General features: G+C 37.8%; 2 protein-coding genes across 3 annotated transcripts; both read left to right on the forward strand.

The window, feature by feature from the left end:
* The first annotated feature begins 21449 nt into the window (after positions 1-21449).
* On the forward strand, positions 21450-25775 carry FABP7 (fatty acid binding protein 7). Its single transcript, XM_059399129.1, has 4 exons — positions 21450-21866; positions 22328-22500; positions 23177-23278; positions 25417-25775. Exons 1-4 carry the CDS (start codon positions 21794-21796, stop codon positions 25465-25467), a joined length of 399 nt encoding a protein of 132 aa, XP_059255112.1. The 5' UTR covers positions 21450-21793; the 3' UTR covers positions 25468-25775.
* A 3527-nt stretch (positions 25776-29302) lies between these two features.
* SMPDL3A (sphingomyelin phosphodiesterase acid like 3A) lies at positions 29303-46388 on the forward strand. Of its 2 annotated transcripts, none has more exons than XM_059400644.1 (8): positions 29303-29579; positions 34772-34985; positions 36135-36279; positions 40830-40926; positions 41673-41842; positions 42294-42474; positions 44022-44146; positions 45759-46388. In XM_059400644.1, exons 1-8 carry the CDS (start codon positions 29468-29470, stop codon positions 46074-46076), a joined length of 1362 nt encoding a protein of 453 aa, XP_059256627.1. In that variant the 5' UTR covers positions 29303-29467; the 3' UTR covers positions 46077-46388. The 2 variants fall into 2 exon arrangements, with proteins under 2 accessions (XP_059256627.1, XP_059256628.1); XM_059400645.1 differs by lacking the exon at positions 29303-29579 and adding an exon at positions 29894-29991.
* Positions 46389-72089: the final 25701 nt, after the last annotated feature.

Consider the following 72089-nt stretch of genomic DNA (forward strand, 5'->3'; position numbering starts at 1 on the left):
ACCTTAACATGCTTGTGACGTCTTGATTTGAGTAAGAATTGGTGATAACAAATTTCACAGCTGCTTTTTTGGGGTCTGGTTATTCTTCGTTGATCACAATGTGACTGCCTAAAAAGACCCCACCTCTGATGCCCAGGGCAGGGTGGTCTGGTTTGTTCCCTTATCTCTGATTTTGTTAGGCTTCAGCATTTCTGGGATTTCTGTGTGCCTGATGATAGCCCCCGACCGATCTTTCCCTACCTAGCCCCGCCTGTCCCTTACTCAATGAGACCCTTCAGATGAACACTGGTGGGTGGTTCTTATGCTTAGAGGATGATTGCCAACTTGTATCTTGGGGGTAGAGATAAAGTTTCTAAAGGTGTATTTATGTTAAAGTAGACTTACAGGATCCTGCAGGTTGGGCTAAGATTGCCTTTTGCCCTTAGCAAAGTGTTGACCCTTGATTCTCTTATCCAAGCAGTTGGGTCCCTAGGGGAAAGTCATTGTAGCTGTTTCAAGGACTCGTGGAAGGGCTGTAAGTAGTAAAGACATTTCATAATTATTTTTCTTCTGCCTTTGCTTCCCACATCAAAGCCAGAAAACAGTTCACAAAGGAGAAAAACAAATGTTTGAGAAAATAAGAGAATGTAAATAAAATACATATTTTATTTTTTCCGACCATTGAATTAGCCAAAATAAAGCAATATGGTGTGGTGATTAAGAGCCTGGGTCTGAGGCTGACAGACCTGAGACAATTGTGGTTATGCCTCTGAGATTTCCAGCCCTGGGCAAGTCTCCATTTTCCCACAGCAAACTGAGAATAACAATAGCACCTACTTCCTACAGTGATTAATGATGATTTAAATGAGCTTAATGTGCTCAGCACAGTTCCTAGTATATGTTAAGAGTTTAATCTTAATAAGTTATTGTGTCTCTCATGCTGGTGGAAATATACACTGGCACAGACATTTTAATAAGCAATTGGATGATGTAGTGATGAAATATTAAGTAGTCCTTAACTTGGTTTAAATAGTTTTATTAACAGCATAAGGTGGATCTAGCAATCTTAGTTTGGGAACCACGAAGAATTAAATGTTCCCTAAATTGTCCTTTTAGCAAAGACTGTTCACTTCCAAGCTGTTTTGGGTCAGCACCTCACTTAGTGCACGTACACATACACACACACACAGAAGTATGTATGTATGTATATATTTATATGGTATATATAAACACTAAAAACAACAAAAACCTATAAAACTCATCAATGTTGCTTAAAGGGTATATTTTATCATCATTGTGTAACAAATTCTGTATCTTATTTTGAAAATTTGAACATAAAATTCTATCGAAGTTAAGAATTTATTTCAGAGGCATTTTCCACAGGCATATTAATTTTTAAAAAAATTTTTGGGAATGGCCACAGGTCTCTAAAATTCTTAGCAGTACAGTTTTAAAAACCTAACCAACTTGCAAGTTTATGTTTAAATTAAATAAACTTTTTTATTTGCAAAGGTACTGACATGTTTCACTACTCAACTGAATTATTTAACCACATTGCATATTTTTCATGAAAGAGTCTTAAGAGAGTCTTCTGTTTTAATATATTACAGTAAATCTGTATATAGTTAAACTACTTAATCTCTAAGAAGTATGGCATTATTAAACATAGAACATGCTTTTTTAGCTAAGAATACCTTTTCTATTTGTTAAATTACACATAATAAAATAAACTACCATTGATAATAAATAAATGCATTTATATTATCTATAATAGCTATACATTTCATACAGTCAGTTTGACTGCAACATTACAGTTTTTGAGAATATATTCAGAATAAAAGGTCTAGTAATGAATATCTCTTATTTGAGGACACTAAACCAATTCATCATTGCTGCACAGATACTCAGGACTACTAAACTAGCTGGCAGAAGGTCTTCAATACACACTTTTTATGACGGGGTGATTTGAATCCCTCGTATCACCATTGAGTACAAAGACACTCTCCCGTCTGCCTTCCTCCAGCCTTGTCATGTCTACATTGGGTCTGTTAATCATCTTAATCAAGTTATTGTAGATTAACTTAAATTACTCACAGTGCTCTTGGACTGCAAGATGCAGACACTCAATCTGAATTTAAACAAAAAGAATCAATCGATTTATGTAACTAGAGTCCAGAGGTATGCCTCCTGAAAAAAAGTCCAGGCCCTTCAATAATGCTGCTGTTCTCTGTCTATATTCCCTACCTACTATGTCTGTGTATTAATCGTTGTGTTCAGGAGCTCGAGCTGTGTCACCAGAGACCTGCCCCTCTCCCTTGCTTTTCTGCTGGTCTCTGTCTGGCTTGATTTTTCTAGGACTAAACATGTGACTGACAAGAAAGCCACCAACAAGCCCAGACTCCTAACTCCCACCCTAAACATCCCATGGAAGAGACAGCTGTTCCCCAATAGTTCTAACAAATAATTCCTGGAATATTTGGGTCAGATTGACTGGAGATATGCTCCTGTACTGAACCTTTTAGCTCTAGAAGAAGGTGCATGGATGGGCAATGACTGATATCGGTTCTCCCACTGTGGCAAGAAACAAAGAGGGTTAGCCCCATATGAACCCAGAGAAATTCCACAGACGGAGAATTTGATACCTATACTTATTAAAGGAGCAAATCAACAAAGAGGCTAACACCTTACTTCCCTGAGTCTTGAAAATATTTTGTGATACTGAATACATTTTTAAAAGAACACGTGCCCATGGTGGTAACAGCGAGCACTAAGCGATTTGTATTCTCTATATATGGGTGTATATGCAAACCTTTCCATATTAGGGGAACGAAATGCATGTCCATTTTTAGGGTTCTGGTGCTCCTAAATGTAGTAGCCTGACTTATAACCCCACATATCCCCTCTCATGACTAATACCATATAGGCCCCAGGGAACCACTTGTTGTGCCTATAGGAAATTAAAGACTTGAAAGGCAACAATGCCTAACTACTGTGCTTGTTTGTGGTCTGTTTCTTTGCCTCTGTCAGAGACAAGGCTTCAAGGGCAGGGAGGACTTGAGAGGGAGAAACATTTAGCGAAGATAAAAGCCAAAATGACTGGTCAAATTATTTCTTACAGGTTATAAGAATGCAGTAGATTCCTGCCTTACAAAATATTATTTCCCATAATCCCAGTCCTACTGCTTCTTGTGTCTTTCCATACTGCAATTTGTGGTTCCAGTTTTAACTAAATTCTAACAGTATTCACAACAGTTGCATGGGGTGGAGGAACACTTGACAGCCTTGTGAAAACAAGGAAAACCTCATTCAAAATAGGGCTGGGAAGCTCTGGCTGGAGAGCCTTCACCCATGTACTATTTGTTGCCATTCATTTTACCCAACAGGAAGACGCTTCCTTTACTACCCCAAGAGGAAGAAGGGAAATTTTGCTCTTTGCCCAGCAACAACCCAGCCAATGAGAAACTACTACATTCTAGCCAATAAGTTGCCACAACCTTGAGCATTGTTTCCTTCCAAACAGCCCCTCCTTGCGTCCTTCTTTTCCTCTGTGAAAGAAACCTCCACTCCCTTGTTCTCTGGACTTGCTTATGGCTCACCATAGTTTCCATTGCTGGAATTCCGATTCCCCTGTTATCCCCAAATAAACTCATTTTGCAGTAAAGTGGCTGGATGTTTTATTTTTAAGGTTGTCAGTAGTATGTAATTTATATTACTTTTAGATATACATTGTGAGGCCAATTAAACTAGATGAAAATTGAATGCTAGGATTCTGAGAGGTTCACACTTTATTGACACACATAACAAGACTTAAACGTGAATTTTTAAAATTAAAATGTTTAATATTAGTTTCTATATATTTAATAGTCATTAGTCTTTTGTATTAGCTTTATAATTTTAGTAGATAATGTTGGAGACACATGAAAAAATGTTCATCATCATTAGCAATCAGGAAGATCCAAATCAAAACCACATTGAGACACCACCTTACAGCAGTTAGGATGGCCAAAATTAACAAGACAGTAAACAACATGTGTTGGAGGGGATGTGGAGAAAGGGCAACCGTCTTACACTGTTGGTGGGAATGCAAGTTGGTACAGCCACTTTGGAAAACAGTGTGGAGATTCCCCAAAAAATTAAAAATAGAGCTACCCTAGGACCCTGCAATTGCACTACTGGGTATTTACCCCAAAGATACAGAAGTAGTGAAAAGACGGGCCATCTGTACCCCAATGTTCATAGCAGCAATGGCCACAGTCATCAAACTGTGGAAAGAACCAAGATGCCCTTCAACAGACGAATGGATAAAGAAGATGTGGTCCATATATACTATGGAGTATTATGCCTCCATCAGAAAGGACGAATACCCAACTTTTGTATCAACATGGACAGGACTGGAAGAGATTATGCTGAGTGGAATAAGTCAAGCAAGAGAATCAATTATATGATTTCACTTACTTGTGGAGCATAAGGAATAACACAGAGGATATTGGGAGATAATCGGAGGGGCAGATAAACAATGAGGGACTGTGGGCTCTGAGAAACAAACTGATGGTTTTGGAAGCCTGGTGGTGGGTATTATGGAGGGCACATATTGCATGGAGCACTGGGCGTGGTGCATAAACAATGAGTTTTGGAACACTGAAAAGAAATAAAATAAAAATGAAAAATGTAGATAATGTTAGACATTTCAGAAGGAAAGTGCTTTGAAAACCAAAATAATTTTCATTTTTACATTTTTATGTTAATTTTAATCTACTTTTTAATGAGACTGTGCAAGCTTTGTACATATTGAATATAGCTACATATTTTCTTTTAATCCTTTAGAGTAATTGCTTTCAATAGAATACAAAATAGGGAGGAAATCTTGATTTTTACCACATATTTTGCTTAAATGAAGGCAAGAAAATATATTTTATGGAATAATTGTATAATAATTCATAAATTATGCTTGCTGTTATTGCCTATTCATATGTTGGTGTTCATTAACAGTGCAATCAGACATGGACAATAATAACTGAATTCTTTTTTTTTTTTTGATATTTTACCAATTGTCACCCCATGAAATTGTAGAACATGTCTTTAGCAGCACATGGGCCTCCACTTTTACTCTTACTCTGGGATCTACTGGTGTTAAAGGCAGAATGAACAGGGACAAGAAACTTGGTCTAAACATGGCTATTGTGAAAGAAACTTAAGCTGTTGATAAAAACAGCATTGAATTACTTTAAAACAAAGTCCGCAAAGAGAGAAAAATGAAGTTACGAGGAAGCTAGTAAATGAGAGAATGAGGAAACACTGAAAGGCTAGGTTTATGTTGAAGAGGAAAGATTGTGGCATTTATCCTGTTCTTTCGGATTGCTTCAGTTATTCTGACTTTTTCTGATTTGGGGTTTTGTTTGTGTGTGTGTGTGTGTGTGTGTGTCTGTTAACTATGTTGTTACTTGGATTTGCCATTATCTGTTATATATAATAACTCATAATTAAGAATTCACACCAAGCCTCTTTTCAGTGGGTTTAAATCTTTGTGGGAGTTCAAGCGTGCCATACATTTATACATATATACATATATAATTTTATGAGCAGTCTAGTTTAGAAGTTATCATTAAAACTGATGTCAGTCAATTTTACTTAATCTAAATTAATCCAGGATTTTTATTCTGTGTGTGCCTGCTTCTTCATCTGCAAAATGGATCTCCTAACAGTACTTATATTTTAGGATTGTTGTGAGAATTAAATGGGTTTATATATATAAACTACATAGAATAGTGGCTGGTCTGCAGGAAGCCCTGTATCTTGGCTACTAGAATTCTCACCCCCACCTTCATCCTTGCTGTTAGGCATACAGTCCAGGTGATGATGGTGGGTCCCCAGGGAGCAAAGTATGGTGGGATACATCTTGTTCTTGATTTTCATCACTATGCATGCCGTGGTACCCTCGCTGAGAAGTCCCATTCATCCAAAGTTTCCCTCAGGTAAATACCACGTCCTGGCTATAGGCCTTTCTGGTTTCATTTCACACTTAGCTATTTTCACACTTCTTTTCAGCACATTTAGCTCAGGGAAGTTCTGTGTCAGACACACCTACTTAGATAAGCAAATAGCCACCCTATTTTAACATTGCCCTGGGTATGAAAGGAATTTAAATAATCTTGCTACCTCCTCTCTCTCCACCTGAGAACGGAGGTACAAAGTCCGTTTCTCAGATTCCTCCAAACATATATAGGATTTCACTCTGTACTACCCCTCAGAACTCAGCCTGGGGAAAGGTAGCCAGTGAAGTACCCTGGGCCCCAAAAGGGACTCACTAGCTCCCAAGCTCTCTGGCTTCTCTTCTCAGCAACCTTTGTTTTCTCTCATAGAATTGCCAGTCATTTTAAAGGGGGTTTTCTTCCTTCTAGCGCTGGCCTAAGCCACTCCTGCCTCTCCCTGCCCTCCTCTGAGAACACTGACCATCTCGCAGGCTGAAGCCATCCTTCATGAATGAGCTCTGATGAAAACTTTTACATGAGGGGTGAAGGGTTGGCTTTGCTTATAGCTAGGGTGCATTGTACACTTTGTCTAAGCTTCGGACACTTTTGAAAGTGAAAGGGGATACGATTTCTCATTTTTCCCCGATAATAGGTACGAACTGGGATAGTCTCTCTCCCTTCCAGCAAACCAAGCCTCACAGCGCTCAGAGTTTACAAACAATGTAGCTAGTCTTCCCACCAAAGTTCTAGCCGCACCCACTCACTCTGCAGGGTGATTGGCTAGTCTTTGCCACAATTGATCAGTATAAGACAATGTTGGTTGAGCTTAGGCTGCCTAGGGTCAGGGGCCTCTCTCTGACCTGTTGAGTCTTCCTAAGCCTGCATGGTCTCTGTTGTTTTTAGGTATGGTTTCTTTTTAAGAGTGTAAGCTAAGAATGAAATACTGTTTTCCTAAAGGCAAAGAAAAAGAAAAAGTGCTTCCTCCAGACTAAATACTTAGCAGTTGTCTGATGGAGTTCTTTCTCTGGGACTAAGTTGTTCTCTCTGGCTTTACTGGGGAGTCTGAACTCCTCTCATACCCCAAGCCACTACCTGATGGAAAATCTGCAGGGTAACCGGAACTCAGTGTCTTTCTGTGCTTTCAGAGACAGTTTTTTAAAGAAATTCAGAACCTAAGGAATGGGCTCTAATATAACTTTCACTCCTTCCTAGGTATTTTCCAGGGATTTAGAAGGCTGAATTTTTGTAGCAATTCATAAAGCTCTGTTGATTGTTTCTTTCCTTACAGAGATTCCCATACACCTACCTAGAAAATTTAAGGATTTAGTAATTTGCTCACACCCAGAGGTTTATCTGAAATTAGTTTGACTTTGGAGTCCGCCTCATTCCCAACCACCAATTCTCCCCCATCTCTCGCTTCAAGATGATTTGGTTCCACAGTGTGTATGTTTGGTAGAGAGAAGCTCCTAGGTTTGGAGGGTATCACTATGCTCCCAGCCCATAAGACTCAGTTGTGTCAGAAATGTAACTTTATTTTCCTACATTCAAACTTAGTTTCAAACAGGAATTCCACAAAGCTGATTCTACCTCATCTCCCCCACACCTAGATAATCTCAGTTCACTTAAGGTTTATTTTTAGTTGATGAATGTATCCTTGTCAGGGCAGAAAATCAGGCAAGTGTTTTCTCATCTTCTCCCCTCCAGTTCGCCAGATTCCCTGCTTCTGCGCCCACATGCTGTGCCATGCCTTCTCTTTCACTGTGAGAAAGGCTGCCACTCCCAAGGCAACTCCTTCACTGCCCTGAACTTCTCAAACTTTCCACCCTCTCAAGAACTTCTCTCCACAGACTATCCCCTTTTTCTTAATTGTCCCAGAGACCTTTAAATCATTCAAAAGTTCAGCCCTTTTCAACTCAAAAGTGTTAGCTTTTACAACTTCTTGTTTTTTGTTTTGTTTTGGCTTTCCCCTTCCCAGTTCATCAGTGGTGACAATAGGTGCCTCGAAGTCTAGCTTTGAGCAGTGGCTCCAGCCAAAAGTCTTGTAATGTTTCTTGACACTGCCCTTTCCTTCATGTGGGTCAGGGACCACCGACATTGAGGCACTGGGAATGAGTGCCAATGTCCAAAGGTGACTGAGAACTAGATACTGAGATACTACCCTAATACAACTCACCTACTGGCCGCTGTTCTCTGACACTTCCATTTCATTCCCTGTCTTCAGATCTTGGATGAAACCTCGTTTAGAAAAGGAAGAAGAGGGACTCTTTGAATTGTCTTAATGTAAACCTAAAATGCCTCAATAATCACAAATTTTACTGAATTTGCAGAAAAGTGACTATATCAAGTCTTCTGCCCCTAGATAAGAATAGGAGTTGAATTAGTAATCAAGTTCAGTTATAGGAAAGGAAAGATGTATATTATAATATGTAGATCTGGACTACAAATTTTTACCCCATGCCATCCTTGAGGGTTCTTTCCTGTGTAGGTGGCTTGTGGACTTTCTTTCCTGACTGAACTCTCAAGGAGGGTACTTGAATCCCAGTGACTCTGCCAGATGATCTATTAAGATTCCAGAAGAAATTATTAGTCCTCCTATTTATATTTAATTTTATATAAAATGAGATTTACATTAATCTTTACTATCTTTATGTGTGGATTGATACTGGCCCTTCACACAGGTATAATGTCAGTCACTTGTCATGACAGGTCCCGACGGAAGAGCGATGCAGTAGTCTCGTTGTTTTCCCATTTTTCATCCCATTTCGTCTTACTGTGAATAAGATTGTATGTAGACCCACTGAAGTGAATTCGCAAATAATGTTTTCTAGTTTTATTTAAGCATTATAAAATGAGATAAAAAGATTAGAGAAATGTCTACAAAATACTGAAGATTTAAGACAATGTTAATAATGTATAACATTATAACAAAAAATGAGTGCTGATAATGTGTTCTATTCCTAGTGTGAGTTTTTCTAAGCCACATTCTCAGATATAAATTGGGAGCATGTAAATCATTTTAGCAAAAAAAATGTTGGCTTGGAGAGTTCACAATTACAAGAAGACCACTTGAAACGTGAATTTATGTGCATTATTACTGAAGATAACCCTTATTCTTAAGTGTATATTTGGCCTCGAAATAGTAGCTAACAATAATAGGAAGCTATTGGAATTAGCAAGACAACAGACAAAAATATTATTTCATCTTCATCTCCTGTTCATATTTTTATGTAATGTTCATCCTATATTAACATAGTAATATATACATTTAAATTATGAATAAATAAATAAATAAATAAAATATGTGAAAGACAAACATTTTTTATTGATGGGGTGCAAAATAAAAAATATTTAGAGACTATTGTTCAATAGGACAGCAAGGAGCGGGGCTGCCTCTAAATCTTATAAAATGGTAGAGCTGCATGGTGCTTTGAGAAGTTTGTGAGACTCCCTTGGGCCAACATCATATTTTGTTTTCTTCTTGGGTTTTTCCTTTATAAAGTTATGAAGTTGGGCCACTAGCATCACATACTCAGAATGAGTCTTACACCCTCTCATTCATTCATTTATTCAAACATATTAATTAAGCACATCTTATCTGTACAGTGTTAACAGGACAGAGTCCAGAAGTTCTTCCTAAAAGTGTCCAAATCAAGTAACAAGAATTCTTGGCAACAATTCTAAATTGTATTCAGCTGCCATCTTTCCCCACAGGGTGTCTGCCAACTATGCAAATAAAATTACAGGAAGAGGTTTGGCATTGCTCAAGCTAAAAATCTAGACAGGGAAATTAGTTCTAATTAATCCCTAGGTTAAAAAATGATTTCCAATAAAGGGTTATTTTTCTTTCTTCTTCTTCTCCCATTCCTCTCCTTTCAATGCATTAAAATAATGTTACAGGTTGTCAGAAGTGTCCACTGTTAATCAGGGCTAGGCAGAAAATACAGGACATGATAATTGCTAACAGCTGAGTGCTTACTAAGTACTTTCTTTGTATTGATTCATTTAATCCTTACAATGACCTCTTAGCTATGACTGTGCTAATTTTAAAGAGGAACTGAAGCACAGAGAAATGAACTGATTTAGCTAATTTTCTATATGGTTAGGAGGAGAGGCAGGACTTCCCCTCTTATAGTTTGGCCAAAAAGCATATAATCTGAATCACTATGCTGTAATGCTACCTTTAACCCACTTATGGTTTACTTCGCAGATGTCAATTTTTCTTCATCTTTTTTTAACTTTATTTTATTTTTTTTTTAAGATTTATTTCTTTATTTTAGAGAGAGAGAGGGAGCTCATGTTGGAGGGCAGGAGGGTCAGAGGGAGAGAATCTCCCTGCTGAGCTTGGAGTCCAACATAGGGTTCAATCTTATGACCCTGAGATTATGAGATTATGACCTGAGGTGAAATCAAAAGCAGGACACTTAACTGACCTAGGGGCCCTTTTTTGTTAACTTTATTAAGATATAATTCATATGCAACAAATGTATCCATTTAAAGTGTGTCTTTTGGTAATTTTATCAAATGTATACCCAAGTATCCAACAGACCAATCAAGACAAAGAATATTTTCATCATTCTACATTTCATTACTTCCTCAGTCCCCTTTACAATCATAAAATTCCCACTTTGTCCCTAGTAAGTTTCCTTGTGCTATTTTATTTTGTTCATAATAGCACAACCACTTCAGCTTCCTTAGATTAAAATTTGCATGGTATTTTTTCTATCATTTTTAACATATGTGACTTTCTATTTAAAGCAAATGTTCTATACTAGGGTATATATGCATATATTCAATTCGGCCATGTTGTTCTTTGTTTGCTATTTGTCCAATCCCATCTGTCTTTTGTTCCTTCTTTTCTTCTACACCTGCATTTTAATGGGTTAATCAAAATAAAAATTTTTTTTGGCATTCAATTTTTATAGCCACTGTTAGCTTTTTTTTTTTTTTTTTAAAGATTTTATTTATTTATTTGACAGACAGAGATCAAGTAGGCAGAGAGGCAGCCAGAGAGACAGAAGAGGAAACAGGCTCCCTGGTGAGCAGAGAGCCCAATGCGGGGCTCGATCCCAGGACCCTGGGATCATGACCTGAGCCGAAGGCAGAGGCTTTAAACCACTGAGCCACCCAGGTGTCCCCACTGTTAGCTTTTTAGGTATAATTATTTTCTTCTTATTTTTGAATGTAAAAATATGACTAAGGAGTAGTTTTACATTAATTTTTTAAATTAATTTATTTTTTTCAGTGTAACAGTATTCATTGTTTTTGCACCACACCCAGTGCTCCATCCAATCCGTGCCCTCTCTAATACCCACCACCTGGTTCCCTGAACCTCCCACCCCTCACCCCTTCAAAACCCTCAGATTGTTTTTCAGAGTCCATAGTCTCTCATGGTTTACCTCCCCTTCCAATTTCCCTCAACTCATTAATTTTTAAATTGGTCATTTGAATAGTTGGTTTTTTTTAAAGTGGGTTTTTTTGAAAACAATAAATATCTTAATTTGTTTTAACATTCTGATTTTATTTAAATAAAGTCACTCTCTTGTTACATTTTTATATTATATATCTTATTGTATATTCTTTTCTGTCACATATAGTGTTATTATATATAATATATACATAGTCATATATATTTGTTGTCATATGTAGTCATATGTTGTTTTGTCCAAGATGGATAAGATGAAAACCACAAAATGTAAGAAATGAGAAAATGGAGGTTTTTGAGGGATGAATCTGTAAATGTGGCTTCTTCAATACACTACTTGTTTCAAAATGGATGTGAACAATAAAATGAGTCTTTGCTGAGCATTTTCTTTGATGTTGACTTGGGCCATTTTGTTAGCCATAAATACTTGAAAGATAACAGCCAGTTGAGCATGGATCACCACAACCACCTGAAATGAGTGTTTTTGCATTTTTGAAGGTGATTAGCATATAGTTCCTCATTAAATGAATAATCACATTTTTAAATAAAACTTATTCTGAAACAAAATTTGTGCAATTTCCAGGTTAAAGGTAGCTTCGTTTACCCAGAGAAACTCGAACATAGCTACATAGTTCTTTCTCTCTTCCCCAATTCCATTTGGGTAAGTGAATAAGGCTCAAACAAGGTAAGTGTTAAAATAAATAGGCCCAAGATCTCTTAACCTGACAGGATTTCCATGAAGTTAAATTTGAAAACAGACCAACATAATGTAGAAGTACCAAGGAAGCCTAGGACATTTAAGAAAGAAGGAAGCTGAGTGATGATCTAGAGTAACATCATTTCTAGACTAGGACTCGGATGGTAATGTGGTTAGGTAATTTATCTAAGGAAAAATGTACAGAGAGCCATGGGAGAAACCCTGTGGTTTAAGTGACTAATGTCAAAACAAGAAAATCTTCTCATAATAGGATTTTAATATAGGGCAGCCAAAGATTATTATATTAATTTATTTAAGTACTGAATTTGAATAGATTTAAGATTAAAAGTGCTAATCCCTGGATTATGGAGTTTTGTTTCATTATGTTTTTATTTTAATTATTTGTTCAGTTGAAAGCTGTCTTGAAGAGAGTAAATGAATTGAGGATACAGACTTAATGTGGAAAGTAAACATTTTCCTGAAAGAAGTATCACACTTTGGATAAGTGGAGATAAAACCTATGGTCTCTAAATAGAAAGACTACAAAATGATTCCATTCTTACTGACGAAATTCACAAATTTTAACTCAGTTCTGATCTGTTAAAATTTTGAAAAGGAATGTTCAAAGAGATGGAAAGATTATACTCTCCCAAAGAATCCCCAAGAAATCTTGAACCGAAGCATTTCTGCAATCTTCTATGACCCATCACCTCTTTGATAAAAACTGCATGCTGACCCTTGACATGATAAGTCAAAACAATGAGTATTTTATATATGCTTTCTTTAACTGAACACATCCTCCCCTCCCACACCCAAGATCCTTTAGAGAAAGGATGAATGTATGTATCTTTCCTGTGAGTTACAAGCCGTTTCCTTAAAGTGTTCGTCATTGTTCTAAATTTGGACTCAATGATTTTGAAACAAATTTTAAAGGCAAATCTTGATCTTGTCCCAGAGACAGACAAAATTAGGCTGTCAGGATTGATGTATAACATCAGAATTTACTAATTTGTAAGAGAAGTAAAGTTATGGAGTAAATTGGGTTCTCAAGTCCATTGCCTAATGTAGTCTCTTCCTGCAGCCAAACAACACAAGAAAATGGTACAAAAAGAATGGCTGATTGATTTTTCAAAGAGAACATGTCTTCTACATTCACATATAATGAAAACAGATTTGAACCACTGCTGTTTTCAAACACTCTGTGACATTACTCTATATTGATTTGGTATGTAAATGCTATAATGGAAAGACATGTCCTGTCTTTCCAATATAACATGTCATGCATCTTTTCAACTCTGAACGACTATTGACTCTTCATCTTATTTGTATATTTACTTATTTGAATTATATTTGATTCAAAAATATTGCTAGAATTAGAGTTTGGGTTCTGTTTTCACTTATTATATCAAATGATGTATTTTGATCTATATACTGATGCCTATATTCTATTCAGCTACAGAAGGTTTTTCTCAATTATGATTTTGGTTATTCCCTTTGTTTTGATGTCTATCTTAATAATATCTTTAATAATTAGGCTACAATTTCATTCTTTTCATATCTAACATTTTCGCTTTCACTATTCACAATGTGTCCCTGCATTCTGGAAAGTCTCTTCAAACAGTATCATTCTATTTATTACTGTCTCCTTCGCTGGTATAATACCTTCTATTTAGTTATTAATTTCCTTGAGCCTTTGATCACATTCAGCTTATTTTTGAATCTCAGTCTTTTTGCTGTTTTCACTGTTATCCTTTTTATTTCAATCTGTTCTCTTCTTATAGGTTCTTGCCCCTGTCTTTTCTTTTTTTTCTTCAGTATCTTATTTATTTATTAGAGAGAGAGAGACAGCGCACTCACTTGTGAGAGAGCCCAAGCAGGGGGAGCAGCAGAAGCAAAGGGAAAAGCAGGCTCCCACTGAGCAGGGAGCCTGATGTGGGACTCCATCCCAGGACCCTGGGATCATGACCCGAGTTGAAGGCGGCTACTTACCTGACTGAGTCACCCAGGCGCCCTGGTTCTTTCTCACGTCTTATAGAAGCTACTCTCACCTGTTGATATGCCAGAGATATTTTTCAGACATTTTCTTCTTCTGTTTGTCTTGATAAATAATTTTTCAAGGGTATACTCTCATTCTCTCTTGTCAGGGCAAAGTGACCTCTGCTTTTTTGTAGATATGCCCACAGATTTCATGTGTCATTTGTTGGTTATTTTCTGGTTTTCCTCTTTAGATCAAAAGAAACAATCAATTATATGTGGCATTTGTTACACACAGTGTGAGTAGCGCTTTTCTTTCTTTTTCTCTTTTTTAAATTTTTTTTTTAAGCTGAACTTGCTACACAGATAGTAACTGATGGATGCTTCCCCTCAGATACAGGAGCTATCTGAACCAGCTCTCTTAGCTAGAGGGTAGGTTTGGTGGGATAAGCTTCCAGGTTTGAAATAAATATGAAATGAATTAGAATATTCTGTCCTCACTGCTTAGTTCTCTAACATTTTGGGGATATTATCTGCAAAAAAAAAACCAAACCACTACCATATCCATCATTTACTGCTTAAGTGGTTTTAAAGTATTTGCTTGAGATAATAGCACCTTGTATATAGAAACCACATTCTAAGGGAGCATTATGCTAGCTACTTCCTGCCCTTCTCTAATTTCAAGAGGAAGAAGGAAAGTGTAGGAAAGAGGGAACAGAATTATAACAATTTAGAATGTAATGTTCCCGTCTGCAATAGCCAAGAAAATATGTCTTGCTAGGTTTCTGGTTGGCAGAGACCTAACATCCCATAGCCAGGAGGCAGATGGTAAAGTAGATCAGGGACTTTCTTGCTTTTTAGGCTTTAAAGGCACACTATATTAGGGCAAAAGGGCATATGACCCACCAGCATACCCATTCATAATAGAAATAATTAAGGAGCCGGAAATTTAAGGGAGCATCTCTACTATAAAAAGAGATGATTTATAAAAATCCTAGAAATGACATAGTAAATAGGTGAATATTAGAAGCATTCTTTTAAAAATCAGGAATGAGACAACAACACTTTTACCTTATATCCCACCTTAAGTTGAAGTTCTTAGTACAATATTATGGGGGAAATTATATCAAAGACAAGTATTTAAATTGCATAATTCACATATGCTATCATTAGTTACCTAGGAAAATAATCTATGGGCTATTAAAAATAATAGGATAGTGTAGTGAACAGGCTACAAATAAGATGTTTCCCAAGGTCAGTTATATTTCTATGAAACAGCAGCAAACAGCCAGAAAATTTAATTAAGGAGAAGATATTATTGTCAGAAGTCTCAGGGAAACCCAGTTGAATAAGGATAAGTCTTTATAATATATGCACAAAAGCCTTAGATGAAAATGATGAAACATTATTATACAGTATTGAAGATTATATCTATAAATAGATACATCATTTTACATAAATAGGAAGACAATATCATAAAGGTGTCGATGCTTCAAAATTGATAGATGCAACTCTAACTTAAAAAAAGCAGATTTTGTATGGATATTAATAGAATTTTAGTATAGTTATCTAAATAGGGCTATGATTAGTTAGGATATTTCCCAAAGAAGACTAACAAGTTGGGGAGACTTGTTCTTCCAGATACTGGATTGTTCCAAAGCTATAAAAATTAAGAGGGCTTAGTAATAGCAGAGAGATTACAAAATTTATTAGTAGCTAAATAGGATGCAGAGATCAACACATGTATGGAACACTGAAAATTATGGAGGTGAAGTATATATATTTTTAAGATTTATTTTAGTTATTTATTTGAAAGACAGAGATCACAAGTTTCGAGAGGCAGGCAGAGAGAGAGGAGAAAGCAGGCTTCCCACAGAGCAGAGAGCCTGATGCGGGGCTTGATCCCAGGATCCTGGGATCATGACCCAAGCTGAAAGCAGTGGCTTAATCCACTGAGCCACCCAGGTGCCCCAGAGGTGAAGTATATTTTGGGTGTTACTTCTCATGACATGTAAAAATATGGTCTAGATGGTTAAGCACCCAAATGTTAAAACTTTAAAACTCTTGGTTAAAAAATGCAGATAATTATCTTTTGGAACTTGAGTAGGCTGTTTCCTTAAGTAAGACAAAACACATTGACCATAAAATAAAATATTAATAAATTCAACAATAATAAAAGTATGAACTTAAAGGGGTGCCTGGGTGGCTCAATTGGTTAAGCCTCTGCCTTTGGTTCAGATCATGATCCCCGGGACCCTGGGATCTAATCTCACATCCTGCAATTTGCTCAGCAGGGAGCCTGCTTCTCCCCCTCCCTCCCCCTCTGTCTGCCACTCCACCTGCTTGTACTCTCTCTGCCAAATAAAATAAAATCCTTAAAAAATAGGAATTTTGGCTATCAAAAGCTACATTAAAGAAAGTGAGTTACAAATTTGCAAGATGATATTCATCACAACCACACTCCAAAACAATTAGGATCAAGAATATGCAATAAGAAAAACACAAACTACCTACATGATATTGGGCAGAAGATGAGCAGATACTTCACAAAGGAACCATAGACCAATGAACACATGAAGAGATGTTCACCTCATTAGAGATTAGGAAAACATGAATGAAGACAAAATTGTCATTTTATATGCCTCTGAAGGGCCAACTTTAAAAAACCTGTCAATACTAAGTGTTGGGGAAGATGTGAATCCACTTGTGGGTGCCTAAACTGGTGAATCCATTTAGGAAAAGTTTGTCATTATCTTCCAAAATTGAAGGTTAATCTGTGGCCCTGCAATTCCAATTCAAGCTATGCATGGTTGGCTTACTTTGCTCAAGAACAGTGTTAAAATGTATTGATACTCTTTGTTTTCTTAAGAAGAAAAAATTGCCATAAAGGAAGTGCCAGGAGATTCAACTCCATTTGGAGATTTTGCCAAGGTCTCCCAAAGCAACTTTTCTTTCTTTGTTCTTTTTATTTCACTATTAAAAAATAATCTTTAATTCATTTATTATCATTAGTTAATACGTAAAGGAAATAGTCATGAAAGAGGGATGGATCTGTCACAGTGTTTCCTTTCTAAAGTTTATGGATGCCTTTGGGTTATAAAAGCCATAGCAAAATCGTAAATTGCTCTAAGGTGTAGGAAAATTGGAAAAAGTATCTATTAGTTGAATCATTCTTAGCACAGCACCATCTCTTCTCTATTCTTTCACTTTCTCTTCTAGTAAAATCCTCAGTAATCAGAGCAAATAACCTATTGTTTAAAAGCAAACATTCTTAGGCATAAACTAATACATCTTAAATAGTTAAAAACAGAAAGGTTAAATGTGTCAATTTAGAGAAGTATAAAATCCTCAAGTGGCTATTCCTTAAATTTCTACTAAAGACGTGTATAACAAAATTTTCTTCTGCTTCCCACTAGATTAATATATAACCAAAAGGTTATCTTTAATTTGCTGGGCTTTATGTTTCATATGAGGTATGAAAGAATCAGAGTTACAAAATACATACTTTAAGTTAAAATCAGTGTATCATCACCTTATATCCTTATGTAGAGAGTGGAAGAAATAAATGAGTATGGGTGAATAATTTCAGCACCATGATCTATAAGGAGCTAAGGTGAATATATACAAATTCAATGATCTTACATTCTTGAACCATGAAAAAGAAATGATTCATTACCTTTTATTTTTTTTTAAAGATTTTATTTATTTATTTGACAGAGAGAGATCACAAGTAGGCAGAGAGAGAGAGAGAGAGGAGGAAACAGGCTCCCTGCTGAGCAGAGAGTCCGATGTGGGACTCGATCCCAGGACCCTGAGATCATGACCTGAGCCGAAGGCAGCGGCTTAACCCACTGAGCCACCCAGGCGCCCAATTCATTACCTTTTAGAATGATACTTAAACATTTCCTCAGTTTTAGCATATTTTATTAAATGGGACACACAAGAATATTCTGGTGTTACAAAATAAAATGGTCTAAGAACTTCCACCATAGAGGACTGTTTGCATAATGGTTTAATTAATCATCTAGATTGAGTAAAAAAGAGAGTTTATGAAAAGGTCATAGATGGGGATGGCTCTAGGGACTTGGTTCAAAGCTCAATTGATGTCAGAAGGGTTTGACTGTATATGCATCACTTTCTATGGGTTGGTTTCATTTCAGGCTTTTCACAGTGGCTTCTGGCATCTTTAGTCATGTCAGCACAACATCAAGTCCAAGTTAGTTCCCACCCCAGGTTTAGGGGATTCCAGACCAACTTCTGCCCGCCACCTCACCAGATCTGTGCTGGTGCTCAGGCCTGCAGAGAACCACAGCCTGACCTGCCTGGAAAGGGGGAGAGGTAAACGTTGAGTAGTAGCTGGGATGCTGGTCAGGCTGGGGGCATTGTTGGATCCATAACTATTATTGTTCAGACACAAAGGCATGCAGCCTCTCTTTGAGTGCTTACTCTGAGTCCTTCAAATGTTAGGAGCAGGCCAGGTATAGACACTGTTAGAAATTTTATTCTTTAATGTGAGGACAGGAGGAAGTCACATGAAGGAGTTTAGGCAGGGAGGAACAAGGTAAGATTTAGATGTTTAAAAAATGGCTTAACTGACCAAAAAGAAAAAAAAAATCTTGCCATTTGCAATGACATGGATGGAACTAGAGGGTATTATGCTGAGAGAGATAAGTCAGTCAGAGAAAGACAATTATCATATGATCTCCCTGATAGGAGGAATTTGAGAAACAAGACAGAGGATCATAGGGGAAGGGAGAAAAAAATGAAACAAGATGAAACAAAAGAAGGAGATAAACCATAAGAGACTCTTAATTTTAGGAAACAAACTGAGGGTTGCTAAGGCATGGGGAGGGGATAGGAAGGTGGGTTATGGGCATTAGGGAGGGTATGTGCTATGGTGAGTGCTGTGGATTGTGTAAGACTGATGACAGACCTGTACCCCTGAAACAAATAATACATTATATGTTAATTAAAAAATAAAAATAAAAATGGCTCAACTGTGCTATAATCAACATGAGATCAACTGCATATGTTTAATGTACATACCTGGTAAATTTTGACACACCAATGAAACCATTAATACAATAAAAAAATGAAAAAAATGAAGAAATAAATGACTTTTATCTAGAATATTTAGAGAATTCTGTAATACACTAGCAGTAAGACAAACAACCCAATTAAAAATGGACAAAAGTTTTGAATAGTCGCGTCACTAGTAAAGATATACAAATAGCAGAGAAGCACAGGAAAAGAGTCTTAACACCATTTGTCACTAGAAAGATGCAGATCTGTATTTTAAAATGTCACACAGGCTCCAGTGTCGGGAAAGAATTGGAGATCAGGCATGGCTGAAGGAAGAACAGTTGAGAGGCTGTTGCCATGGTGACGTAGGAAAGATGCTAGGGTTTGAAGCCAAGAAAGAATTCTTGAGACATCTTTGGTGCAAAAAAGCGGCTTTATTAAAGCACAGGGACAGGACCTGTAGGCAGAAAGAGCTGCACTGGGGCTGTGAGGAGTGGGCCCATTATATACTTTCAAGTTGGGAGAGGGTTAGGGAATTTCAGAGACCTCCGTTAAATACTCTATTTAGAACTCTTGAGGTATTTTGCTCTTTGGGGGGCACCCTGAATCAGACAAGTAAAGCCAAAGCTCCTCTGATTCCCGCCCTTCCTCCAATTCCTGGTATTTAGGAAACAAGGTCTCCAGGATCCTGAGGGGGCTAGCTATTTTTAGGAAAAGGTCATTTATCACTGTTTAGTAAAAACTCAGTCATGAGACTCTTCAGATATATGTCGGTGGGTCATATGCTTAGAGGATGATTGCCAACATGTATCATGGGGGTGTAAAGATAAAGAAAGTTTCCAAAGGAATTTTTATGTTCAAGTAGACTTACAAGATCCTGGGGCTCAGGCTAAGATTGCCTCTTGCCCTAAGTAAGGTATTGACATCGAGACAGCTGAGTTCCTAGAGGAATGTCACTCTGCCTGTTTAAAAGACTTCTCAATGGGCTGTAAGTAATAAGGAGATTTAATAATTTTTCTTCTGCTTTTGTTTCCCACATCAATAAGATTAATAAAAGGCAGTGGCTGCTTGAATTAAGATGGTGATTGTCGCGAGAGGGGGTGGATGACAATCGGACAAATATTCAGGAAGCAAAATAGATAGGCCTTGACACTGATTTTGATTTTAGAGAATAAAATTTTAGAATGATTCCAGGTTTTCTGGCTTGCGGGGTTGGGGGTGGGGACTGATGGTGCCGTTCACAAACATGGTGACAACTGGAGAGAGGCCAGGTGTGGGTAAAGATTAAATTATTGTAAAAGAGCATTTTTGAGACATCAGCGTAGACTCAGAACTGGCAGGTGAACAACACATGTTCTGAGCCTGTGTCTCATAGGTGGTGTGGGCAGAAGCTGAGGGCAGCGGGCTGAGGCTTAAGTGCTAGGAGATAGAGGACAGACAGCAGGAATTGCGAAATCAGGTTCCCCTGTTTGGTCCCCAGGAAAGCCAGGGAACCTATTTTTCATTGGTGGTGTACACTAAGTAAAGCAGGAAGAACCTCTGGGGAAAGGGAGTTTCAGAGACCTCCATTAAATACTCCACTTAGAACTCTTGAGGTATTTTGCTGCTTAGGGCGGGGGAACCCTGAATCAGAACAAGTAAAGCCAAGGGTCCTCTGATTCCGGCCATTCCTCCAGTTCCTGTCCTATCCCCATTGTTAACCCCTAACTTATATACAGATGGTATTTACGTCGATGTGGCCTCAGGAAACCAAAAGGTCCTACACTGCAGGTCATTCAAAATCTTATTAAATGATCTTACGTTCGGTTTTTCCACATAGATTCTATAATCTGTTGAAGGAGACAAAAAAGAACATTCTTTTATTTTGTACCTCATTAGTGAGTCCTAACCATACTCTAACTTAGGTCCCTTTCCATTTCAGTCTGGCTCTCAGATTCTTAGAAAGGACAATGGATCTTTAAATTCACTCAGTTTGTGCTGGGAAGAGGCCAAAATTAGTTAGTGTCCCATTGATACCCAGTCGGAGTTAGCCTTCTAGTTGTACAATCTAGGGAAAGCATTCACACCTCCTCTCCCTCTTCTTGTCCTAGTTTGGCATATTCTAGCTTGTGTTTTGCTCTCCCTGTAAATATGAGAGAAAATAAAAGACACCATTCAGCCTCTTTTGTCTGAAAATTCTGGCATTTCAGTGGTTTTCTTTAAAGGGGGTCCTCATTTGTAACCAGCTTTGCCATTAACGGAAATCAATCTGAATGTCCTATTGTGCATCTTTTTCTTCCCGCACAGTCTGAAATTGCCTTTGCCAAGTTTTCGAGCTGAACCTGAAAGACCCTCTCTCATTTCCCCCATCCCCTGCCTCCAGCCCCCACTGAATCCTTGCAGGGCTTTCTCAGCAGAAGGGCTGCAGGGTGAGGATAGAGAGGCACTCGCCCTACTCCGCTAACCCAGTGGCCTGAGCCAATCACAAAGCGGATTGGAACCTCACTTGAGCCCCCCTTCCCCCCACATCCCCTGCCCAGCAAGAGCCTCCTGGAAAGGGGGACACTGGAAGGGTGTGTTTGCAATTCAAATCCTTGGCTTTCTGCCTGCCTCTTTTCCCCATAAGAAGGCAGGAGCTGCAGTGAGGTGCGAAGGGGTCCTCTGAGCTGCAGTGGCAGTAAGATCCAGAGATCCCTGCTCCTGTCTGCTCCTGTCTCTTACCTGTTTCCAAAGCTAACAGAAAGGGCAAGGATGGTGGAGGCTTTCTGTGCTACCTGGAAGCTGACGGACAGCCAGAACTTTGATGAGTACATGAAGGCTCTAGGTAGGTAAAAATAAGATGTGCTCTTCTTCTCTTAATGTGCGGCTTCAATAGTGCCTGTTTTTTTCCTCACCCATGAGACTGGCGAGGGACAAAGACAGATTGTGTTGTCATAATCCAATGCTAGACTATGCATTTCCCACAGAAGATTTTTTTCCCATTTTTTTTCTGTGGGAAGGGAACATGCTTTCTTGTCTGGGGCTAAAAACACAGTGCATTTGGTAGTCCGTGGAGGATGTGAAGCTTCCGTGCTTTTTTGTTTTCTCTTCAGCATCCACTTATCATTTGTGCATCCAATTAAGCGTCTGCCTATGATGATAGCTCAGTAGCTCAGTAGTTGCATTGGCTGATTAATGGGCTAATGAAACTTACGCTTGAGGGCCTGGATTCCACGATGGGGAAGAGATTCTTGTGATGTGAGTTATCTTGGAAGTTGCAGCTAACTGTATCACTTCTTTCTTTAGGTGTGGGCTTTGCCACTAGGCAGGTGGGAAATGTGACTAAACCAACAGTGATCATCAGTCAGGAGGCAGACAAAGTGGTGATCAGGACTCAAAGCACATTCAAGAACACAGAGATTAGTTTCCATCTGGGAGAAGAGTTTGACGAAACCACTGCAGATGACAGAAACTGTAAGGTAAGGAGCGGCTCCTTCTCTGGAGTGGGGGTGGGGAGCAGGGAGTAAAGGAGAGATTCCTTCCTACTGGTTCTCCTTTTGAGATGTTGGGAAGAAGAGAATGCTCTCGGTATTTCAATTCAGAGAGGACACCAGGGTTAATTTTGCATTCTAGTGCACATATGTTATGTTCTGAACGGTGGGTGCTGGCTATAGCTCAAATCTCAAATCTACATGGGAACCGTGGGTACTGGTGGAAACTCAAATCTCAATCAAGTCCATTTCTCACTACGCATTTTTCTTTTCATCTTTTCATTTTTCAGCAACAGTGTTCATTTAAAACAAAAGTTGCATTTTGCTTAATCTCTCTGATTGCCTCAGTTTGACTAAACAGTTTGCCTCACCTTAGAGCTGTGTTTAAAAGAGTAGAATGACAGGTCTGAGACTACTTGTTCAGGATTTTCATTTCTGATAGTTGAAGGGTTTGCATTTAGAGGTACACATTTCAATCAAAGTATGAGTTATTAGTTTACATAGTGACTCTAGAGGCAACAGAGGATATGATACTAATATGGTAATTAGTTGCTTTTCATTTATTCAACTATTTATCTCCTTCAAAAAACCACTTCATTTGATTCTCCTATCAGAAATCTAATCTGTACCTTTTGCTATGTTCCGCATTTTTTGTCGGTCTCAGTCTGTTGTTAGCCTGGATGGGGACAAACTTGTTCACGTACAGAAATGGGATGGCAAAGAAACAAATTTTGTTAGAGAAATTAAGGACGGCAAAATGGTTATGGTGAGTAATCACGAGTCTCCCTTTGTTCCTTCTAGCTTGGCACTGCCTGCCCCTGCTCCCCATCTCTTTCCCCCTCCTTCCCTTCTTTAATAACATTAAGTCTCCAGCAAGATTCTTTTACCCTGGGTAAAATAGAGGAAATGGAAATGTCCTAGCTAAGCCTATCTTCAGCTCCGCTTCTTTAATTATAGAAAAAAAAAAAAAAGAAAAATTCTATGCGGTATACTTTTAAAAAGTTGCCATTGATTTAGCTAAAACTGTGTCAAAAGAATGCATAGGATTACTGTGAATGTCTAAACCTCAAATGAAATCTAAATATAAAACCATTCTTGGGGACATCTGTGTGGCTCAGTCCGTTAAGCGTCTGACTCTTGGTTACAGTTCAGACCATTATTTCAGGGTTGTGAGATCAAGGCTCATATAGGGCTCTGTGCCCAGCACTGAGTCTGCTAGAGATTCCCTCCCTCTCCCTCTGCTCCTTCCCCTACCTCCCCCACCCTGCTCATGCTCTCTCCCTCTCTCTTTCTCTCTCTCTCTAAAATAAATAGATAAATAAAAGCTTTAAAAAATATTCATGGAAATATATAAAAGGAATGATATTACTATAAGAGTATCAAGTTTGCTGAATATCAGAGAAATTACTTTACAGCTACTGCAATAAATAAGAGGTCTTTAACCATTTTATATTTTATTTATAAAAGTTCCTTATGTTCAGTGCAAATAATTTAGGATAAAACAGAAAAGTGTAGTTTCTCTTTAGAGGGGATCATTTTGATGTTACTTCCTTCCTGTCTTTCTTTCAAGGCATGGGTGCCTTGTAAACGTGCCTGTTCAATATTGGTAGTCATGTAAAAACCTGTAAGATGTAAAATAAAATAAAATAAAATAAAATAAAATAAAATAAAATAAAACTTCTCTAATGGAGTAGCATCATAAACTGGGGAAAATGTTATGCCTTAATCTAACATCCAGGAACTTTGTTGTGAACTGAGTAATGGTATCTTGATAACATTGAAATAATAAATATATAATTTGGGTTTTTTTGGGGGTGGGTGGGTGGGTATTGCTGTATATATTCCTTCTAGGATAGTAGACAAAAGGGTTTTTTGTTTTGTTTTGTTTTTGCGATTTAAGGAAATTAACTGTTGTTTTTTCTTTCTCCTTAACTGCTGCAATCAGGGCTGTTCTAGATTAAGACACAGGGTTACATTATTCCTAACTTCTTTTCATTGGTGGAAGTGAGATGGAGAACAGATTGGTTTTCCTTTTATGTGAATGAATATTTGCCCACTTATTTCTGCACGGATCATCAAAAGGAAGGACTTATTTATAAAAGATCCAATCTGAGATTCTCCTTTATGCTTTTATCTCCATTCCCCCCGAATACAGGACAGTGGCTAGCTCAGATTTGGCATGAATGACTGATCAGGCAAGAGTGATTTAAAAAAAGATGAAAGCAATGGATGACAAGGGCACGCTATATTCTTGAAAGTCATGTCAACACATGAAAATAATGAACCTAAAAAACAAACAAACAAACAAACAAACAAACAAAAAATCCCTAGGTTTTGTAAAGAGGTTTTAGAGCAATTCTTCCAGTTAATTTGATGTAAAAGTCCATGTTCCATATTGTACCCGCTTAGCCATGTAGGTCCACATGGGCTAAAATATGATGACCAAAGCAATGAGAACATTTGTACCTTTACTTTTTCCTGACAACTTTGAAACAAGTCCTTCCAAATACCATTTGCCCAAATGATTTGTATTTTCCAAAAATTCCTCAAAATTTATGTTTTATTAAAACCTACTATAAATTCCATTCACTTTCAAAGCAGATAGCTATTTTGCTTCAAGTACCCTCCTCATTTAAGACAAAAGGAATTCTTTTGACCTAAATCTACATAGTTAATCTCAGTATTTCAGTTCATTTTCCTTTTAGAGACATGAACCATGTATATGTGTTATTCACTCCATAAGTAAATAAGAAATTTATTTAAGAAATAAAAAGCTTATGCAGCACTTAATGTTTGTAAATGACATTCTTTTGCATAACACATAAATTATATATATGATAATTTTCAGGAATTTCAGCTACCGATATCTTGTATAAAGATTTGATTATCTTTTCCATCTTTCAGACTCTGACTTTTGGTGATGTGGTTGCTGTTCGCCACTATGAGAAGGCATAGAACGTTTCCCGATACGAGGTTGGAAAAGCTCTACAATTTTTCTGTTTACTCAAGACTCAGTGTTATCCTGCTATTACTGCATGGGTGATCACTAATTAGAAGGTTATCTTTGATGTGGAGGTAGAAAATGGTGCTTTAAAAACTTGTTTTTAAAACTTTTTACTGCAACTAGCCCAACTTTGATCTGCAAGTTCAAGGTGTTTTATAATTCACATTAAAAATGTTAAGACACATTTTTAAAATAAAGAAGTGAATTTGTTTTACAATTTCTACTGGAGTGCAAATCAAATTGGAATAAAAATCTTCCACCCATGAGAAATTTTGTCGTTGTTTTTAGTATCAGTAATCTGGTGGGGAATTAGACATTAGGAGGTTTTAGACAAAATAGCCTTTCCTACTGTGTAAGGTAAAACTGAAAAAGTTAGCACTTTGTTTAAAATACTAATTAAAAAGAAATAAGCAGAAGCCTGGGGACAAGAGGAAATGCCACAGTTTGGGTTGAGACTGCCATATAGAATTTGTGACAACTAAATTCTTTTGGCCAGAACCCAAGGGAGCCTTGTGATGGTGGGTTGGGCCACTATTAGAAACAGGTTGTCTGATGAAGCAAAATGATATACATGAAAATATCTTAATTAAAGGTAAATATAGTCAAAATATCACATAAATAAAATGTCAGATAACTCATTTTTTTCTTGGAAGGTAAATAGGGAAAGAAAGTGAATTTTATCCTGGATTATAAAGATGTGTCTAAAGAGAAGTACATTGAGCTCAACTAAGTCAGTAAGAGTGCTAAAATAGAGTGTGGGTTAAAGCATTCAAATTCCCTTTCTGGCGGGTGTTTGCGGGAGTTGTCAGAACTGAGTCGAACAAGGGAAAGTAAATATCTATTTGTAACTGTCTAAGGTTTGCCTTTGTAAGTAGAAACAATCAAATTTTATTTTGTATTTCATCATTTATAAAATGCTTTTTAGCCATTTCCCCATACCAACAATGTGAAGCAGGTAAGGCAGATATTATTACTTTTAGTTTACTGAAGAGGAAATTGAAATTTAGGTTTACATGTCCACGTTCTCATGATTAATTATTAATACTGAGAACTATAAACCTTGTGATTTTCCCCCTTCATTTCTTCTCAAAAATTGACATTTCATTATAACATCTCTTCTGGGGTTTAAAAAAAAAAAAAAAAAAGCAGCAAGACTTTAGTTCTCCAATCCTTCAGAAAAGAAATCTTTTCTCTGTTAGTCTCTGGGAGGAAAATAGGGTAAATTTTTTTTTTCATGAAAAAAAATGCAATATTCATTCAACCAGCCAGCTGTTTTCAGTAAATTTCTATAAATTAATTCAGGATCCAATTAATTTACAGATATAAGCATGAGGAAACTTAATTTAACTTACAAAATTCACTATAATAATACTATTATCTAACTATTGGATTACCTTAATTACTATAATGAAGAGTAGAAAAAAACGACATTGCAACTATAGGATTTAACATTTGAATATAATTATTACCAAATGCCAAGATAAGATTGTCTGGCTAAGATGACCATTCCTAAAACTACAGAGTCTACCTACACCCCCTTTTTTTCAGTAGGAGCCGGATCCAGAGTGGAGCCCAATGCAGGGTTTGAACCCACAATCCTGAGATGAAGGGCTAGATGCTAAACCAACTGATCTACCCAGCACCCCATACCTTTGTCTTTAGGAGCATGAAACATAACACTGAGAAAGGGTTTGCTTGGAATTGTTCAGACAACCTTCATGTTTGCTTCTGTTGAAGGACTGATTTCACTTAGTGATTACAGCCTAAGCTCCAATAGAAGCATGGATTCCGGCCTCTCTATCCTTAAAGATACAAGGCCTAGGATGGGGATTTGGCCACTTTGGCTTATTATAATTAGGCCAAATAACATCCTGCTGGCGTTTATTTCCATAACAACAAGTTTCACAGAGTGAAGAATTGGAAGGGTTTTGGGTGGCCTAAATGAGAACAAAATTACAACTACAATGACAAAGAACCAGGGTGACAGTTGTGGACCAAATGTATTTTTCTGGGAAGGTAATTAACAAGTGCTTTTGCATCCCAAATGTTTACAGGGTGGTCGCACATCATATTTCTTCAAGCAGTATTCTAGCTCCTACAGTAATCTGCCAGTGTACTAACTTTTCTGGTTTGTCCTTTTTGTTTTTATTTTTAACATAGTTAATAGAAAAGGGAAAATTACCAAGTCTACAGGCAATTTGACCAACAGGCCCTGGAAAAACATTTGTGAAATCCCAAGGTCTGCAAACTTGAGTAAAGGCTGTCTTGTGAAATCCACACTTGGACCACTGGTGATGAGTAAGCAGCAGCTTCCACTCTGTCATATGTGTTCTCTCTCACCCGAATGTACACCCTCACAACAAACAATTCCTCCATCTGGAACATGAGGACTTGTCAAAACATGTCCAAAGTTAAGGTGAAAACCCAGAGATGTTGAGGCACTGGCGCTTTTCTCTTCTTAGAGAGTAGGAATAAAGGGAAAAAAAGAAAGCAGAGGTAGTAGAAGGAGGAATGATGTTTCTACTCATTGTCTTTTTAGGATTTCAAGCATTTCTGAGGTTTCATAATGTGCAGGTGGTATTTTATGCTTACTTACTGAAGAAGTGTTTCACAATCAATTCACTTCCACTAAAGCTTATTGGAAACTGGGGGGAAGGGGTATGGAGAAGACTGAAAATTGCTACTTTTTCACTTAAAAAAAAATCCTTTTCCTATCTTTGAAAATGTTTTGGCTAGAAACGCACAAGTTATTTTACTGTCCTTAAAGATATTCTCTCTCATCTGTTCACCATTTTTTCCCGGGCCCATCTTCCTCCATACTTTTGAGGTTGTGGACTGAGAAATTCCAAAGACCATTCTGTCCACCACTGGAAAGCATTTTGGTTCTAGAAAGGCTTTTGAATTATCCTAAAACTGAGGCAGGACTTAAGCACTCTGGCAATACATGAAACAAAATGGAGGCACCTTGATTCGCATTTCAAAACCCTTTTGATGTGACACTTTTCCAGTAAATTACACAGGACACCATATAAGATTTCCTCTAATGAGAAACAAACACATGTAACAACTTTTTTTATGAGGTTAGTCATTCTGCAGGATATATTCTCCCCCAAGGAATTCCGTGCCCTACAAATTTAAGCTATATGCTTTTTATCTTAAAGAGGCCAGCATCCTCATATCATAACTGGTAAAAAAAAGGAACACAGAACCCAAAGTAGTTTGGGGATCTTGGCTCCATTGTCAGACTAAGTATTTTTAAAAACTTCTTGGAAGAGTAAAATCAGCTGGCTCTACCTATGCTTTTCTGCATCTCTGGACTGCATAAAGCACAGTTCTGAGATATTGTTCTAACTCAGTTGTAAATGAGCAAACAAAACCCCCCAAACAACCAAAAACCTAAAACCTAGTGTCTTTGGGCAGTGTTCTCAAACATCACCATCACTTTAACATCACCTGGAGGGCTATTAAAAACACAAATTACTGGACAGCTCGTACCCTCCCTCCTGAGTTTCCGATGTCATTGATCTGGTATGGGACCTGGGAATTTTCATTTCCCACGAAAATTCCCAGCTAGTGCTGATGCTGTTGGTGTAGGGACCGCCCTTCGAAGTCCACTGTGCTATCCAAAATTTCTGACGACCTACTCCAAATTATAGTACTTCAAGTTTCTCTGCATGTGTTCCGGAAAGGAGCCCCATCCGTTTGGTGCCAGTGCCATTTAGGAAAGATGATTTGTTTGGGGTTTACCCAAGCACATTCCTTCCTACGCCAGTCACTGACGCGAAGACATAAGAGGGCAGATAATCGCCGGACAGTTGCAGAAGGTCAAACGAACCCACTCGTTGCGGAATCTACCCTCGCACGTGACCGCTGGACGTCTACACCCTCATCCTCCTGCCTCCTCTCCACCCCCGGGCCAGACAGCCCCAGGATCCCTGGCCTTGACCCGCGATGGCGCTGCTGGGCGCGCTTGTCTGCTGCCTGTTGGTCGTCTCGCATTGCCTTCCCGGGCTCGGACTGCCCCTGGCGCCCGGTGGCAGCCCGAGTCCCGCTCCGGCGGTGGGTGAGTCCGCGACCCTTGCCCCGCCGGGAGTTGCGGGAGAGCGCAGAGTTCAAGCTCCCGCGCAATTCGTGAAAAGTGCATGGGGGCAGCAGTGCGCCCCGGCCGGGGCCGGTGGGGAGTGGAGCCCCTGACGCGCGGGGCGCTGGGAGGAGACGGTGACTGCGGGACGAGACCGCGGAAGGTCGGGCTGGGTCAGCACCCAGCCAGTGGGGGCGCTGCAGGGGGCGAGGGGTTGCGGAGGCCAGACTCCTCCCGGCGTCCTCGGAGAAAGGAGATCTCCGCGTGTCTCAAGGAAAACCGAAGCTAGAAGCTGCGAGTCCCGCGTTCCCAGAGGGCCCGAATCTGCCCAGAACACGGGGGAGCTGCGGAGTTTGCTCTTCCCCACGGGGATGCACATTTCAGTGGGACTCAGGTAGTCTTCTGTCCTGCTCGCCGGGTTTGGTGGCCTTTTCTTCCCACTCCAACAGCGGAGGACCATCACGGTCCCCACGCTACCCACCTCTCAGTCTATGTTAGAACTCGGGGAACCTTCATATCACTTTACCTGAATGCCCCTGGGTTCTCTGTGGGTGGGACCAATTGTACTCATTCTTAACACTTTAAGGTAGTAGCTTTTGCCTTGGTGGTTCTCAAAGTGTGGTGTGGGACCAGCAGCATCAGCGTTACTTAAATTTGCCGGAAAGGCAGGTTTCTAGCCCACCCCAGACCTTTGGAATACGAAACTCTGAGAATTGGGGCTCAACAAACTGTTTAACGAATTTTAGGTTTTAGGATGCCTTTTGAGCTTTCAGTTTCAAAGATCAAGGAACCCCCTGCCTCCCTCCCTCCTCTCTTGGAAAAGAATGGCTTTGTTAGAGGGAGGAAATTTTGATAGGTGGAGTTCTGTTCTGTATTTTGGGCATAGCTGTCTCTGAAACTCTGCAGTGTTTGGTGCTGAAACCTCGCTTCTCTGAGGCTCTCGCTGTCTCACACGGCTTTGAAAATGCTCTGAAAACACACCTCCTCTTTGTCCAAGAGCCAAGTTCTCATGATTCAGCTGTCAGGCAGTTGAGAGCAGGAACTGTGAATCTGGTTTCCCAGTTGTCAGTCATAACAAGAAATTGTCCCAAAATACTTACGCACACTGGTTGCTGCTTTTTATTAAGGCTAGTTGTTTTTCTTTAATTATGGAACTGTTTAGGATTTTGAGATAAAATGTCCCAGGTTGCGTGGGACATTTACTGTTGTAATGTAAATGGCAAATTTACTGTTTAGCTTTAGCAATCTGATAGCAGAGGGTCTCAGTGACAGCTTTCTGATGTGTCGGGAATCTTCACTTACACTTCTCTGTTTTGATAGGGAAGCTAAGGGGCTGAGTCACTTAGGGTGTGGGTAGAGATGGAGTAAGTGGGTTTAAAGACCTGCAGATGTGTTGACTCAGCAGTTTCACGGGTTATATTATTTTACTTGTTTTCTATTTGATGTGACTCTCTCCTCCTGACCACATCCCAAATTGCTTCCTTTGCAACACACACCATGACAGGCCTCTGCTTGTTTGATGTGTGTTGTGTGTAAATTCCCAGTCATGTCAGGCCCTAGGGGTCAGAGGACAACATCCAGGGAGACCTTACCTGAGTGTGTTTGTCTACAGCTCTTTAGAATTAGGGGCACCAGGGTGGCTCAGTAGATTAAATGTCTGTCTTTGGTTCAGGTAATGATCCTAGGGTCCTGGGATCAGGTCCTGCACCAGGCTTCCTGCTCTGTGGCAAGCTTGTTTCTCCCTCTCCCTCTGCCTGCTGCTCCCCCTGCTCATGTTCTCTGTCTCTCATTCTCTCTCTCGGTGTCAAATAAGTACATAAAATCTTAAAAAAAAAAAAAAAAGAATTAGTAGGTCAGAGCCTGCAGAAATAATTTGGTAGGAACTGACATTATAAGCAAGCAAACAAAAATACCTATTTGAAACAATAACCATATGTCCAAATATCTGAATTATGGTTTACTAGGTTCTTTAGGATAAATTAGAATGTTTTTAGATAAATTATAAGGGTTTTTTTTTTTGGTATCGTTTTGAGCATTTATCTATATATATATTGAGAACACACACAAGCATATACACATACATTTATGGAAATCTTGTTAAATATTATAAGAGAAAAATCATTGTGGAGTGAAAAGAACTTGGGACTGCCAACCAGAGAATCTGTAGCAGAGTGTGGGCTCTGCCACAGGCCAGGTTTGTGGCCTTAGACACACACACACACACACACACACACACACAGAGTACTTTATCTCTAATTTCACTAGAGGTGGGAGGTGAGGACTCCAGAGGTTCATTATTCATAAATCCCAGGTTAAGAAGCTGGCAGAGTTCTCTTGGCTTCTATTTAAAGACTTTCTTTAGTGCATCTAAATAATTACCCCCTCACTTATCTGGATCTGGCAATGCAATGTAGTGGAAAGAGCACTCGACTGGAAGTCTGGAGAGACTTGTTCTGGCTCAGCTTTCATTACTGAGTCACCGAGTGATCTTGAGGAAATCCTGAAACCTGCCTGTGCCTAATTAAAGAATGTTTACTGAGGGCCCACTATAGGTCAGACATCTTCTAGTTGCAAAGGATCCATGAATCTAGGTACTAGAGATGTGTTCTTAACATGTTTCCAGTTTGGGTTTATAAAATCTTAATATATTATCTCGTGTATCTTCATCATCACATTATCTCATGTAGGTGTTGTCATCTACTTTACATGAGGCAAGTGGGACAGAAGGACATTTGAAGGTGAGTGCACACAAGAGACAAAAGTAGTGCAGTGGTTAAGAGCAGCACGGAAACTGGAGTTAGATTTCCTGAATCTCTGTCTCAACTCTGTTGTGTCTGACACACGTGACTTGAATTAATCTTTGTGTGCTGCAATTCCTTACCTGTAAATTGGAAATAATGATAAGTTAATTCATGTAAAGCATTAAAAAAAAAAAAAACAGTATGACACTTACAGTAAGTACTTGATAAATTCTAACTCTTACTTGGAAATGAGGAGGTTCAATCTCAAGTTCAAGCTTGGGGTCAACTAATAACAGTATAACTAACATCAAGTTTAGTTACCTAGATGCCAGGTATCTTCTAAGAACTTTACTTCTACTAAATCACTTAACTCTCATACAGGAGGCAGTGATATTCTTCCCATTTTGCAGAGAAAACAAGTCAAGATCACACTGTTAGATTAGTAAGTGGAGCTTGGATTGACTGATTGGTTTTTAAAATCTATTTGAGAGAAAGACAAAGAGCAGGGTGAGGAGGGGCAGAGGAAGAGGGAAAGAGAGACTTTAGTAGACTTTGTGCTGAGCATGGAGCTCCACGTGGGGCTCGATCTCATGACTCTGCGATCAGAACCTTAGCCAAAACCAAGAGGTGGGAGCTCACCCAACTGTGCTGCTCAGGCGCCCCTGGAGCATGGATTGAAAGTCATGGTAGTCTCACTTTGGAGTCCCCACTCTTAACCGCAACACTATACTGTTCTGTGTGCAGTTTATTGTACCTTAACATTCTGCAAGCAATTAAAAAAATGTTTGCATAAAAATAAGATGTACTGTATATTTAAGCGCCAAGAAGGACAGACTCCAGGATGATTCTGAGCTGCTTGCCAACGCTGCTTTGTGTGCTGGCTAAAGTATGTCTAAGCTAAAAATGAAAGTTGGAGTATTTTTCTGCACTAAAGAATAAAATAAATCACTCTTGGCAAAGGTTTTCAAACGGGAACAGAATACCAAGTAACTGATCATAAAGACTGCTTTATGTCTACTTTCTTCTGGCTCTTTTGTCTACCACTTCTTAGCTGTCAACTTAAATATATCACAAAATTGTAACAATGTTGTGGAGAAAAAAACAACCCAAATATAACTTACCTTTTCCACCTTAACAAGTTAACTGTTTGCAGTTTTTTGCTCTATTATTCCAGCTTTGGGTTCTTTTCAGGTGTTTGCTCACATCCATACTCAGTCTTGGTCATCTTCGTCCAGACAGATGAAAGTTCACCTTCTACTTGTTTGCTCCACTTTTCTGCTGTAGGATCTGCTGCTATGTCACATCCGATATCTCTCTGAGACAACTTAGTCATCATCAGAGTGAACTCAAAATTGAAAGTGTGAAAAAGCCTCAATATTAAAATAATTTATTGACTACAAATGAGAAGGCAGCAAAATCATAGACTATATAGGTAAATGAGGTATAAGCAAACTGGAGAACCTTTCAAAATGGGGTTCAGATTTTGACTCTGCCTTTTATTAGCTGTGTATACCTGAACAAATTTCCTAATTAACCCAGCATTCATTTCTCAACTCTAAAACGAGAATAGTGATTCCCACTTCAAATTTTGAGAACAAAATGACATAGTGTATTTAGTTTCCTTATTATAAGACCCGGCACAAATGCTTAATAAAGAGTGGTACTTCTGTGATTATTTGTACTACTGTTTCCTTTAATGGAAATTAAAGAATCTTTCCCCTGCTCTCAGGTGGGTTCTCGGTTTCTCCCTGAGGTCTCATCCTCTTTAACAAATGCTTTCCTTAATATCACTAACATTTGGTACAAGCGTACATTAGGAGATGTTCCTGTATTTAGTACCCTTTTAGGGCTTCTGGCAATCCCTACTTTTGGCTTAAAGCTAGTATTAAAATGTCATATTCTTTTTCCACTAATGTTGAGAGGCAAGGGTTTTCAAGAAAGTAGGAGTGAGATTTAGTTCCTCATTCTGCAATCTCTTCACTGTGGAACCCTAACAGACCACATCATGGTTCTATGTCAGTTTTTCCACAAGAAGAACATAAATAATTTCTAAAACCTTAAATTCTGCAAGGAAGGAAACATACTATTAAGACAGGATATATATTATTAGTGACCTCCTAGAAGGATCTCTCCCTATATTTCATTATGCAACTTATGTTTGTTATGTAGTCTTTGTTTGGTAGTCATGCTGTCCCTGAGCTCTTGAGTGCTGACACGTGTAAGTAGTAAATTTTGGTAAATTCTTCCTACTGTCTTTGGAATCCTTATCTTCTGACGGGGAAGTGTTGTTTTTACCTTCAGGGCAAATGAATATTTCAATCGTTAAGGCCTTCCTCCATCCCAGGGAGGACTGTCTCTAGTTTTTCTGTAAATATTTTGACGGGAATTCCTAAACACAAGTAGATTTAACACCATTTATTTTCTAATCAACAGGACAGTTTTGGCATGTGACTGACTTGCACTTAGACCCTACTTACCACATCACAGATGACCACACAAAAGTGTGTGCTTCATCTAAAGGCGCCAATGCCTCCAATCCTGGCCCTTTTGGAGATGTTCTGTGTGATTCTCCGTATCACCTTATTTTGTCGGCATTTGATTTTATTAAAAATTCAGGACAAGAAGCATCTTTCATGATATGGACAGGGTAAGTGATTATATATATACCGTTAGTTATTCAATATTTACCTACAGTTTCCTAAGCTTCATTAGAATGCTAAATTCCTATAAAGATTAACTGGGCTTTAAGTTAAGAATTATTTGGGTTTTAAAAATACTATGTCCAATTAATCATTAGATTATTAGAGATAGGAAGATTTTAGAAGTCTCAGAACTTTAATTTTTTTTAGAATACAGGCTCTAGAAAAATGTTGGTGTTAGCTAAGAGATGACTTCACAGACAGAACACTTATATCAGTGTTTTGAGGTGTTTTTAATGTGATAATAGGTCTTGATTAAATAATCAAAAACAAAAGACTACAATGGGAGTTAACCTGTTCTAGCAATTTTGTAAATATCATCTTCTGGTAGTATAATTAATTCTATCTGTCATGACAGAGTGATGAGATCTATATTTCCTGTGCCAGCAATAATAACCATGGTGTTATTTAACTAATTTATACATTATAATTCACTTAATCTTTACAATTTATATTATTGTTATTCTGATTTTATAGATGAAGAAATGTAGGCTGAGCTTCTAAGTAACTTGTTCAAGTGCACATAGCTAGTAAGTGGCAAACCCAGGCATTTTAGCTCTGGAATCTGTGCTTTTAGTTGCTAAAATACTTGCCTCTCATAAATCTTCAGTCAGGCAGAATAATAGGCTTTGTATTTGTATTACATAGATTTTTAAAAATAGAACTCCCTGTGGGAGAAAGGTAAATGAATAGCTGATCAACTCTTCAACAGTCATCTGTTGTTTTGTTGTGGAAGGTGTGCGATTCACCTTCAGGGTAACAAGGCATCATGCATAAATCTAGTGACTTTTTATAGAAATTGATTTTGTTCTTGGGGTGCCTGGGTGGTCAGTTGGTTAAGCAGCAGACTCTGGATTTCAGCTCAGGTCATGATCTAAAGGTCCTGGAATAGAGCCCCACACCAGACTCCACACTGGGCAGGGGGTGTGCTCGAGGGTTCTTTCTCCCCCTCCCCCTCTGCCCCTCTCCCTGCTTGGACCCTCACCTTCTACTCCTCCCCCTCCCCATACTCCTTCTCTAAAATAAACAAATAAATCTAAAAAAAAAAAAAAGTTTAGAAATTGATTTTGTTCTCTACGATTCTGTCTCCTTTTCAGGGATAGCCCACCTCACGTTCCAGTGTATGAACTCTCAACAGATAAAGTCATAGATGTGATTGCTAATATGACAAACACCATCCGGACTGTCTTTCCAAATCTCCAGGTGTTCCCTGCACTGGGTAATCATGACTATTGGCCGCAGGTAAATTTGATTTCAACTTTCAAAAGTGTGTGTTTTTTTTTTTTTTTTTTTTTTTTTATTGATTTATTTGAGAGAGAGAGAGAGACAGAGTCAGAGATAGTGACAGAGATCGCAAGAGCAAGCACAAGCAGGGAGAAGTGGGAGAAGCAGGCTCCCAGCTGAGCAGAGATCCTGATGTGGGGCTCCATCCCAGGAGCCTGGCTACATAGCCTGAGCTGAAAGCAGACGCCCAACCCACTGAGCCACCAAGGTGCCCCCAACTTCCAAAAGTATTTAAAGGGTTTTTCCCATCGGGAGTGTCAAAGCTATAACAATAACTAGCTGGTGGTAAGCCATGGGATTGGGGCTCATGGTGGTGGAGTGTGCTTTTAATGACTATTGAAGAAGGTAAGACAAGTGCTTTAGAGACTTCAAAGTGATTCTTAATAATCCATAAAAAGAGTTACATCCATAGTGAGTTTTGGAAGCAAATTGCCTTAGTTTGATTTTTGTTTTCCTTCATATTCTTCTTTAATTTCTACTTTCCTTTGAATAATTTTGTTGTTCATTCACATTTCCATGATAAGGTTAGCAAGGAAGTTTAATATTGACAAATGTTTACATCTTGCAGAATTTTTATCACGCATACAAAGTTCTCCACACTCTGATCTATGTTAGATTCTGATTAAAAACAAAAGCATAGGGGTGGTTGGGTGTCATTTGGTTAAGCGTCTGCATTAGGCTCAGGTCATGATCCCAGAGTCCTGGGATTAAGCCTCTTGTCATGAACCTTGGTCAGCGGGAGTCTGCTTCTCCCTCTCCTCCCTGCTCAGGCTCTCTCTCCGAATCTCTGTTTTTCTCAAATAGATAAATAAAAAATCTTAAAAAAACAAACAGATAAATATAGCAAACTATCGTAAGTAACAAAGAGGAGGTTCCTGTTCAAGTCCAGTTTATCTAATTAAGATGTGATTCAAGATAGAGATTATGTTCAGAATATTTGCCTCCTGATAAGCCCAGGTCTCAATCTATTAGAGTGGCTGTTTGCTAAGCAGCCTGTAGATAACTGTGGGATGTTGGGCCTTGCCTACAGGGTCCTGTTAGAACAGAGCAGTGTAGAATCTTAGACTTACACAGATTCAAGAGATCTCAGAGATTGTTTTTTAGCTGAGGGCTTGGCAAACTGTGACCTATGGTCCAATCTGGGCCTGCACCTTGTTTTTGTTAATGAAATTTTATCATAACACAGCCATGGCTCTTCTTTCTGTATTGCTTGTGGCTGATTTTTTTATTTTGCACTAGAACAGCAGAGTAAAATTGTGGCTGCAAAGAATGTATGGCCCATAAGCTTAAAATATTTATTATTTGGCCCTTTGTAGGAAACGTTTGCTGGCCCTTGGTCTAGATCAACTCTTCATTTTATAGATGAGAAAGACAGAGGCCCAGAAATGTTGTATTGCTTGTTCACATGCTCAGAGTCCCTTGGTGGTAGAGCCACATCCTGGATCTTTGGTGTTCAATTAGACTAACATCCTTTCATATATCCCTTGTTCTTGCTGGATTCACAGGCTCAGTATTCCTGAATGTGGTGTTTTTTTTTTTTTCCCTACTCCCTTTGTCTAGATGTATCTCCTTGCTTAGAATATCTTTTCCATCTCATTTTAAAAGAATGCTTCATGAGGGGTTTGATCACCTAAGTGCCGTGATTTTGAAAAGCTGTACTCTAGGATGAGCTTAAGTTTCGAGAAATGTCTTGACACTGGCCTCCAGGCTTGAGACGAACAATAAATACATTAGTCTTTGTGAGTCATCCATGTAAGCCAGCGGTCAACTTTGTTACTGCTGAGATGTTAGACCACACAGGGCAGAGGCTTGGGAATGTCCTAAAAGATAGATCTATTTATTTATTTATTTATGTATTTGAGAGAGAGAAAGAGTGAGTGAGTGAGAGGGGGAGGGACAGGGGGAGAGAGAGAATCTTGAAGCACACTCCCCGCTGAGCTCAGAGCCCGATGTGGGGCTCAGTCACAGGACTCCAAGATCATGACCTGAGCTGAAAACAAGAGTTAGCTGCCTAACTGACTGAGCCACCAGCTGCCCCAAGCACCTTGTTTTTATATGCTTTAGGTGACAGGCAGATTGGTGTAGTGGAGAACATGTGGGATTTAGAGTTATAGTCAATGGAATATAAAACCCTATGGTGCTCTGCTCCTAATAGCTTGACCAACTTGGATAATTCACTTAATGTCCTTGACCTATAAGTCACTAATTTGTAAATAGGAGCAAGAATACCTGCCCTGGAGAGTTTTTGTGAGATTTAGTGATAATACATGAAAAGTCCATAGCTTCCTACCTGGCACATACTAAGCCCTCAGTAAGTGGAGTGGTAGTTATTACAACAGTAAGCAGTGACATGGGATCCATCTTTCCTAACTCCTTTGGGGATTTGTTTCATCTTCTTTTTGTGAAGTCAAATCCTGTAATAATTCAACGGTATAGATGATATCCAAATTCTAAAATAGATCCTACTACATGTATAGCTAGGGTGTATTGGGCAGCCTGTATACCTTAAAGAGTTAGTTTTTTTCCCATTCTAGCTTATAACTTTATATCTGAAAATCTCCTTTCTATTATTCTACTTCCACCCTTCCTCCCCAATTTCCGAAATGTCAAATGTAATATGCAAAAATAACAAATTCTCAACAAATTCCCACAACAAATTCTTCTACAGATGGAGAGCTGAGGTTGAATTCTGGCGAATTATGTTAGTAACAAATCAAGCAAATAATTTGTTAAGTATTATTTCTCTATTATAATCTCATAAACATGCACACAAACATAGTTACATAAACATACACATACAGGTGCACCTCCCCACCCATTACATCAGCAGTAGATATTAGCGTGGGCAGCCTGGGGATTCCTTCCAGTCACCACCCAAGGAGGCAGTCTGGGCCAGGGTCCTCATTTACTCCTACACTGGCAAGGCTGGTGCCAACAAACTTACGGGTGAGTCACTTCTCATTATACCTCGTTTCTCGGTAGTGCTCATGTCACAGCCAAAGAGGATTGAGATGATGGCATAGTACAACAGATAATTGGACATAGGAGTGATGGTGGAAAGACCTGGGATTTAGACCGAACTCTGGAACTGACCAGCTGTCCCTGGATGAATCATCTAACGTCTCTGGTGCTCATATTTCTCACATCTAAAGTTGAGAGGAGAGTCTAGTGTGATTTTACATAATTTTAAGATTATACATGACCATACTGGTATGTTGGCATGGCTAACATCAATGGCTAACCCTTTTAGGCTTTTGATGTTGATAATGATAACCAATTTTTAATCAAAATCCAGATTGACCTGTAAGTCTTCGTGTGATTTTTCAGACAGATAATTCTGGTATCTGACATGAGTTGAAAATATACTTAGGATAGTTAGTTCTAGTTAGAACAAGTCATTTGGATATTACATTTCCTCAATGTAGTTATATTTTCATCATGTATGAGGGATATGTATTAGGAATTAATGTGCCTTGGATGTCACCTGAAGAATAACTAAGCATTTTAACTAATGCTGACAGGAAACTCCTTTAAGAAATAAACCCATATCACCAATATGCAGAAGAATATGAGGAGAGTAGAAAAATGGCTTCAGTTTATTAATGCAATTTTTTAAAACAAAAAATAGGAATACTTACGAAATTTCACACATGATTTGTGTATTTTTATTCAGTATGTACTTTCTTAAAGTTTAGGGTTTTTTCCCCCTTCCTTAAAGCTTATGTCACCATAAAGATTCTTACTATAATATGATAAATTGGGATGATAAAAATACTTTGATAATAAAAAATGTTTTATATACATGTTGTTTAAAAAATCAAAACCTGTTGCTATAAAGAGACTTCTTCAAATCAAAAGCATGTGTTTATAAATTTTCATTTAAGAAGTTCAGAAGTTTTATACTGGGGTGAGCATTTCAGAGGACTTGGTTTAGTTCTAAAATCATGACATTTCCTCCATTCTATTAGCGTATTATATCAGGCCCTGCGTGTTCGGGCTCAAACCCGCCTCTGTGACTCTTTGATGAGCTCATTCCCACATCCATCCTATATACTGGCCAACCAGCACAAGTGCTTTTCTCTGTATATACACTGTGTGTGCTGGCATCTGGGTCATTGTCTTTGCTTTGATGCCCTTTCTTTTCAACTCAGCCTGGTTTGTATGCTCTCTTCACTTTCTGCCCTGACGCTATGGGCCAGACTCAATTATTCATGTCTCTACCCTCCTAGAACCTTTGTGGTATCACCTGCACATTGTCACATTGTCTTATAGGTGATTGTTTATATATCTATATCTATATCTATATCTATATCTATATATATCTATATGTATATATATATATATCTCCTTATGTTATAAATTCAAATTCCTGAAAGAGCAAACCTATCTCATATTCATCCTTGTGTCTCCTGAAGTCTAACATAGTAGTATGTGCTCAAGTAATGCTAAAATTAGTTAACCCATGTCTCTTTAAAGTTTCAATGGTGGGTTATATTGTTTGTGGGCAGGATCAACTACCTGTAGTCACCAGCAAGGTGTACAATGCAGTAGCAGACCTCTGGAAACCCTGGTTAGATGAAGAAGCTCTTCATACTTTAAGGAAAGGTAAGTGAAAGATGTATTCATCCCTGTTTCATCTCTATTTTTTATTCGTGTTGTTTAGGCTAAGATCTTTAATGTTCACACGGGTGTAGTCGTTCTGGATATGCCCAGATTTCTGGAGGCCGTAAGTCATCTTTGAAAGCTGGGGAGAGGCAGGGATGGTGAGTGGATCTGGGGCAAAGAGAGCAGGTCCAGGGTCAGGGGCTAGGTTTGAAAGTACCATTGCAGCAGCCCCTTGGGTGTTGTCACCACCAGATCGTGGGTATGAGTCTCCCCCCACCCCGGAGACTGTAGCAGCTTTGGTTTCTCTGACATCTCTTCCATAGCAGTCTCTGGCAAGGTCAAAATGGGTTCCCATTTTTGCATTTTGTATTTCACGCTCTCATCTTAACTCCCCAAACATGCAGAAGTAGAAGTTCACGCACTAAGATTTCTTTTCAAAAATTCGGAACCTGGTTGCCTAGTGCACAAACACTTTATTAGCATTTCATCTGACTATTGGATACACCTGTTGTGATTAGCTCAGTATGTGGAAGGGCTGCCGCTGGACCTGGCACACAGTAGGTTCTCAGTAAGTGTTAGACCTGATTCTTATTTAATGACAGCCTGTGTACATACAAACTAAATGATTACAAATAAGTATAACCTTTCCAACTGGCTTGTAAACCATAATTAAGAATTTGCCTTCATAGTCACTGTGAATCTCTGTGTGTGTTTTTCTAGAGTGTGTCTTAAATTTCTTTTTATAGGTGGTTTTTATACACAGAAAGTATCACCTAACCTGAACCTTAGGATCATCAGTCTAAACACAAACTTGTACTACGGCCCAAATATCATGACTCTGAATGAAACGGACCCAGCAAATCAGTTTGAATGGCTAGAGAGTATACTGAGCACTTCTCAGCAAAATAAAGAGAAGGTAGATCCCAGACACAAAATTTATCAGGGGATAAAAGGGGCTAAATGTGTGTATTTATTAACTTGAGTGGGGTCAGGTATTAGTAAAAGTATTAAAATTTGAAGATGTTTTCATATGAAATACCTTATGGTTTAATTCACTCTGTTGTATTTTTGTTTTGTTTTGCTTTGCTTTTAATGCTTTGAGGATTGATACCTGTTTTTTTATTTAAAAAAATTGTGACCAAGGTCACAGTTACCAAATATCATCAACAGTGTAGTTTAAATGATATTAATATGATATTGATAGTTTTATAATTTCATCTTTTTTGGTGATAGGAAAGGTAGAGATGGGATATTAGCTTTTTAATTTTTAATTAATATAATTTCAGTCTTGGGTATCCAAATGTTAGTTGGTTGTGGTAAGTGTGCAAAAAGATTCTCATTGGTCATCCTTGTGTTTCTATTTCCAGGTGTACATCATAGCACATATTCCGGTGGGTTATCTGCCCTATTCAAGCAGCACCACAGCAATGAGAGAATTCCATAATGAGAAATTGATAAATATTTTTAGAAAATACAGCAGTGTCATTGTAGGACAATTTTATGGACACACTCACAGAGATAGCATGATGGTTCTCTCTGATGAAAAAGGTAATATGATATTCTGTTTGCATCTCCCCAGTCCAAGATGCTAGAGCAGAGCAGGGGCTAGCTGGTAATCTTGAACTGATCCAGCAAATTAAAAGTTTCACTAAGTCAACCTGCCAGCGATAGATTTTTCTGAATTATCTTCTATGCTTATAAGTCAAGTGTCTAATTTATATTTAGACCTGCAATTGTGTTTCTCCCTATTTGTCCCATGGGGCCATCATCATTTGATAGCTGTCAACAAAAAAGTCTCTGAAACCCTCAGCTTACTCCACTTTTCTTTTAGATCCTCAAGTTTGGAGAAATACTGCTGTTCATTATTTACCTCCTAGACCCAAGTCTCTTTTGACATGACTTGTTTTATTTCTCAGAATTTAATTAACAAAATACAATCTACCATTGTTTTAAAATATATCAAATACTTAATTTTTTTTTAAGATTTTATTTATTTATTTGACAGACAGAGATCACAAGTAGGCAGAGAGGCAGGCAGAGAGAGAGAGGAGGAAGCAGGCTCCTTGCTGAGCAGAGAGCCCGATGCTGGACTCAATCCCAGGACCCTGAGATCATGACCTGAGCCGAAGGCAGTGGCTTTACCCACTGAGCCACCCAGGCGCCCCTCAAATACTTAATTTTAAGTGTAAATCAACATTGTTGTCTACTCAGGATTAAAAGAAAAAGAAACAAAAATAGAAGATTGAGCGTTAAACAAACAATGATGACCTATTTTTAAAGATGATTTCCTCATAAGAAGAGGAAATTGGGCGTTAACAAAATAAGAGTTCTGATTTTAGAGTAGTGAGCCAGGAAAAAATATATATGCATATATTTTTTCAGTAATTGGGGAATGTTTTTGAAATACATTACCTCTTTTGTCTACAATGAATAAACTTGGTTTAAAAAAATGACCAGTTTTCAGCATTTGATAGCTTTTTTACTCAGAAATTTAGTCCTATAATAACTATGTATTAGAAACATGGTGACACTAATCAGATTCTTATGTGTCATTATTGGTTGTTGTTCTAGATAGATGTATAGAACAAACTAGTGTGTGTGTATTTGTAATACTTGGGTTTTGTTATTATGAAAAATTTCAAATATACCCAAAAGCAGAAAATAATAAAACAACCCCCATGTACCATCACTTATATTTAACACTATCAAGATTTTGCCACATTTGCTTTACCTATTCATTTTTTAATTCTTTTGTCTTTTCCTCAAGTATTTGAAAGTGAATCTCAAACACAAGATCTATTTTAGCCCTACATTCTTCTATCTGCATTGCTAAAATATGTGACTAGCTTATATAATCATAATATGACTGACTTACCTAACAAGATCAACAATAATCATCTAATACCATATCAGAATAAAGATTCCTCTATTTTCTCAAGTGTCTTTTTATAATTGTTTCAAGTCCGGATTCATCAAGGATCATATGTCATTTGACTGTTTCATCTGTTAATGTCTTAATCTTGAATTTGTTCATATTTTTAATAAAGTTAAAATCAATTTTAAAAAAAACGTTAATGTAAATATGTCTTATCCAGGAAGTCCAATAAATTCCTTGTTTGTGGCTCCTGCTGTTACCCCAGTCAAGAGTGTTTTGCAAAAACAGACCAATAATCCCGGCGTCAGACTATTTCAGTATGATCCTCATGATTATAAATTATTGGTGAGTTGGCACAATTTTAGAACTATGCTTGTCTTTGTACAGTTTTCATTAGTTTAGCTGAATGTTTTCAGTTTAACTATGTAGTTTCTATCTTGAAATCTTGTGATGTCTTCTTTTTTGTATTTGGCTTATCAGCACTTGCTAAGTATGGGTATAGGATGTCACCTTTTGGGAGGTGGTTTCTGTCCTCCTGAAGACTTCACATTCCTTTAGCACACTGGGTAGGGTCTGAGTTGTGGACTTGGATACATATTGAAGCTTTGCACTAAGCCCCATTTGTTACTAATTACTCTTCTCTAAAGCACAGCTGTGCAGGTAACTGTAGATTCTGAAACCGTAATCTCAAGAGTTGTTCTACCTAACTTCCTTGTCCCCAGTCCATTCCTCTGTAAAACGAGGCTTAAACTAAGTCTGACTGACCTCACAGAGTCGCTGCGAGGGTTACGTGAATGAATACATGTAAAGCACTTAGAAAAATGCTTGGTTTATAGTAAGCACTCGATACCTGTGGGCAAATTTTTTTTTGTAGAGAAAATAAATTGAGCTGGACACTTATTTTCGAGACAAAAGTTCTCTGGAGCTTGTACATGATAATGTTTTAGATCAATTTAGCCTCAAAAGTCTGGGTATTTTGCTTATGAGTACGGTCCCTTTTAATTAATTTAATTTGAAAAGAAATTTTCAATTAAAGTCTCTGTTGATGTAAATGCATTTTTTTCTAGGTAAGTTTAATGGGAGGTAGCTCTTTTATTCTGTAGAATGTGTTTTTATGAAGGAAGAAGGGCAAAGGAAGCGTGATTTAATTCATAAACACTAGATTAAATGAGGAAATAAAACAGTTGACTGAATTATTTTTACAACTATTAGTTTCCTTTTTATGGATCTGAGCATCAGACACACACATGTATACACACATATATATATACTGACATGAAAAGTTGCCATGATACAGCACTGAATTATTTTTAAAAGTGCAAAACAGTGCATTGTATAACTTCATTTTTTGAGAAAGCCAAAAAGATAGTAAATGGGTATATATATTCTAAATATTTATATTTGTTTTGCACATAATATCTAGAACAACACACATACACTGGTGCTGATAAATGTTTAACACTTGTCCATTGGGGGAAAAAGATACTTTAGTTTATAGTGCCAATTTCCAGAAACCACCTCCCATGAACCACCTCCATCATGGCCAATTTAAAGCTGCCAAAGTGATGTCAGTTAACTTGCAAGATTGTTGAAAATTTGATCACTGGCTCTGTGAGCTGATACAAGCTGTCTCAGAACATCACTGATTTACGTACAGTGATTTTTATTAGCAGTGGTTACTTCTGAGGTGTGTGAATCAAAGCTTTTTATTTTGTACATCTTTCTGTATAGTTTAGACTATTTTCTATTATGTTCCTTCATTATTTTCGACTAAAAAAATGTAATACAGATTTTTCTATTGAGTTTTTCTTTTTTAACAAAACCAATTCTCACTATTTTTAACTGGCTGCAACTTTAAATTAAGAATGTCATATAAATCCAAATAAGGACTCTTCTTGCTGTGCAGTACTTTATATGCCAAAGAATGAACCAAGCTTTGTGACTGTTTTTGATATAGGATATGTTGCAGTATTATTTGAACCTGACAGAGGCAAATCTAAAGGGAGAATCCGATTGGAAGCTGGAATATGTGCTGACTCAGACCTACAGCATTGAAGATTTGCAGCCAAAAAGTTTGTATGGATTAGCTAAACAATTTGCAGTCCCGGGCAATGAGCAGTTTCTAAAATACTACAATTACTTCTTTGTGAGTTATGACAGCAGTGTCATTTGTGATGGGAAATGTAAGGCCTATCAAATTTGTGCAATTTTGAGTCTTGATCATAGTTCCTATATAGATTGCCTCAAACAACTTTATATTAAGTACCATTCCTAATATTTCATTGTTTGTGTTCATAGAAAATGTAACGTTCTGTTTCTGAGATCAGTGTGTGGAAATTGTTACATAATTCTTTGTGTGTTACTGAGTGGGTGAGCAGAATTCCTACCTTTGCTTTCTTTTTTATAATCCTCAAATGTTGATATTTGTAACATTCTAAATCTTTATTATATCTAATGTAATTGAACTGCTCATTTCTAGAATGCTGTCTGGACCTGAATACCTTATCTTCCAGTTTATATATCTAATTTAAACTCTTGTACACTTTTGAAATGGTCATTTATACAATAAAACAAATGATTTCAAGTATGATGAATTGTTTTTATTTTTTATATATTTATTTTTATTTAAATGTAGTTAACGTATAATGTATTATTGGTTTCAGAGGTAGAGGTCACTGATTCATCAGTCTTAGGTAATACCCAGGGCTCATTACATCATGTGTCCTGCTTAATGCCCATCACCCAGTTACCCCATCTCCCATCTCCCTCCCCTCCAGCAACCCCAGTTTGTTTCCTATAATTAAAAGTCTCCTACAGTTTGTCTCCTTCTCTGATTTCATCTTGTTTTATTTTTTTTCCGTGGTGAATTATTTTTAATAGGAAAAATTTCTTACTTTTTAAAAAAGATTTTATTTATTTATTTATTTGACAGAAAGAGAGAGAGATCACCAGTAGGCAGAGAGGCAGGCAGAGAGAAGGGGTGAAGCAGGCTCCCTGCCAAGCAGAGAGCCCAATGCGGGGCTCGATCCCTGGACCCTGAGATCATGCCCTCCGCCAAAGGCAGAGGCTTAACCCACTGAGCCACCCAGGTACCCCAGAAAATTTTCTTTAATTCACTCTTAAAAACTCCTGTGTAAACTGGGGTTTAAGCTGTTTAAATCTCATGTGTAAACTGAGGCTAACATTGTTTCCATACACGGTCTACGGTTGAGAAAACCCCAAGGTCTCATTTGAGCCATCATGGGACCTGTGAACCACCACAGGACAGGAGATGCTTAGCAGTGTTTACTCAGTGAAGGAAGGGGAGTCCTTTTTAGTAATGCTAACTTTTAAGGAAGAGAATGCCACAAGCTGTGCTTCTTGTAACTGCAGTACTAGCATAAGCCCGAGATCCTCGTCCAGGGTCTCACAGCAAATTATGGTCGAAAGGCATTGAAAGGTATTAATATTTCTCAGAGAAATATGTGAGGATGCAGCATGATACTCCAAGAGAGGGAAAAAATGAGCCTTTGTTTTGTGGGATTGTTTTTGGCTTCTTCCATGGTTGCTTGCCTCTCACCAGCTTCTCTCAAGCTGTGTAGGTTGTGAGGTGAAGTGGGAGAATTTGAGTAGAAGAGCAGGTGAGGAGGCCCAGGGATTTAGGAAACCTCAGTACTTTGGTCAAGCAACAAGAAGAGTGAAGCTCATTATCCTGTGACTGGTTTGACTTTGTGTTTAAAAAAAAAAAAAAAAGACGTGTAAGATTTCAACATAATGACACTAAATTATTCTGATTGCCAAAGGCCTGAGCATATAAATATTGCAAAATAAAAAATATAACATCTAAGAGACTAATGATATTCATTAGGGAACATTTTCTTAATTTTCAGGTCTAAAAATATATTAATATGGTTTATAGAAGTGATGATCTGGAAACAAAACAAATTCATTGTTATAAAATTAATCTCATTATTTAGAAATCATCCTGCCTTCAGTTATATTCAAAGGTGTTATTGTCAAATGCCTACATTATATATTGATATATTTTTGTACTCACAGACAGAAGTTTTAAGAAAACAGGTTTGTACCATATGAGAAAAAGAATTTTAAATGGCAAAAACCAAAGATGGCATTCACTGACTCTAAATGAGTCCTCATGGTGGGAGAGAACAAGTTAGGGCTTGCAGGATTATGGTAGACGAAATTCCTGCATCTGCTAGGATTTGGGGCAGTGAAACACAGGGTCCTTTCTATGTTATTCTACGGCTTAAAATTTTTATATATCTTTTTGTGTTCAGGTTATTTTTACCTTAAAATAAAAATAAATGGTCTCACATTTTAAGTATTATTTAGGGATTTTATCAGTAATTAAGTGAATGTTACCATTCTAAAATCAGAGCATATTATCATTTTTTTTCAGATTTTTAATACCAAATATCAAATCAGCTGCCCAATGCTTGAAATGTCAATACTCAAGAGACAAGTGTTGATTGGGAAGGGATATGAGCTTTATTCAGAGGGCCAGTCACCTGAAGAGGAGGCAGACACTTGCCCAAAAGCCAGCTCTGAGGTTTCTGCCTCACAGAGAGGGTTTCAGAGGAAAGGAAGTCTCCTTTATCAGTGAATGAGTGCAGTAGCCTGTTATAATTTCCTGATTCTCTGTAGATTTTGTGGTTCCTATTTACAACTTTCAGTGCTGGAGGGTTGTGCAAGAGGCCTAATTCTTGTTCTGTGATGTGCAAGGGCTTTCTTTTCTCCTTCTAAAAAAGAAAATAAGATATATCGATTCACAAGGAGTGTTAGTAAATCAATCATATGAACCTAAGATCACTTATTAAAGATCATCTTGCTAGTTATGAAGATCAAGGTGGCCTCAATTCCCCACTGTCAATTTATCATTCCATATCTATGGGATTAAGGACCAAGGTCCATCTTCAGTAGCTGCTTCATGCTGATCTAGGGCATAGTCAGGATCTTGGAATGGAATATGTTAATGTGGGTTTGAAGCATTCCTTAACGCACAACTGATGTGACTTGCTTGCACAGTTTTGGCACACATATTTGTAATGAGCTTAATTCCTATGTATACACATAATATTACTAGCACGAGGGTGAGTCCTAATTTTAGAATGTCTTAGAATACTGCCTAATATGAACCTAAGTCCCGATGGTATCCAGGGGAAGGTATATGTGAACCAGTTCCATCCTCTCTGGAACAGGGGTGTATGACAATCTAGAGTTTGCTGCAACCAAGTGGCTTGCTGTCTGATGTTATCAATACTGGTTTCCACTTCCAAGGAGGTATTGATATAATCACAGAAAGATGAATTTGCAGATGAATTTATGAATAAGATAAATTCCCCCTTGATAAGCTCGTGTATAGTCTAGGGCCATATGGTTATCCAGGACTTTAGGGAATCTAATGATATTTGTAAGTTAGCTGAAATTTTGGTGGTTTCGTGATGGTTAGAGTTTGGGACAGGTTGCAAAACACACATTGATGAGAAGCAGCCTCCCATTATGGCAACAATGTATAACCAAAGAAACATTCATTTCTATCAGGGATATTGCCTGAATGGTCACCATCAGTCTAGTAAATCATTTCAAGGATCTAGCTCAATGTTTAGTCTCATCAGCCAAGTGGAGGGAGAAGGGGATTACTGGAGTGTCCAGAAAGGGTAGAAGAATTTGCAATGCAGTCGGTGGTCCAGGGTACTCCACCTGATTTGCAACTAAAGACAAACCCAGCCAGAGCACAAAGACAAATGGTGGGGTCCTTCTCAAGTCTTAGAATCAGCTGACCAACAGGGCAGCTCAGTCCATCTAATCTCTGCTTGCCTGAACGTTGCTATGGATATCATCTGTAGCCAGAAAGGAAACAAGACTTTTGTTTACACACATAGGGAGCTGGTACCTTTTGGGTGATGGTTTCAAGTGGTATCTAACTGAGGAATACAAGCCTATTTTCTATCCCTTGAAAATAACCTCTTTTAATACAGTACTTTGAGAAACCGTGAGACATCAGGGTGACTCATGATCATTTTGAAAGAATCTAGCTATTCTAACACTATGGATTTTTAAATAGTCTTTTTTTTTTTTAATTAAGTAAGTTTAATGCCCAACATAGGATTTGAACTCTTGACCCCAAGACCAAGAGTCACATGCTCTACTCACTGAGCCCACCAGGTGCCCTCTAACACTATATATTTTTATTTTGGCCTTAACAATTGGAAACCAATCGCCTTTGGGGATTTCTGAGGTGTTCTAAATGGAATGGACCAAGGGGGTCTCCATGATCCCGCACCGACTGGGCTTTCAGATGACATATCCAACAATTGATAGCACATGTGGCTGTAGCTGAAGTCTGAATTACCCATACTATTGTCCTGTCTTTCCAGTGTAGGGTGAGAGAAGACATGGTTAATATGGATTACAGGGTGAACACAGTTGTTATGGATTTCCTTTCCTAAAGGGGTATTTTAAATCCTGAATAGGATGGCTTTCCCAGCATGGGGGTCTATTTATTTTTTTATTTTTTGTATTTTATTTTATTTTATTAACATATAATATAATATTTGTTTCAGGGGTGCAGGTCTGTGATTCATCAGTCTTACACAATTCACAGCACTCACCGTAGCACATGCTCTCTAATGTTCATCACCCAGCCACCCTATCCCTCCCTACTCTACTCCAACAAGCCTCAGTTTGTTTCCTGAGATTAAGAGTCTCTTATGGTTTTTCTTCCTCTCTGGTTTCATCTTACTTCATTTTTCTCTTCCCCTATGATCCTCTGTTTTGTTTCTCAAATTCCTTATATCAGTGAGATCATATGATAACTGTCTTTCCCTGATTGACTTATTTCACTTAGCATTATACTCTCTAGTTCCATCCATGTTGTTGCAAATGTCAAGATTTCACTTTTGATGGCTGCATAATATTCCATTGCAGATCTATACCACATCTTCTTTATCTATTCACCTGTTGATGGGCATCTCTTTCCATAGTTTGGCTATTGTGGACATTGCTGCTATAAACATTTGGGTGTACGTGCTTCTTTGGATCACTACATTTGTATCTTTAGAGTAAATACCCAGCAGTGCGATTACTTGGTCATAGGGTAGCTTTATTTTCAACTTTTTGAGGAACTTCCATACTGTTTCCAGAGTGGCTACACCAGCTTGCATTCCCACCAACAGTGAAGGAAGATTCTCCTTTCTCTGCATCCTTGCCGATATGGATCCTGACTAGTTAATTTTAGCCATTCTGACTGGTGTGAGGTGGTATCTCATTGTGGTTTTGATTTGTATTTCCCTGATAATGAGTGATGTTGAGCCCTTTTTCATGTGTCTGTTGGCCATTTGGTTTTCTTCTTTGCGGAAATGTCTGTTCATGTCTTCTGCCCATTTCTTGATTGGATTATTTGTTCTTTGGGTTTTGAATTTGATGAATTCTTTATAGATTCTGGATAGTATCCCAAATCTTTTGATCTTTCTCTTAGTTTCTGCGCCATTAAGTTACTGTTTTCCTGGGCAGCATCTTTATGATGTAAAGACATAAGGGTCAGAACGTAGGGTATCTCATCATCCTTTCCTGCCCTTTGACAAAAAAACTCTAATTGTAAATAGTGTAATACTTTAAAGATCTGTTTAAGGACCATCTCTTATCTGATTCTAGATGGCACATTAGCCAGGCAGTATTAACATAGAAAATCAGGGCACCTGGATGGCTCAGTTGGTTAAGAGTCTGCCTTTGGCTCAGGTCATGATCCCTGAGTACTGTAATCCAACCCCACATTGGGAGCCCGCTTCTCCCTCTCTCTCTCTGCGCCCGACTTGTGCTTGCCTTCTCTAGTGCTCTCTGTCAAATAAATAAATTAAGTTAAATTAAAAAAAAAGAGAAAATTATCTTTTCCGAGTCATAGATTCTTGGCTGTATTCTTTCCATTTATTCAAAATCCAACCCAACAGGGATAATTGGCAGGATAGAGATGGAACTTCCCATTACACAAGAGATGATAAACACACACATGCACCCACACACACTAAAGACAGATCTGCCCTGAGTCTTGGGGAAATTGACTGTTAAAGTTCTTAGTTTCTCTCAAATGTTTTCCTTCTCCCAAAACAGAGGAGCACAGACAACAACAAAATCACCAGGCACTTCACAAAAAATTACGTCACTTTACACTTCTGACAAACTCACCTGGTCCACTCACCTTCTGACACACTCACCTGCTTGTCACCTTGCTCCAAATCTTCTTTTCCTTCCCATGTAAGTCAAAAGCAAAACTGGCAGTTAGTGTTGGTTGGGAATCAACAGGCAGTTTCCAGGAGACAGAAGAAGCCTTCTGCATCTGCAGAGACAGATCTTTCAGATTTCCTCCTGGAGATCATCCAGCCCTGAGCTGGTCACCGCCTACAGTCTTCCACATAGCCAGCCTCCTGAATAAAGCTCCTCCTCCTTCCCAATCAACACTTGTCTCCTATTATGTTCAAATAGATAATAAACATTATTAGGCCCACACTAATACTTGTCTCGATTTATCTCTGCTCATGAAGAGTGCTTGACAAATTCATAAACCACATCCTGTGAAGATTTTTTAAATTGCTATTTCAAAACAGACTGGGGGGCACAAACATGAGTAAAATGGCTAATAGTTCTAATAAGAGCCACTGATTTTGGTAGGTAGAGAGACTTAAGGGCAAAATGCACCTGCTTATGTATGCAGTACTAGAAATATCTATTGAGTGAATTCTTGCCAATTATAACAGTCCTATCTTTGCATATTGTGAGTGGGTTGGCTAAATTGAACAGACATCTCCCATCTTGTATGAATACAGTAGAAGAATCTGCTTAGTGGATTCAGCAGCCCTCTGAGTGTTGCCTTGTCCTAAGACATTATCTGATCTTACACTCAGACTCCTGAGAGAATTCTATTACTCTAGACTCTTGGTAAATCAGCACAGTATTCACCTTCCTCTAACTACTGGAGCTATCTTATCTTCCAAAAGAACTGACTCACTGAAAATAACTACAGTGGGTCAGTTCTATAATGTAAATTTGAAGATGAAATTCTCTGTTGCTTAGCAATTTAGTCTGAGGAACATACCTAAGAATAAACTCTCGAAAATATACAGTAGAGTATAAAAATATCTATGGAAGCATTGTTTGTAGTAACAATAAAAAACCCTAAAAACCACTTAAATATACATCAACAGGAGAGTGGATGAATGAAATATTATTTATTCAGCATGTGGAATATTAGGCAGAACTGAAAATTGACATTCATAAATGTCACAGGCATAACAATGAGTGAAACAACAAGTTGCCAAGGGATAAATACAATATAATACCATTTATATCAGACTTTTAAAATGAAGAAGTAGCATTTCTTAGAGATATATATGTAGCACACCAAAAAGTGGTATGCTGGTAAAATAAACATCAAATATAGGAGCGTTGGAGGTTAGTGAATGAGAAAATTGATTGAGGAGAGACAGGTAAGGGAACCGAAATGTGTTGGTAAAGTTTTATTCCCTAATGCAGTCTGTCAAATACTGAGGTTTGCCCTATTTTCTCTATACATTTTTTATATGTTAAGTACTATATACTCACTTTTTTGTAAGTGGAATTAGAAATCCAGCTTTTTTTTTTTTTATAAAGATTTTATTTATTTATTTGACAGAGAGAGATCACAGTAGGAGAGAGGAAGGGAAGAGATCACAGAGAGAGAGGAAGGGAAGCAGGCCCCTGCTGAGCAGAGAGCCCGATGTGGGACTCGATCCCAGGACCCTGAGATCGTGACCTGAGCTGAAGGCAGTGGCTTAACCCACTGAGCCACCCAGGTGCCCAGAAATCCAGCTTTTAAAATTGATTTATTTTAGCTCTTCTTGGAGAATGATTCATAATGAAAGCATGGAGACATTCGGATGGGTTGAACTAGTCTTGTTGAGAGGGGATTGTAGGTGGGCAGAGGCAGAGATAATGTAGAAGAATAGCCCATTTTGTGATATATTTTGGATGTAGAAGCGACAGGATTTGTTGATGACATGGATGTAAGAGATGAAGTAGAAATAAGGGATGATTCCTAGATTTGTGGCTGGAAAACTGGTAGACGGTGATGTCATGAAAGAGCGGGGATTACTGGGAGAGGAGAGGGCTGGAAGGGAGTGGGTGGGGGATCCAGGAACAGATGGAGGGGATCATTGTGAGTTACGCTACTGTAGACTGCTGAAGACATCATTTAGTTCCTTAAACATTTTACTATTCTAATCATCTCATTAGGATTTTCGGGTTTCTTTTAAAAAAATAAATGAGTATCCTAAGAAAGAACCCAAACCAACTTAGACACTACTAGTATGAATGTTTCTACATTATTTAAAATTTGTGGGGAATAAATATGACTGACTTATGAAAGAGGATCACCTGCCTGCCTCCCTACTGGTATTGCCCAAAAAGACAAATGTTGAGGACAGTTATGAATGGAAAAATAGTATTAATTCAGTTATTGATGAGCTGTCTATTCTTTGGGTGGAAGATGATTTCCTCATGCTACAAAATTCCTTACTTGGATTGCTTTTTCTTAGAGTAACTATATGCATATGCATAATATAGTAACCACCCCATGAAACATTGAAAGAAATAATGAAAAGATAAGGATCATACCTATTTTATAACTTTAGTTCTTCAAGACATAACTAAGTTCCTGTTTTGTAAAATTGTCCTCATTAAATTTTAGCAGCACTCAGCATCCTTACTTTTTAATAAAAGAAATTCCTTTCTACAATATGTATCTGTACTTTAATTTTAAAAATTAAATCAGTATAAAACTTCTTTCTCTTCCAGCTCTTTTGCATTCTTTTCATATATAATACATTCCCTTTTGAAAATTCTGTGTCCTCAAACTAGTAATTTGGAAAGATGGCTATGGCTGTACTCTAATTAAAATAGATGATCAGTTTCTAAACACAAATGCAATGACCCATTTTCTTCATATTTGCTCACAGTGTTCCTCTTCTTAGTCTACTCCCTTCCCCCATTTATTTCTCTCTCCAATACTATTTTTTTTTCTAAAAGACCCAACATTAAAATTGCCTTTGTTGTTAAAACTTGCCTAACCTCTTCCTGTAGAATTTTTTCTCTTTAAGGACCACCGTGGCACCTTATTTAAAAACATTAATGGTACCATCATGCCTTCTTTTCCTCTCATTTCCTCTCTTCCATTAGTTCTGAGAGGATGAGGGCTTTGCTTTACTCAACTTCATATCCCCATTACCTAACTCAGTGCTTGACAAATAGGCAAATAAGCTTTATAATGAAGGGTATGGAATGAATGAAATTTTATCTGCCTTTGGAGATGTTTTTATCAATTTTTTGCTGTTGCCTGAATTCTCTATGGACAGATGAAACTTACCACTGAGCAGAGATGAAAGGTTTGGCTTAGGCAGTACATGGACTGAAACTTATTTACCCCAAAGGGTAATGAATTGATTAGTCAGCCATTCTACATAATTGAAGCGTCCCCATTCTAGTTGAGGCAGAAAGGATGGATTCTGGCATTGGCAGGTTAAGGAAAGGGAACTGAGAAAAGAAGGGTAGCATGTCCTCTTACCATTGTGGTACTGAGGAGGAGTAGTGGGTAAGGGGTCATGGGGAAGTGATATGATAAGGTGATGACGTAAGGCTTCTAGGTAAAGGTATTCCAGATCTCATCCCAGCTCCTCCATTGGCTTCAAAAGTGGTCAAAGTATTTACCTTTCTGTAATTCAGTTTAACTCATCTATCAAAGGAGAGTTACAACATAAGTTGTTTTGTAATATTGTTGTAGGAATGAAATGAAAATATAAAGCACACAGTTCAGTTTCTGGACTTGGTAAGCACTATATTATGTAAAAATTATATAAATATTAGTATTATTTTTAACATTATTAGATGCTCAAAGGAAACAGAGTAGATTTGACAGGGACTCTGAAGGCTACAGAGAATAGAAGATGAAGTTAAGGGAAAATAGAACCTCACACTTTTCAGAGTTGCTCTAGGGGGCATTCAGTTTATATACAAATAAAACCATGGCCATTGTGTTTCACATGGCACAATTCTCTCCACAATTGTGTATGGGGTTCCTTCAATGTTCAGGAACTGTTGTAGGTTCTAGGGGTACAGCAGTGAATAAATCAGACAAATATTCCTGCCTTGGTGGAGCTTATGCTAGCATGCACCTTGGTGTGACGTATGTGTCTGTGCAACTAAGTAAGAACATTGGTTGACTTTGAACCACGTCATGTGTAATTAAAACTGATTTAACAATTAAAATATTTTTAACAGGATCACCATCATTACAATGGACTTCATTACCAGAGAACTAATTAGTGGAGGCTGTGACTGCCATGTCTCAAACAAAAATGTCAAATACTGACAATCACATTATGAAGATGGCCACGTAAGTCTTCAGTATTTGAGAAGAATAATGAATGATGAATAATGAAAAATGAAAATTTACTCAAACAATTCCTTTGCCTAAAATAATGTAATTACCTAAACATAGAAATGGTTACCATGGTATAGAACATAGAAATGGTTACCATGGTGTAGAAGAAAAAGCTGTTTTCTGATTAGTCTATCAGGCAAATTTTGCTATTTTGATGATCGATATTGAGGTGTCTGTCAGATACTTACAGTCTCTTTTTACATATGTGTCTTAAAAGCATTTATTCTCACATCACTCTGACAACAATGGAATCATGCTTGGGACAAAGGAAAGAGGTACACAGAGCATTTTGTTCCAGTGTTTATTTGTCTTCTGCAAATTGCTGCCAAGTGATATCAAAACACCATGGCAGCAGCCCAAAGTAGTTTCCACTCACCTGAACACTCATTAATCATCTTTCACCTTAAAATCTAGTTGGAATCTTTAGCTGAAATATTGTTCATTTCTTATGACCCTGTATTTGTTTGGGAAAGGTTGGTTGTACTGAGTTTAGAATTTACAGATCTTAAATTCCTTTGAAAATAAAAAATGTCACTTAAAAATTTTAAATACCATCTACTCATTGCCTTGTGTGTGTGTGTGTGTATCTCCTTTTTTTAGAAAGAGAGAGAATTTGTGCACGTATGCTCTAGTGGGGCGATGGAAGGCAGTGCAGAGGGAAAGAAAACATCTTTTTTTTTTAGGGGAAAGCATGAACACAGTTCACCACTACCAGAATGATGCAGTCGAGTCCCCCACATGTGGAGAAATTGCAGGGGTCTGCACATCTGGAGTGCAATGGGTAAACCTCACCCTGGGAAAACCACCTTTGTGATCATGGTGAGGGAGAGCATCTTAAGCAGGCTCCGTGCTCAGCGCAGAGTTGGATGCAGGACTCTATCTCATGACCATGCGATCATGACCTGAACCAGAATCAAGACTTGGACACTTAACCAACTGAGCCACCCAGCACCCCTACTTACTGTTATATTTTAATGGATATGTTTGCTACACCAGACAGAACCAAAATCTTTTGTATGGAATCTTCATACTTTAGAAGCAAAAGAAGATCTTTTCAGTAAGAGTACTTTTAAGGCACTATCTATCTTTTTCAGTTGGGAATGATAGGCCACAGAATATTAAATGCAGGCTCACTTGTAGTGTCTTTATTTAAGTTACTCCTATGTCCAACACTTATGTTATAGGAAAAGGGAGGAGCGGATTCTTACATTTATTCATCAAACATCTTTTAATGCCTCTTGTGTGTTGGGCCTATGTTAGGTATGAGTGTACAAAGGTAATCAAATCACAAAACAAAAGGAAGACACACATGTAAGTGAATAATTACAAATTATTATACTTCTCACAAGAAGGAAGTGCTAATTGTGTGCTGTGATGGAGGTGTTAGTTAATGCTAAGGTGATAGTGCTATTGGGAAATATAAATGTATCAACTCAACGTGTACCCTTTAAACTTTCACTCTGCTGTATATCAATTATATCTCAATAAAGCTGGAGGGAAAAAAGGGCTATTTGGCTGAGAAGTTCTAAATTCAGAAATTATATCCACCCTTAGAATTCTACATGACACACTCTCGGAATGGATAGCATTAAATGCCAGTCTTTGAGACATTTTTCTGAACCTGGATATTTTTATGCTCATCAGTGCTGCAATTGAGTTTTAAAGTATATTTAAACCAAGAGTAGAGCAGAAACATTTTTAATGAAAGCTGTATGAGGATTTACTTTTAACTTAACAATAAAAGTTACTCTGGCCTCCTAAAAATTGTTATAGTAGATAACTCCAATTGATTTGCTGTCTCATTTTCCCTGATTTATCCTAATTCTGAATTGTTTTTCCATTCCATGGAGGATTTTAATAAGGTTTCTATCCTTTTCTGTTCTTTTGATGAATTATTTTAGAAACATAGTCTCTCTCTAAGTTCTAAGTTTCAGTGTTTTTGCTTTTTGTTTTTGTTTTTGTTTTTGCTGTGTTAGTTTTTTTTTTTTTTAAAGATTTTATTTATTTATTTCAGAGAAAGAGTGAGGCAGGGAGCATGAGAGGGGAGAGTGTCAGATGGAGAAATAGACTCCCCACTGAGCAGGGAGGCCAATGTGGGACTCGATCCTGGGACTCTGGGATCATGACCTGAGCCAAAGGCAGTTGCCCAATCAACTGAGCCACCCAGGTGCCTAGTTTTATATAATATCCATGTGGACTTCTTCAGTCATGCAGTTTCAGTTGAGGTGAACCTCTCATTCTGCATTTTTACCAAGAGAAGAAAGATTTCTCATTTATAAACAGAGACGCTAATAGTATTTCACATGGAAGGTTGTTGTGAGTCAATTTTTGTAGAGCATGTGAAATAATATCTGGCATGTAGCAACTGCTACAAAAATGTAATTAAGTAAAACTGAATATGCATTATCCTTGATTTCATTCATTGTGTCCTTGAGTGCTATGAACTAACCTGAGTCAGCTTTCTGTTGGCTTCTTTTTGGCAGATAATGGTAGCCATCTTGAAATTATTGGGTGGCAGGTTAAAATGAAAGCATGTTTGAGCTAGGTTATACCAGACATAAAGACATTTATAAACTAAATATTTATTAGTAAGATAACATAAAACAATAGAAAATAAAAACAAAAAAATTTTACAGTACTCATTTTATAGTCTCTAGAAGATACAATTAGTTCATCATCCACTGAGGTGCTTTGAGTACTACCTGGAATGAAAGTTTTGCTGGAGCCAAGTGCCAAAATTCTAGAAAAAAGGATGCCTGGGTGATGCCCGAGTCAGTTAAGCATCTGCCTTCAGATCAGGTCATAATCCCAGGGTCCTTGGATTGAGTCCCACATGGACCTCCTTTCTCAGTGGGGAGTCTACTTCTCTCTCTGCCTGCCCTCCCCCTGCCTTGCTCTCTTCCTCTCTCTCTCTCTCTCTGGTAAATAAATAAAGATAATCTTTTTAAAAAATTCTACAAACAAGATATTTCAGTCTTATAACATTCTCTGATACTCAAAATCAGGGCTGTGAGTCACTAGCATCTGGTGCAAAATTTGAAGACGTGCCAAAAAACTTAGTAATCAAGAGAAATAATATTTTAAGTCAATATTTTAAAGGGTCAAGATGAATGCAAAGTAATTTATTATGAGCAAAACATCAAAATTTTAAATAGACACTGTTGTTTAAATTTCTGCATTATTGTTCAACAAAAAAATCATTTCTGAGTTGCCAGTGGTTACTGGTCTTCCATAACAGTTATGAAGTTTAACAACGGCATCTGATCCCATTAGGCCAATGCAGGATTTTATATATGGTCATATTTTTGATTATAGAGGAGATTCCATTAACTTTCTTCATTTGGTTCAAAATATGGCAGAACATTTTGGTAAATGCATAAAAGGGCACACACTTATTTTGTTGCTGAGCTAAGACTCTAATATGGCTGGACAGGGCATCACTCAAAGCCCTCAAGAGTTCATTTTTGAAGGCAGAGAGGGTAGAGTTTTATCCTAAGGCATCATCCCTAAAGGCTGTTGACCTTTCTGGGCTTTTCTACCTTGTTTATGTGGTAGGAGGGACTGTCTCTTAAAAAATAAAAATATATCTATGTCTATGTCTGTCTGTCTATAGATCCATCTGTCTTTCTAGCCATGTTATTTTAGCTAATTGAAATAATTTGAATGTCATTAATTTAACCTTTGAGCGTTCATTTCCAACATTCATCATGCCAGTACACAAGCCATTGTTTCGACCAATAAAAACCTATTTTTGCAATTGTGTGAAAATTAGCAGAGCAACAGCTTCCTGATTAGGACTCATACTGACCACTTCTGGGCCTGTATTCTTGATGGAAAGTTAATTGATCCTTTAAGCATGTGAACTTTTCGATTGCAAATGGACAGTCCCTGGAGCTGAAGCTTTAACTAAGTGACACATATAGAACACAATGTCTTTGATAGGGTATTTTAAAGTAAGTCACAGTGCAATACTGAATTTTAGTCAGTATATTATTTGATCTAAAGTTGGATGGCATATTGTTGCTTACCTCCTAGGCTAATTTAAATATATGCCAAACATATAGAGAACAGGGTTCTGTTTGATTTAAGCTGATATCTTAGTTTATCTCTACTATTTGGTTGTCTGAGACACTAAAACACCATTATCATGGGACAATGTGTAATTTTTCTGTAGTATTACCAAGTATCTTGGTAAATACCAGTGGCAGACAGTGGGGTAGGGACAACAGTTTCATTTCTTCTTTCAAGCCAGCAGTTTGCATTCCTTGACTGTGTATTTTACAGAGATGGGTAATTTTTCTTCCCAACTAGTTATCAGTTCAAATACTTTCCAGATTCTCACAAAAGGATGATGCCTAGTCCTAGTTAATTTAGCTTTTCACCAAGTATTTATGGAATTCCTCCTTCATGTTAGGTGCTGTTTTAAGCACTAGGGATACAGGAAAAAAAATCCCCATCTTAAATTATTGTTATGCCTTTTGATTTTATTCTGAATAAGAATTCGTAAGATAGCAGTATGATGAACTGCTAGACAGAGGTCATTTGAAGTCCAGCCCAAAAGACTTTAGGTATATCTAATGAGCTTCAATTATTAGGGTCATTATCAGTTTAATTTAGTCTAATATCCATAAGCTACCTCCTAATGAGATTAAACATTTTAAATAAAACTGTATAGATTTCACTTATTTCCTCTTTCAAAATGATGTACTTTTTTAGCATGTTACTATTTCAAAAAAATCTTTTAACCTAACTGCCACATTATTTATGGGCAGAGTTGACTCAGAAGGATTGAATAACCCCCTCAGGGGATATACCCAATTAAGTAAAGAAGTTGAAACTCAAGCCCAAGCCTTCTGACTTCCAAGTTCAGTACTATTTCCATTATACCAGGCAAGCCTGTAGCTTCCAGGACTTTCCACAGCGATGCATGATTCATCAGGCTCACAGGACAACCAGTAATAAACTCTTCCTCCAAAACAATTTTAGTTATATATTTCACAACTGAGTCAGACAATGGATTTTTTCCAGAATTGCCTGTCAGTATTTCAAAATGTTGTGTTTATTCAGGAAGCCTCTTGTGTCTGTCATGTTAGATTCTGCCTGTTCTGAGAACTCAGAATCAGCACTCCTTAGATGCTACGTGCCTCCTTATAAAGAAACACCACATGGTTTTTGAGGAGCTGAAAACACAAGGAATGGTAATGTTGTGGGGTGTTGTCTTGACCTGCTTCTGTTAAATTAACTCTTCTATTATATATCTTGGTTTACTTTTTCTCCTGACCAAGACATGAATTTAGAAATCATGCTGGAAAGGGTTTATCCTTTTTTCTACTGTTGCAGATAGGTAAAATGTAACCTTTCAAGTATAATAGAGTTTTTTTTTTCAATCTTGACTTTCACATATTAAATGCATCGTTACTTTTAATATGTTGCTAGAAAACTTTCTTTTATCTTTTTTTAACAGCTCATTTTATATTTAATGGGGCCCAATTATCCACTTAACATAGTTGATTGAGCATCCATTTTATGCAAGCTACAAAATTAGTTCCTATATACGTGATTATTCCAGTTTATGGAATGATTTTCAAGTTTCTGCACTGTTTCTGGAGCCCCCAGACCATCTGACCTGCTTTAAAAAGGATTCATCATGTGGACATCCATCTACCAATCCTGTTCACAGGGGGCGAGTCCTATAATTGCGTGAAAAAAAAAAAAAAGGATTGTACTAGAAAACACACACACATACACACTATATGTGTTCTGTGGCATAATATATTTATTATATATATATATACATATATATAATAAATATATAATAAATATATTATGCCACAGAACTTTCTTAGGAAGCAATTGATAATATAACTACTGTACACACATGCACTTACACCTAATGTGAGTGGGAAAGAAATATTTCTGTATTGTTTTAGGAAGTCGGTTAAATTGCATGTTCATTCAAATTGAGCAGACATCTCTCTATAAGTCCAAAGGCATAAAAATGAGAAATGACAAAAAATCCAAATCTCTTTCCTTAGTTTCTACCAATATAGGTTTTTCTTAAAGCTACTGAAATTATTTTTCAACCATCATGTAAGAACTATTTCCTTCAAGCCTCACTGATGGATGCTAAAATGCTAAACATGTGATCTCTAGGTATCTCCCAACAGATTACAAGTTAATTATCAAAATTAAAAAAGTAAATTTTTCATAGAGAAATGCAGCAGGTGCCATCTTAAACAAATCTTAATCTTTAAAGTCACTAACAAACAGCTGAGCATCTTGTTGCGATTCACTAATGACACACTACCCCTGCCTAAGATGTGTAGTGTAAATGATGTACACTTACGGAAACGTCAGACAAATCCACATTGAGAGACATTTTGTGACCCAGCTAGCTCATGATCTTCAAAAAGGTTACTGTCATGAAAACAAGCAAAAGACTAAGGAATTATTTTAGTTGAAAGGAGACCAAGGAGACCTGACAGGTAAATGCAGTGCAAAGTCCTGGACTGGGACAGAAATATCCAAAAAGAACATGATTGAGATAATTAGTGAAGATCGAAAGTAAGATGTATATTGTATAATAGTGCTTTCATATAATGCCTCTGAATTTGATAATTATCTATAGTTAATTAGGTAAGAAAATGTCCTTGTTCTTGGAATATGCACTGAAGTATTGAAGAGTAAAAAGCATGGTGTTTGCAACTGTCAGGTCAGGAGAAAAAAAAGCCTGGCATACACAGGTTTTTGTATGAATGTATGTATGTATACACTCCATACATATTATGTATACATACATACAGTAGTATGTATACAGACATAATACGATACATAGTATGTATACACTCAAATACATAGGCATATAATAAAATGTTAATAAATAAAGTAAAATATGAAAAAGTTAATTCAAGAAAAACTGCCAAGCTAAAAACCGGAAGAAAAGTGAGACTTACTGCAACAATGGTTGTTATTTCCTGCAGTCTGTAGCCTGAGAAATAACAGAGTACTTCAAATTAAGTGACCAAGATTAGGGACAAAACTGTGAGGTTTATTTTATTTATAAATCTAACAGGTCCATTTTTTTTTTCTTTTTGCTTCAGTGTCATAAACTATTTCTTAATTGCTTTAGGTGGCTTATGAAATTTTGCACAGAAGGCAACTTAATTATGCTTTCTTGAACTTCTTTCTCTCTTGCTCTACTCACCATTCAGGCAGATGGTTTTGTTGCTCTCCAACAAGGGACGCTTGGATTTCATACAGCACCCTCCCGGGTACCCTGACGTCATCTCCATTCACACAGTGCGTCTTGAGCATAGCTCGTCATTAGGCTGCCCGAACCATGGTAACCCTGTAACAGTAAGCAGTGGAGAGAACATGGATCATTCTTTCTAGGGGCATGTCATGAGGAAATCGGCTTTCATTACAGGCTTTCTTCTCCTGGAGGTGGTATGGATTAGATGCTGTAAGCACTGGGTAGAATCTCTCTGTTCTCTCAAAAGGCCAAGTTCAAGATCTATAGGAGCCATGCTTCTTACTTTCCCACAGCCATTTTCAGTTTCTTTCTGAGCCTTTAAAATGGAAACCCTTTCCAGTGTGGCTTCTTTCCATTTTCAACATCCCTTTAAGGCATTTTCATCCCTCTATTGATTGATTGATTGATTGACTTTTTTTTCATCCTGCTATTTAAACGATCCTGAGAACTGCTCTATTTCTTTCCTATATTAATGCAGGAATGAGTAGCCCAAATTCATGTGACTGGGAGATGCATTTTCCTGGGGGAAAGGAACTGCTTCTCTGAAGCTTCCCTTTGAAGCTTAGAGGAAAAGGAGAATGTAAAGCTTTCTTTTGTGTTTGTGGTTGTGATGACCTAATGTCTTAGGCAAAATCAATCAAATATGCTAATTTATATTTTCAAAATTTTAAGTTTTTAGTGATAAAAAACTGGCAGATTATAATGAAAAGAACTTACCCAGTACTACTTTAAAGTGTATTCTCATATCATCAGTGACCTGGGATCGTCCTCATTTCCTGGTGCCTCCTGCTGCTATTAAGTTATCACTGAAAGAACAACACAGATTTAGCAGCAGGGGATTTTTGTTGTACCTGCTTTCCCCTGCGGAGTTTTAGGGCAGACTTAATCAGCCCTACCACATCTCTCTTACTATCAAAGTCACTGCAGACATGTTTCCCTTAGATTATATTTCTCTTTGAAGAATCTCAAATCTATAATTAAATAGTAGTTTGCACTAATATTTGCAGGAGGAAAGATTTGAAAATCTGGCTTTTGTTGTAAATGAAGAAGCTCTTTGACATGGAGGTAATTATGAAAAAACTTCTCTGGGATTTGTCATAACAAGTTGGGGCCTTGCCCAAAAGTTCAAGAAATGGTTCTGTTCTGTTTTTTGTTTGTTTGTTTTTTGTGAGGTTTTTGGGTTTTTTGTGTTTTTTTTTTTGCATGTTTTTAAAAATTTTTTTAAATTTATTTTCAGCATAACAGTATTCATTGTTTTTGTACCACCCCCAGTGCTCCATGCAATCCGTGCCCTCTATAATACCCACCACCTGGTACCCTGACCTCCCACCCCCCGCCCCTTCAAAACCCTCAGATTGTTTTTCAGAGTCCATAGTCTCTCATGTTTAACATTAGTTTTTGTTTCTCTGAATAGAGATAGAAGGAATTGAAATTCCCAGTACCTCTTCTGTCTCTAGAGTTATGTAATCTTAGCAACATTAAAACTTGAAGAAAGCAGTTAGTACCAGATAATGCGGACAAGGATTTTCCAATGTCACTCTTTCTAAAATTTATCTACCTAAGGAAGCACCTATGATATAATCTCAAGATAGTCCTTTTCCATTGTCTCATTCATAACCACCTTCCTCCCATTTCTTTTCTTTCCTTTTTAAGGATTTTACTTATTAATTTATTTGTGTCTGTGTGTGAGAGGGAGAGAGCGAGCACAAGCTGGGGAGGGGCAGGCCGAGAGAAGCAGGCTCCCTACTGAGCAGGGAGCCTGACAGGGGGCTCGATCCTAGAACCCGGGATCATGACCTGAGCCTATGGTAGCCGCTTAACTGACTGAGCCACCCAGGCATTCCCTATCCAGGATCTTTCTATGGCTCATGACCTCTACCATGTCAAAATTTCTCAGATCCAAAATAAAAGGTCACTGAGAAATACTGCAATGTTAAAAAAGTGAATACCTTTAGTAACTGGATAACAAATCTTGTTGTAAAGATGTGCTGTCAATATATGGATAGATTTTTTTAAAATAACAGAGATAGATTATTGAAATAAATAGAGCTTTAAGCAGCTGCTTTGAATTCCTTTGGGCCAGCCTTGTTCCTTAACTCCTTAGTGTGGGTTCAACCCACTAGCAAACAGATTTTCCAGAAAGTGAGTCCCTGCTGTATGTCTAGCTCTGGAATAGCCCAGATACTGCATGGATTTCTAATGGTGTGACCCTCATCCTTAATAGAGTTCCTAGGTACCAATAACCTTCCAATTCAGGCCTAAGAAATGTACTACCTTCCTCCCTCCTGAGTTATGTGGAGGAAGGGAAGACAGCTGAGAGATTAGGGATTGGAACCAGTTTTATAGCATGACATTTTAGGAGAGAGATGCAAAGCCAAGTCACTGTGGAAAACTGGAAAGGAAGGTGATGGGCAGCAGGCTGAGACAAGGAACAGGGAATGAAGTCAAATCAGAAAGCTGAGCTTAGCCCACTTAGCTCGGAGCTTGGGGCCACCATCTTGCGCCACAATCTCTTGAGAGAGTTTGGTAGTTAATGTTCTTTAAAACATGTAATCATTGACATAGCCATTAAAATAAATAATATAACCAATAATATAACCATTTACTTAGCATTAGAAATCTGGGTTGTTTCCAGTGCTTTGCCATAAGAAATAACGCTATAAAGGATATTCTTATACGTCAGTCTTTGAGTAGATTTTTTATTATTTTCCTAGCATCAGTTTCTAGAAATGGAATTACTGGATCAACTGATGAAAAATTCTGTTGATACCACTGTCTTTCCATGTAAGATTTTACATTCCAGTTTATACCTTCACTAGGAAAGCAGAGCACACACTTGACCAAGCACTGATTATTATCATTTCAAAGGCCGTTCAGCCATGTGATCGATGACAGTGTGCTTTCATTATGGATGTCTTTGAGCAAATAACTTTTGATATTGAGTAGTAACTTCTGAAAAAAAGTAAGAAGCAGGATACTCTGGATTGAACAAGAGTATGTTTTCTGAAATGTCTCTCCATTTCAATTTCATAAACAAACTAAAAAAAAAAAAAACTGGCTGCACTCAATGATTAGATTTTGTGACAGAAGGACTGTGGGTTCTAAATCCTGAGCCACCTTCTCCCCCCAGCACCACTCCTCACAGGCATTCCTCATTACTATACATTCAGTCCAACTACAGTCCTGTTGGCACAACTCTCTGGAACAGAGTTGATCTCCATGTAAAATCCGCTTCCACTTCTCAGTAATAATGGCATTGTTATGATCGCTGTTAATTTTCTTGGTGTTCCAACAATAACCATAGGCTTTAAAATAACCTAATCTTGATTAATATGTAATCAATTTGGAAATTGCTCTTATACTTCGACAATATTTAAAAGTCAGGCCCATATTATTTGAAACTGAAGTGTTCTTCCTTTGTTTCTTCCTCAAAATCCTCTTTTTGAAACTTGAGACCTAAATATGGATCCTTCCTTCTTTGATTATATGATGGCCTTCAGATGAAAATGGGGTGTATGTGAAGACATGTGCATATCTTCCAAAAGAGAAGTATATGAAATATCCTGATGCAAATCAGAGGGTAATTTTGATGCTTCAAGGCCAACTTTTAGCAGGGCTCTGGAATCAGTTCAGCACAAGGCTTGGTAGCACCTTGGATGGAGACGCAGGCATCAGGATGGTAGGAATTGATACTCTACTATGTTTAAATCACTAGCATTATGGACTGAATGTTGGTGTCCTCTCAAAATTCCTCTGTTGGAATTCCAACCCCCAGTGTGATGGTATTAGGAAGTGGGAACTGTGGGAAATAATTGGGTCAGGAGGTTTAGTGTCTTTATAAGAAGAGACAGGACAGCTTGCCCTCTTATTCTCCAACTATGTGAGGATACAAGGAGGAGATGACCATCTGCAAACCAAGAAGAGTGCTTTCACCAGACACTGGATCTGCCGGCACCTTGATCTTGGAGTTCTCAGCTTCCAGAGAAATGAACTGTTGCTTAAGCCACACAACACAGTCTATGTTTTCTCTGTTGTTATAGTTGTTGTTTGTTTGGTTGTTTGGTTTGGTTTGGTTTTTGTCATGGCAGCCCAAATTAAGACACATGGCAAATTCTTCTTGTTCTAATCCCTTTTTTACTGAGCATCTTTCTTCTGGTTTGACTTCCTAGGTAGCTGGTATTTTGCTGGTGCTTAATAATATGAGCACTGCTTGGTGCTCATATTATTTATTTTTGCAAGTTAATCAAGTGACATTTATTTTTTATTTAAAAAATAGGTGTCAAAATTCCTTGAAAGGGCTGATTAAAAAAAAAAATCTTAAGCATGCTTTAACACAAAGGATGTGTATCAGAGATTTTAAGAGCTCAGCTTTTGGATCTAGACAACTGGGGTTCAAATCTCATTTCTGCTACCTATTAGCTGTATTACCTTCTTAAGTTTGTGAGCTTTGGTTTTCCTAATCAATAAAATATGATTAGCAATATAATTTATAATCACACAATTATTATATGTATTAAAGGAAAGAATATTTCTTGAGTGCTTTGAAAAGTGCGGGACAAAAGGTAAGCACTACATAACTCTATGTTAGTGTAATTAAATAAATGCAGTAAACAGTGTACACATTCAAACTAATCTCTTAGTTTCCTCTTTCACTCCATCGCATTCTTTTTTTTTTTTTTTAAAGATTTTATTTATTTATTTGACAGAGATAGAGAGAACACAAGTAGGCAGAGCAACAGGCAGAGGGAGAGGGAGAAGTAGCCTCTCCACTGAGCAGGGAGCCAGAAGCGGGACTCGATTCCAGGACCTTGGGATCATGATCTGAGCTACCCAGGCACCCCTCTGTGTCTCATTCTTAAACCTTATATCTCCCACATCCAATTTTTTCACAAAAAATTACTAAATTACTAAAAAAGTCTTTTAGTAGACTCAATGTTTTGCTTTGATTATTCTGTTTCACTCAATTGGAAGGAAATTGACAAATTTTATGTTTCAACCTGGAATGAAGCAAGTTTCTGTATATGGATCTTACCAAATATCTCTTTAAGAGTCTATGATAAAAGCCTGTAATTTTGTATTGCCGTAGGCTTTCGGAAGAGGAAGGTGATGACAACGAGGTAAATACAAATAAGCAATATGCGAGCTACTTGGGGAGTACTGGATGCGTGGAAGGATGCATTGGTAGGAATAGGCAGACAAGTGTGTGGATAACAAAGGCTGATATCCTATAAAATGTCTTGCCCTACCCTGTGAGGAGAACTGGTTCAGATCTCAGGGCCAGATTCAGTCAGAGCTGGCACATTTCTTCTGATACAACCCGTTTCTAAGATGATCAATGACGTGACTGTAAATAATTTATAGTGTATTAACTAACAGTCTCTGCCCTGGAAGAACAGACTTACTAAATGCTATTTTAGATATCATTTAATGATCTTTGGTCAGTGTTAAATTTTTTTTTAAGCGCTTCCAACAAAAGGCATTTGAACTTTCAAGAAATGACTCTTCCTAATGCTTACATTAGAAAATAAATGACATGCAAAGTATATGCAATTCACAAAATTCCTGCTTGTGAATAATTAGCTGAGTTCACCAGAAGCCTGAGATCTAGCAAACACCATCAGTTCTGCTGTTACCACACGACATCTTCCTTTTCCTCTTCTCCTTATTTATTTGTTTGTTCTATATCTTGGCACTTTCCTCCAAGTCCTGGTGTTAAACATGCAGCATTTTCCAAGCGTGAACTTCAGATGGTGTGCCATCCGTCATTCTCCCTCTGTAGGCTGCACAATGCCCAGAGTGGGTGTTACTGTTGGGAGCCTTCCCCTTCAGCAGCTTCAGGATCCCCCTTTCTTTCTGGCTTTTGAGACGCTTTGTAAACTCTTGAATGCCGCCTCTTTGGTTGTCTTTGTGGAGACAGCTTGTGCTCAGATGTGATTTAGGTGTAAGCTGATTGCCGCTCCATGTGTGAAGAGAGCATGACCAGTTCACCAGCAGCCAGTCCGCATGCCCCCAGCCTGTTACATCAGCATCGCATGATGGGGAGCTGGGCAGCACCAAACAGTCTCCCCTTGTTGCTTTTGCCTTTTTTTTTTTTCCCTTGGTCTTTCAAGGAAAGACAAAAAACCTGGGAAAAAGAGCAAGACATGCCTACTTTTCTGTGAGAATCGCTGAATTGTGTGTGTGTGTGTGTGTATAGTGGATTCAGCAATTCTCACAGAAAAGTAGGCATGTCTAGCTCTTTTTCCCAGGCTTTTTTGTCTTTATATATATATATATATATATATATATATATATATATATATATGGCTTTATACACACACACACATATATTCACATACATATTTTTCATTGAGGTTCTAAAATGGGAGGGGGAAATAAAGGGAGACAGAAGATGAAGAAAAATTTACGGTGCAGTGACAAATGGGTCCAGGATATCAGCCTATTTGTATTCATACTTTATTGATCCCCCCCAAAACTCCCTCTCCATTTTTCCAGTGATTATATTAACTTTTATCTAAAAAAGTATTTGTGCATTAGCAGAGTAGAGACAAAGAAAATAATACTTCTGTTCATTTTGGTTTTGATTAAAGGAAGTAGAATGTTTCTTCCTGTTTTCTTAACATTTTGGATAATCTCTCTTCAGATCTCATATTACATTGCTTATGGTTGATTGCGTGATTTCAATAAATGGTGAGCTGGTTCCCCTTGTGTCTCTTGTGTCATTCCTCCTCAAGGGCACAAACTGGTCTGGGGAGGTGTATTGCGTGTGACGCACTGGTTTTCCTGAGGCAGCCGGCAGAGGACTGGAGTTTCTTTCCCAGGTACATGGAGCAATGATATGCTCTATGTCCTACTGAAACAACTATGGTCAATACTGGTGACCCATTCACACAGTTGGTTTTGTGGCAATCAACAGTATTTGGACTCCTGAGTTTGAACATTTGATCAAGAAAAAGTTTTTAAAATAAGGAGTTTCCTTCTACTGAGGTCCACTAATGTCTCCATAACACGTAGACCAAATTCCTGAAAGCGCTTCTTGCTGCTTATCTGAGACAGAATTGCAGAAATCTCTTTTCGATCTCATGGGGCTAAAAACGGTATTCCTGTTGATAAGGCTCTTCATAAATTAAAGAAAAAAGTGTCCGTGTTAATGTATGTCTTTTTATCCTTCCGAGAAGAGAGATTAGTCTTGCAGAGAACATTTGTTACAGTTATGAATCAGATCATTGCACCAAATCACAGAACTGAAATCTTTTTGTCACTTTTAATAAAGCTCATTTATAATATTCCTTTATATGTGTCTCCTCTCCTTGGGAAGGGGAGACTCTTTATCATTAACAACTGAAATGTTAATGAGACTATCATTATGTATTATTTAGTACATTCTGCTAATTTGATTACATAAGTCAAATAACATTCTCATTACAAAAACTTAGAAAATGCAGAAAACATAAGGGAGAAAGCTATCCCATCATTCTATTACTTAAAGAAAACCTCTTTTAAGGATCCCTTTATTGATTGGTTGATAGATTATTTGGGAAGGGGAATTGGAAGGCATCCAGCCTGCCAAGTTGATCCTGGCACTTTTCCTTTGTAGCACTTGTCACAGATGAAATAATTTCATTCTTTTGTGTGATTTTTTTGGGGGCAGGGACTATCTGTCCCATATATATATATATATATATATATATATATATATACACACACATACACACATGCATATATATGTATACACACATACATATATGTATATGCGTGTGTGTGTGTATACACACACACACACACACTCACATACAGACATATACATACATACAGGCTCCATGAGGACAGGTGCCTTTTCTGCTTTGTCCACTGTTGTATTTCCAGAACCAAGAATGATGTCTGGCATTAGAAGGCACTCACTAAGTATTCATCAAATAATATTTCCTTATTTCTTTGAATGGTCCTTGCCTCATTGAACTTACCCTGTTTAAGAAATTTTGCATCCTGGTATTTAAGCATTATGCTTTTGAGTGCTTAGTACAGGATTCCTTTGTGTTTGTTATTAAATGATTGATTTGTTATTGCATTCCTTGTATTATCCCTTTCAGGTTCCTTTTCTTTGGTTTCCATTACCAAGAATGGCATAGATGGATGGCTGTGCCATTCTTCAGCAAATCCTTCTTGCCTCACTGATTTTTCAAGCCTGCCAAACTCCTGCACAGGGCCTTTGCACAAGCTATTCCCTTGCTCTTATTCTTCTGTGCTCTTCAGAGGACTGTGCCTTCAGCTCTGAACTTGACTGTCAGTTACCCGAAGCAGGCTTTCTTGACATGTTTTCACAGTTTATGTACATTTATTACTGTTGGATATTTTAATTATTTTTCATGCATGTGTCTATTACTTCTGCTCCTCCAGCTTTTACTAGAATGTTTTCATGAGACCACGAAACTCATTTTGTTCCCTGTGGTATCCCGCAGAGAAAAGAAATATATTAGACAATGCTTTATCTGAGAAACATTGACTAGATCTACATGCCCTACCGTGATACGTGCTAGAAACCAGAAATTTGAAGATGACTATGAGACCCT

Source organism: Mustela nigripes, chromosome 5, assembly GCF_022355385.1.
Source record: "Mustela nigripes isolate SB6536 chromosome 5, MUSNIG.SB6536, whole genome shotgun sequence".
In the NCBI taxonomy this organism is placed as follows: domain Eukaryota; kingdom Metazoa; phylum Chordata; class Mammalia; order Carnivora; family Mustelidae; genus Mustela; species Mustela nigripes.

Excerpts from the sequence above, each read along its gene's own strand:
- FABP7 (XM_059399129.1), top strand. The coding sequence starts at position 21,794 with ATGGTGGAGGCTTTCTGTGCTACCTGGAAGCTGACGGACAGCCAGAAC. Across the intron at positions 22,501-23,176 it reads CAGATGACAGAAACTGTAAG|TCTGTTGTTAGCCTGGATGG; the intron begins GTAAGGAGCGGC and ends TGTCGGTCTCAG. Across the intron at positions 23,279-25,416 it reads AGGACGGCAAAATGGTTATG|ACTCTGACTTTTGGTGATGT; the intron begins GTGAGTAATCAC and ends TCCATCTTTCAG.
- SMPDL3A (XM_059400644.1), top strand. The coding sequence starts at position 29,468 with ATGGCGCTGCTGGGCGCGCTTGTCTGCTGCCTGTTGGTCGTCTCGCAT. Across the intron at positions 36,280-40,829 it reads ATCATGACTATTGGCCGCAG|GATCAACTACCTGTAGTCAC; the intron begins GTAAATTTGATT and ends GTTTGTGGGCAG. Across the intron at positions 42,475-44,021 it reads GGTTCTCTCTGATGAAAAAG|GAAGTCCAATAAATTCCTTG; the intron begins GTAATATGATAT and ends TGTCTTATCCAG.